A 67,665-nucleotide genomic window follows, 5' to 3' on the forward strand; every position below is an offset into this window, starting at 1 on the left:
TTCCTTCACCCACGTCCTCCCACTCCTTTACCACCCGGTCACCAACCGCGCCACTCAGCTAGGGGTCAAGGCCGAGAGCAATTCTCTATCCACGTACCTGATCATATGTGCTCTGTACAGAGGTTTTCACCTGCCCCTGCTGTCAGCTCTGCTCCCATAGGGTCTGTCCCATCCTCTTCCTGGGCCCCTGCTGAGCACCCAGGTGGCACAGACAGGACCTTCCACAACCCATATGCTGCAGGGAAACAAAGACAAGAGCATCAGCTGGGAGAGGGCCGGGGTGCTCTCACCCTGCTGCTGCTGCCATAAGGAGGTTCTCCCTCCAGCTGGGGCGTAACTGGCTCGCTTGTCTGCTCAGCCCCCGACCACACTGGATATGGACCCTGCACTGCCAGCCAGGGCAGTGGCTTTAGTGACCATATTAACACTTAGCTCCTGCTTTAGCTTTCAGTCTCTGCAAGCATTACAGAGACATGGGCAGGGCTGGTCTGCCAATTTTACAGATGGGCAAGTTCCTTCCCAGGCCACATTGCCTAAGGTCACACAGGGAGTCAGCAGCAGAACCAGGACTGAACCCAGGAGTCCTGACTCCCTGTTCACCAGGTCTCCCTGCAGCCTAGCTGTAAACCAGCAGCAAGGAGAGCCTTGCCCCAGAGACCAGTGGGTTTTACAACAGGGCGTCCAAGCTATGCCCCGGCGTTGTGTGTTCCTGGCAAGTCACTAGCCATTGGTGGCCACGAGCTCATGACACTGCTAGCCGAGAGGCCCCCCACCCTTACCCCAGTATTTTGGGGTCCCGGGAACCCGACAGGCTCTGCAAAGCTGTCACGGCACAAAGCAGGGGAGGAGCTGGGTCTGAGAGAGCGAGACCTGCAGGCACATGGAGCAGGATGGTAGCTGGGGAGGGGGAAGTACTCCTTCTCCTCACCCTCTGGGGTTGTGCTTTGGCTGCCTAGAAAGCAACCAGCGTAAACGTCTGCTCCATGGTGCCAGGAACAAAGAGCTCTCAGCCCACACTTCTCCACCACAGAACTCAAAGCGCTTTGAGGTCAGCAGCTTTACCCCTGTTTTACAGGAGGAAACTGAGGCACGGAGGGGGGAAGGGACTTGCCCAAGGTCACCTAGCAGGCCAGTGGGAGAGCCAGGAACTAGAACCCCGGGGTTCTGAGTGCTAGTCCAATGCTGTAGCCATTAGGCCATGCTGCCTCCATCCAGTAATGGGCCTTGCTCTATACCAGTGCAAAGAGAACAGCCACGGAGGCCATGTTTCTGAGCTGCACAGGGGCCACGGCCAGAGAGCTCTAGACTCCGCCGGCAGGGCAGCCTGCTGGGTATGAAGGGCAGAAGCCCCTGAATGGGGAGACCCCAGGGGTGCAGAGGGCGAGGCGAGGGGGGAACCCGCCCTGGAGCGCATGGGGTGGGAACTAGGGCGTAAATCACTCACCCGCGGGAACAGGCTCCGGCCGAGCGACCCCCTGCAGCCTCCGTCGCTCCCCTAGCGCTCGGGGCTGGGCTCAGAGCGCCCCATGCTGCTCACCAGCCCTGGGAGCAAGGCAGAGGCTAGAAACGCCCCCCCTCAAACCAACCCACCGGGCGAGGCCAGGGGCCCTGGGGCTGTAACAGGGCTGGCGGGCAACAGAGAAAATCACAAGGGACCCCGGGAGCTGAGCCCCCCACCGCTCCCCACACGTCAGCGTTTGCAAGGGGCCCAGGAGCGCTTGCTTGGCCTGGGGGGAGCCGAAAGCCCGCCCCCCACGCGGCTCTCACGGCTGTCCGCCGGTGGGCGTCCCCGACCCCCCGATACGGGGCAGTCACAGCCCCAGAGGGCCAAGGCGTTTACCTCAGCTGCTGGAGCTTATTCTTTTGGCCCTGGAGGTCCCCGCTGGCTCCCAGCACAGCGGCCAAGAGGGCCACTGCTTGGCCATCGGGATCCACGCACTGGGAGTCCACGGCGAACACCAAACCCGCCAGCCAGCCGGAGCTGGCTGCAGGCCCCAGGGCCCATCTGAGGGAGCCCGGGAGGGCAGCCGGGGCCGCCAGGGGCTGCGAGGAGGCTGGGCGGCGTGGCCCGGGGCTGAGGGACGCTGGGAGCGGCCCCAGGAGGATGGTTACACGGCAGACACTGGATTAAGTGGGGCCTCGTCTGCCCCACCGCTGGCCGAGCTGGGACCAGAGCCCCACACGGCCGCCTCTGTTCATTCACTTTGCCGCTTGCCTCTGAGAGCCGAGCTCAGGCTCGCAGCTTGCCTTAGGGCCCAGCAGTAACAGGCCCTTCCCTTTACAGCCCCCCCAAGGGACTGAGCCCCCCTACTGCAGCACAGCGCCCCCCACGGCCGCTCAGAGCCCTGAGAGAGGGGCTGAGCTCAGTCACCAGGCCTGGGCTCCCCTCTAGTGACGCTGTGAGGAAATGCAGGTCCAGGCTGCCAGGGCCTAGCTACCCAAGGGGTTTGTGCACCAGGCCAACCTCCTATATAGCTAGGCCAGACTGGGGCGATTTACTTGAGGGCTTGTCTACACATGAACCTTAATCCAGAATAAAGGAGGGTGTGGATGTAAAGCAGATTAACTCTTCCTGGTTAATGCCACATGTGGACACGTTTGTTCAGGAATAAGAGTGCCTTATTCCAAATTAACTTAATCCACTATTAATTTAAGACACTAATTCAGAACAAGGCACTCTTATTCCAGAATAAAAACATCCACATAGGGAGTTAATCAGGGGTAATTAAGACACTTTACATTCACACCCTCCCTTATTCCACATTAACTTCCCTATGCAGACAAACAGTTATTTCAAATGAGCTTAATCCACGTCTGAAGTGGATTCATTTTTGGAATGACACGTTTATTGCAGCGTAAGAGCATTCACACAGGGAGTGATTTAGGAGCAGTTCATCTGGAATAACTCCCTTTGTAGCCAAGCCCTTAGTTTTCAGGCCAACATAAAGCCTGTTTTACTCCCCTTAGTGTGCCCACCACAGGGGACTGCAGTGCACCCATGCAAAGATCCCCCCTAGAGCCAGGCCTGACGCGCCAGCCCTCCAGAGATCACTGCATCGGGACAGCACCTTCCCTCGCACAGCGTGCTACCAGGACCGGCTCTGGGTCCCCTTTGTTTTTTGCTTGCTTGGGCAGTTGCGCTCTCAGAACTTGGGGTGGCAAATTTTTTGCTTGGGGCCTGCCTCGCCCTGGAGACGTTATAAAGAACCAGCCAGCCACTGTGTCTTTGCTGTTGCGGCAGGCTGAGTGTGGGTCTGTCCCCTCCTAACCTGAGCCTGCAGGGGTTATAAACCAACCGTACTTTATACAGAGACAGTGCGACTGGCTGAGGGATGCCAACATAGAATCGTAGGACTGGAGGGGACCGCGGGAGGTCATCTAGCCCAGGCCCCTCTCGCTGAAACGCAAGTGGGAGAATGTACAAGCTGAGGGGTAGCATTGAGCGAGGCTCAAGGCTGGGAGTTCAAAGTTTGCCAGCATCAGAGGCAGGAGGAGTAAGTGACCTGGGGTGATGAGGTGCAACGCTAAGAGCTGTGCCATAAACAAGTTACCACAGATCATGAAATCTGAACGGCATTTTTGGGGGGGTCGGGCGTCAAGTAATGCCCCTTGCTGTTAGCGCATTGAAAACGTTAATGAATGTGTTGACACAAATAGCTCTATCACTAATTAGAACATTAATTATGGTTACCTAGGAGGCCGCCTATGGACAAGAGGTGGAGATTTAATTATTGATGGCCAGGGATGTTAATGTGTAAACAGAGGGGTACAAAACCTGACGTAGGGATATTTACCAGGGGGGCATCAGAAGGACATAGGTGATTTAGGGCGCCCGCCACTGCCTGTCTCTTCTGTCTCTATTTTCATTGCTCCATGAAGTTGTGAGTGCATCAACTCTGTGGGCAGCTTTATACTTTGTGTCCATTTATTGCCCAGTGTTTACCATTTGCTTTGGCTTTTGATTAGAACTTTTGGGGGTCCGTGTGTCGTTAACCCATCTCAAACTCAGCCCAAATACGTTTTTCTCAGGTCGCCATTTGAGTCCCGAACCTGTTGTCTGTGATCAGTTTGATTTTGCAAATTAAATCCATTCAGGGCTACACTGAGGGTGGGGCTGGCCCACATGGGAGAGGCTGATGCATTGTGGAGGAAACAGCTGGGCACATGCCATGAGTTTGGTGGGGTCTCAGCTGAGTTCCCAGTGAACAACAAACCAATCCCATTAACTAAGACAACTCTTCCCCGGTGCTGATGGCTGCTGCAGAGTCTCCACTGGCTGGCTGGGCCATGGAGCGGGGGCATGTGCCTTCCTCTATCCCTTAGCCCCTTGGTGTAGTTATGCTCCCAGCAGCGCAGGGATCAGCCGTTCCAGCCAGATCGGATTCACTGGCCACTTTGCTCAGGTGTTAAAAATACAACATGGCAAATTAACTAAAAAGCAAAAAATTAGATGCAGAAAAGCCCTAGCACACCTGCCAGGGGCTGTCTTGACATGCCAGGAGCAAGTCTCCCTTTGTCCTCGTGATGCCAAATAACCTTGCTGAATATTTACAGACTGCCACTTTGGTTGGTTCTCAGACCTGCCTGGCTGCAGCTCCCACTTTGATCCTTTAATCTCCTGCCAGAGGGGTCTGAACATCAGCTCTGAAATACCTGCCGGGGAAGGTTCAGATCCCAGCCAGGCTGCTTCCTCCCTGTCAGGTGGACAAAATGAGCTCGGGGGGTTCTTCAGACCAGGTCTTAATCAGGCTGTTTGTTCTGCTCAGGGTTTGTGGCAGAGACTCGGGCTGTGGCTGCTCCGTGCCCATGGGGTGCTGAATGTGCCACTCACAAGGTCTGTAGATCAGCTGTTCTGAGGGGCTGTGAACGCTGGAGCCATGTTTCGTGGGACATGAGCACATTGAGCGGGCTGGTGGGCGTGATATGCGAGATGGCTCATGGACTCTGCCTTTCCTCGGGCCTCTAGCCTGCACTCTTCCATCTAAGAGAAACTCGGCAAATACAGACATGGTCTGAGACCACATGCCTCTGCCAAGCTGTCCTGCAGCAGGTCAAGAGCGTGAGTGGCAGCCTGTTAGGAAGCAGGGCACGAACCCCAACCTGGCTGTGAGCGCCAGGCTTAGATCTCACAAGCCAATTATTGCGTGTGAACTTCGCAGGCACCATAACAACCTAGCCACGGAATCACAGACAGTCCCCTGGGATACTCTGATCTGTCTGGCCACCCAGGTGAGCCTGCCTCTGAGAGAGATGGTCCCTTACACCAAGAATCACAGCAATATTCAGGTTACTCCCAGTCCCAAAGGGCCGTCACTCACCCCAGGTTAAGTGCACGTCAGATCGCACACCAAAGATGACACGGGTAGCCAATCCTATACTAACCTATCTAAAGATTTATTCTATAGAAAAAGAAATCCGAGTTATTTATACAGTTAAAGCAGGTAAACAGATGCACGCAAATGAGTTCCAATCTTCAGTTTGAAAAAGTCACAGACGCTTCTATGCTATGCAAGCTCTGTGTGTCCTGCAGGGCTAACCCGGGCTGAGCAGCTGGGGATCTTTTGCTTATGCCTAGCGAGTCTTGTCCTATGCAAAGAAACATAAAGATCCGGTTCCTCCTTGTGAGGGGTTTTTATTCCCTTCTCCTCTTCTGCTCGGAGTTGAAACTCAGCTGATGGGACATGGGAGGAATTCATGGGCGAGACTCATCTTAATAGGATGAGGGAGCGTAAACAACCAAGTCTTTTGTCCACATTAATGTTCCGCTCTAGTCCGTCTGGTATGGCTGGGCCTTCCTTGTGGGCTGGCGGTAACACCTGCCGTCGGGGGCCAGCATTTCACACTAATCGCTCTCGCTCCAGTCCGGGGCTTTACACAGTTACAGAGGCTGACAGTGCAAATGCTCAGCTATTACCTTACAGGGTGGGATACAGAGTTTGACTGAGATTAACGCACGTAGCAACTCACAGCAATTCGCTGAAGTCTAAACACTAAGCGCATGCTGATAATTCTACTGCCTGGTTTATCACTACTAACCCCCGGGGAGCCAGACTGGTGCCCGCTGTGTATTTGTCAGCGGTCAGTTGAGGCCTGGGGACTGCGGCATGAGCTGGCACCTGGCCTGCCAGCGTCACAGCCTCAAACCCCCGAAGTGGCAGCAGGCTGCTTGGAGATCAGCGCGCAAAGCAACTCACCGGCCACTCCCGACCGCATTGAGTGGTGTCTAGTGACTCCGTGGGGCTTGTCCTTCCTACCCACCCAGAGCTGGCACTAGGCATATGCAGGCTAAGCAATTGTGTGCGGCCCCGAGAGGCTCAAGGAGGCCTCCCATTGGCTTTATTCTTATAATTTTCATAAGAACTTCCCTGTTTTCGTACTGGCTTCTCCCCTCTGGCTAAGCACGAGCGGCTGCAAGGGCGAGTGGTTCGGACAGCAGAGGGGCTGGGGGCAGTTCTGCAAACTGATCACTCGCTGCTGCAATTGACAGGCACTCGGGTTCGGGCAGCCGAGCAGGAAAAAACATGGCTTGTGTGCATTGCGCAGAATCACTGCAAACTGTGACCGAGATGCGGGGAGGGCTCCCGGACAGGGGCTGGGGGAGAGATGTGTACCATCCTTCACAGAACCACAAAGACATTTACCCTCAGATTCCCCTTAGAAGGGGTGCGGCATTATCCATTGTCTGCCAGGTAGGGAAACTGAGGCACAGAGGAGGGACGAGACGTGTGAGATCAGCCAGTGAGTCAGCAGCAGAGCAGGGAACAGGACCCAGGAGTCTTGCATCCCAGGGCTGTGCTTTGGTCACAACGCTCTGCCCCTTAGCAGTGAGTGTTGAGGGGGAGGGCAGGGCAGGGTGGAGAGGAGGGTGGATGGGGGAGTGCGTTACACGCCTGGGGAGGGCAGGAGGGGTTTTTTGGCCAATCCTGGGCTGAACAGTACAGATCTTGGCAGGGGGTCAGACTGCATGACCCCTACGGTCCCTTCTAACCCTACGGTTCTATGGTCCCTTGCCTTGTTTGGCCAGGACACTTCAGTCCCATCCCTAGACCACCTCTCAGCCCAGAGTCCGGTCTCTGGGGGAGGCAGCCCCCCTAGGTCCCAATCCTGCACCTGATTCTGTGCGGGCCCAGAGGGGCCCAGCAGAGCGGAGAGGGGCAGGAGCGCAGGGGGGCCCCCATCTCCAGGGGGTTCTTACTCCTTCATTGGTCTGCTTCTGCCTAGTGCCCGGGTGCTGCAGAGCTTATGGAGGAAAGACAGAGCCACACCCGGACAAAGCAGGGTTAAAATGCTTCCACTGTGCCCAGTGCTGATCTCCGGGAGGGGCGCTCCCGCCTACCATGCCAAGGGCTGGGCTAAGGCTCCCTATTGCCGTGAGAGGGTGCTTGGGGCTCGGACAGTCTCCTGAGCGCGCCAGGTGCTACATGCCCAGGTTGCTGCTGCAGTACTCCACGTAGTCAAACTCCTCGATGGCAAAAGTCACCCGGCTCCACTGCTTGGTCTGTTTGTTCCCGTCCGGCGTCGCCACCACGAAGTTTTTGATGGAGAGGATGGGCAGCGTCACGCTGCGGTAGATCATCTCCATGCCCCAGGCCTGCACGGACAGACGAGGGACACATCACCTGGACGGACAGTCAGGACCCATCGCAAATCGCAGGGACCAAAACGGTCACACATCTGGGCGATGGGGCTTCAAATCTGATCCCCGAGCTGAATTGTACAAACGGCTCCAAGTCATAGACAGGTGAGTGTATATACCTGAACCACACACACCCAGTCACACACAGACCGACACACGCACACAGACACATGTTCACACTCACTCCCACATACACCCAAGATCCAATGGCTGGAAGTTTAATGCAGAAAAACATTGGAAATATGGCGCCCATTCTGAAATGTGGATAATTAGCCATCAGCGCAGACCCCACTATTGCCAATTGCCAGCATTTAATATTTGATGCTTTCCTTAAAGCCCCAGCTCCTGGAGTCACGTGACTGGGGGGGGGGGAAATCTCAGCTTTCCCTTAAAAGAAAAAGGAAGTTTCTTGCCCTCATGGCTGTGCAGAAAAGCTGGGAGGAGGGGAGCTGTGACTCCTAAAGGCTCAGAAACCCCCTTTTTAAAAACCTCATGATTTTTGAATGTTTGCGGCTGGCAGCCTGGGATACCCAAGGGATGTATGGGTTCTCCGTCACTTGGACTCTGTCCATGCAAACTGGGAGTATTTCCAATTTGACCCCAGGGCCAGCTTACCCAGTAAGGGAGAGTCACCTGTGAAAGCAGTTAACAGCGTTGCCCAGCCCCAGCGGGTTCCCCAGCCGCAGACTCACCTGGCCGCAGTTGGCACAGCTGATGCTGCCCCCCGGCTTCCAGTCCTTGAAGTTTCGGGGAATCTCCACTTTGGCGGACGTGGCGTTGTAGTAAATCCTGCGGGAAATGCACCAAGAGCCGTTGCCATAAGGAGCTAAGAAGAGGGTGCTTGTGAGCCAAGAGTGCAGAGCTCTCAATTGGAGCCAGCACGCAGCCACCTGGGGAGGGGAGCTGCCCTCCCACCGCCCCGGAAGAGGGACAATCCCAGCCCCAAGTACGGCCAAGCTGCTCCCTGGAGCAGACGGGAATGACCCAGGCCTGATGGGGCCGAAAGACGTGTCTCTCCAGGATCTTGCTAGGGAGCCCTAGCCCCGCAGGGAGTCCCAGCGCTGAGTGAGGGGCCAGCCGGGCTGCCAGGCAGGGGGCCTCAGCGCAGAATGAGAGAGGTCTGAGGACAGGGGGTCGGGGAACATCTAGCGACTGTCCCCAGATTCCCTTGGCCCAGTGGGTGCTGGCAGGCGTCTGCCCACCTCCCCTCCCAGCTCTGGCAGCCCACACAGAGCAAATGGCCGGGAGCCCCTGGGGGACATGGGGGCCGTTGCCTGAGGCTCTGGCTGAGGGCAGGGCTCCGCTCGCGCGGGTCCCCTCCCCGGTCCCCATCCCCCCAGTCCGCCCTCACTTGAAGTCCGGGTTGACGTTGACGTGGTGCATCTTCTCCACGGTGCGCAGGTCGCTGCCGTGGCACACGGCCACGTTGCAGTTTATACAGTGGAGGCGGACGGCGTCCGGCTCGTGCAGCTGCCGCTTCTGGTTGCCTTCAGCCCGCTTCACCTTCCGGCGAACGATGGCGCTTCGCTGCAGGGCTGTGATCTGTGGGAGGGGCAGGGCAGCTCAACGGAGACACAGGGGGCAAGCGAGACACCCACAGACACGCGGCAAGAGGCACCACCAGCCCCCTCAGCTCCGCTCTGTCCCCTCCCCAGCACTGTCCCCACCGCCGGCCTGGGGCGGGCACGTGGGGGCCTTAGCACCGACCAGGCTGTCTGAGCAGCGTGGCTGGGGTGGAGAACGGGGCCTGAGGCGCCAGTGGGCCCAGTGCACCGGGAACCCCCCTCTGCACCGTGCCCGAGTGCCGGCCCCCTCACCGTGTCCAGGTACTCCTTCTCCGGCATGGCCTGCACCTCTTCGATGACTCTTTGCGTGAGCTCCTCCAGGGTCTCGTTCAGCCGCTCCCGCGACACCTCCTTGCTGTTGGCCTTGGCGAGGACGGAGTACAGACTGTTCTTGGCGCGGGCGCGGCCCCTGGCCTGTGCAAACGGGGACGCGCAGTCGGGTCACGCCCGAGGTCAGCGCAGGAAGGAGCCCCAGGGAAAGCGCCGGCAGCGCCCCTCCCCACACCCTGCCCAGGAGTAGGGGGATGGGAGGTCTGCAACGCCCCCTAGCGAGGGGCTCGGGGGAACGCTGAGCCCACTGGGTGTGGGCAGCTTCGCCATCCCCTGGTGCTGGCAGATGGCACTGGGGATGCAAGACCTCATGGGCGCAGCCCCCCCACCAGCATGCCTAGACCCTGGCCTGCAGGGAGCCCCCCAGAGAGCAGTGGGGAGTCTGGTCTCTGTGCCCCATGTGGCCCTGGCCTCGCTGCACAGCTCCCGCTCCTGAGCTCTGCACCTGCTCCATCAAGAGGGACCCGGCTGCGAGCGGCGCCCGGCAGGACTCCGGGGAGCCGGGGGCCAGGTGTGTGTCACACAGACCCAGCCGGGTGGGCCTGGGACAGGCGGCTTCCCCCTGCACCGAGGAAGGCAGCGGCTCGCCCCACCCCATGGAGCCGAGACGCACAGCCCAGCCTAGTGCTCGGTCCCTCGGAGCCCGGAGGGAGGGATCCGGGGAACAAGGGAAGAGCCTGGCCAGGACCCGGGAGCGGCCAGCTACCTGCACCATGGCAATCTCGTTGGTCATCAGCCCGTAGCGAACCACAATGTTGCATTCTGGGATGTCCAGGCCCTCCTCGGCCACGCTGGTGGAGAAGAGCAGGTTGAAGTTTCCCTTGCGGAACAATTTGATCACGTCTTGCTGCTCGTTCTGGGAAGAGAGAAGGGACGGAGCTGTCGTTCCCACCCACCGCGGGCCTGGCCCCAGGTGCTGCAGGGGTCCCAGGCAGGCCCGTCTGCAATCGCCCAGCCGCCGGGCTAAGGACAACAGGGAACCTTGGAAAGATGGGACCTGGGACACAGAGTCCAAAGCTGCAGCTCTGCATGGGGACTCCCCAGGACACAGCCCCAGGGCCCCCCGGGCCATGATAGGGTGAGAATCACATGGATTAAAGCTACTAACTCGTTCCTTCCCTCCCAAGTGCGAGGGGACAGGTCCCCCACGCTTCTTTCCGCTCACCCAGTGGGGTGGGTGGGGCAGGAGAGGCTCCACGGGGAGGCTCTTGTGGTTAGAACAGAGGAGGGGGTGGGAGTCAGGACTCCAGGGTTCTTTTCCCAGCTCTTGGAGGGGCTGGGACTCCAGGGTTCTCTTCTCCCAGCTGCGAGAGGAGAATAGGTCCTAGTGGGGTAGAGCTGGGGGGTCAGGACACCTGGGTTCTCTTCCCAGCTCTGTCACCAGCCTGGGGAGCACGGCACTTGCTTCTTTGTGCCTCAGTTTCTCGCTCTTTCCCATGGCCTCTCTCAAGAGGGTGTGTGCGTGCAAAGCTCCTGGAGCTCCTGGGCTGAGAAGAGCCATGCTGGGCACTGCTGCCTTCACCCCATCTGCCCCCTCCCTCGCACACACCCACCCACCTGGGTCATGTGCTTGGTCTGGTTGCTATAGCCGGCTCCAGTTAGGACAGCTGCCTTAATGCCCAGCCTTGCCAGCTTCGCGTTCTCCTGGATCCACTTGTGCAGGGCGTGGGCGCTCTGGCGCGTCTTGGTGAAGATGATGCCGCGGGAGCTGTCCGGGGTCTTGAATTGCTCCTGGAGGATCTCCTCCAGCTTGCTCAGCTTGGGGTTCTCGGAGCGCGGGTCGCTGGCCAGAGCCAGCAGGGCTGTCTTGTTCTCTGCAACGGGATGCGCAGGCGGATGGGGGCTGCCGCTCTGAGCCAGCGAGCCCCCGGGCTCGTTTACGGCCCACGCGCCCTGGCCCAGGATTCAGCCCCAGGGCCTGCAGCGCTAAGAGCACAGACTTCTACCGCTGAGGTGAAAGGAGCGACTCTGGTAGCTGGCAGCGGCAGTAGGCTCTTATCCGCTCCTGGGGACCGGCCCCCCTCCCCACCATGGGTTACATTAACCCTAACGCTCGTCACACGTAATGGACATCTGGCACCGAGTCCTCCCAGAGAGAGGTCCCATGCGCCTAGCACTGCGAGGGGCAGCGTGGCCTAGTGGTTAGGACACATGGGTTCTAATCCCAGTTCTGCCACTTGCCTGCCTGGGCAGGTACCTGCCCCCACTTCCTGGGGAGGGTTCTCTGGCCTGCCCTATGCAGGAGGCCTGCCTAGATGAGCACATTGGTCCCAGCTGACCCCTCCCCTTGCTTTGTTCTGGGCTCTCCAGGTCCCCCCTGTATCCCGCTTCCAGCCCTCACCCTCAAAGGTGCTGACGAGGAAGCGCTCCGTGGGGTCCCGCAGAAGCTTGGTGGCCTTTTCCAGCTGGTAGAAGTCGTCCAGGGCGCTGAAGGCGTCGATCGCGCGCACCGTGTCATTGATCAGCAGCGCGTCGTTGTACTTCCGCAGGTGGATGGCGCACGTACGCTTCTTCCGGCAGAAAGACTCGGCGCCTGGGGGCGTAGGAACAAAACCGCTGTAGCGACTGCTGAGGGCCAAGCCCCCGGCACGGTGCCTTGGACAGTCACCGACAGCGGGGCCAGTGCGGGGACCGGGCTCCGGACTCCTGGGTTCTATTCCTGGCTCCGGGAGGGGAGTGTATCTAGTGTTAGAGCAGGGGAGGCTGGGAGCCAGGACTCCTGGGTTCTATTCCCAGCTCCAGGAAGAAAGCATGTTTCAAAGGCCCATTACACAGTGAGGAGGAAAAGGCAGTAACAGAAAATGCCACACTGGTGACTGTGGTTACTGAGCAGTATAACCTGGCTCAGTCCCCCACAGCAGCCGGGGCACGGGATCAGAGGCCCAGGCTATCCCACAGGAGGGGCGGGGTAATTCCTTCCCCGGATCACTTTGCGCCTTGGTGCATGAGGCTGCACAATCCTTGGGATCGGATTCATGGCTTGGGTCACTGCAGGCACTGTTCCGTGCAAAAACCCTGCAGGACTATTAGCTTCCTTCCCACCCTGCAGCAGGGAGTTCCACAGCTAAGGGACATGGTGAGGATTCCGCCCTCTTGCAAGCACTGTCATTGGGATCTGCGTGGGTGCCCGTTCTGGTTTATCTAGGCCATTTGTGTGTAGACACAGTAACGCCTGGAGGGATCCCATTGTGCTAGGCACCACGTGGGCACATAATAAGAGACTAGCCCTGCCCCTTCAGTCAAAAGAGAGGATCGTTATCGCCATTTTACAGGTGGGGAAACTGAGGCACAGAGCAGTGAACTGACTTGCCCAAGGCCAGGCGGAGCTGGGAATTGAATCCAGAGCTCCCGAGTCCCAATCCAATGCCTGAGCCACAAGCCCAGCCTTCCCCCCCTGATTAGCTCTAGATTTCTATGGATCCTCCCAACCCCCATGCGCTGGCACACAGCCCCTCACCTTCCGTCCCCAGCTCGACAATGCGCTGCTCGTAGATCTGTGTGCCGAAGTCCTGCGGCACGCCGCGAACGTCCAGGTACTGGTGGATGTGGGCCATGGTCTCCTTCAGCTTCCTGCCCAAGGGATCCTGGAGAGCAGAGTGTGGCGGGGGAGCTCAGAGGGGCTCAGTGTCTCCAGGGGAAGGCTGCTGCCCGCAGCGTGCCCTGAGGGCACGGTGCAAGCCGGGTCGCAGGCTGGGACCACAGGGGACCCAGCTGATTATGGGATGGGCTGTGAAGGGCCCTGGCTCGGCCACCGCTGCCCACCTCCCAGGCTCTGACCTAAGCTGAGCTGACTGAGGGATTTAAACCCCGAAGGGCTGTCACTGGCCTCCCCTGCAGTGGGGTCTCTCTCTTCCCCCCTGGGGTCCGCGCTTATGTGCAGCTCCTGGCGGCTCTGAGAGCCCTATACCTGCGGCCTCTCGTGGGACACATCGTACTGCTTCCTGGGCTGCGGGACCTGAGCCTCCAGGTGGACACGGTGCTTCTGGGACGACATGATTTTGGCGGTGTCCAGGTTGGCGCAGATCTAAAAGGGTTAAACGCCCCCCCCCGAGAGCCCTATGAGCCACATGCCAGCCCCTCTGGCATCCTGCTCTGAGCCACAGGCACGAGTCTGGGGCCAAAGGGCACATGCCTGGATGCACCGAGCTGGGAAGGTCCCAGTGCAATGAAGGAGGTGGGGGGGATATCCCAGATGTACCCAGGCAGGGGTACCACCAGCATCCCAGTGTGGCACCAGCAGCCACTCACACCCCCACACCCTGGGGACATCCCCTGACAGACGCCAGAGGGAACAACACTGCAGCTCCGTGACCCATGTGGCTGCCGTGGCTAGAATCTCAGGTGTGTCAGGCGACCAGATGCCAAGGAGATGGGCTCCCTTGGCGGACAGCTTGCACGGCCCCAATTCGGCTCCAAGGGCCTTTTCCAGCAGCCAAAAGACAAGCCTGGTGCAATCTCAGGGAGGTGCCGCAGTTCCTGGGCCACTGGGGTGGCAGCCAGCCACGTCCCCCTCTTAGCTGGGATGCGGGGCACGAGGAACGCTTCACTCACCTGCAGGATGTGCTGCCTGGCCCCCTGGAAGTTGGTGGCCCCCCCGGTGCCGGGAGAGGCGGTGAGGCCCAGGATCTGCGGCAGCTTCCGCTCGCCTCTCATCTTGCGCTCCAGGTAATCCTCCATGATCTGGTTGTAGACGCCGTCCTTGTGGGTGTGGTGGCATTCGTCAATCACCAGCAGGGAGAAATCTGCCCAGGGAGACGAGCCTGAGCCAAGCTGAGGGGCCTGGAGAGAGGCTGATGGGGATGGGGGGTGGGGAGAGGCTCCGGAAGGAGCAGGAGTGACTAGGGTGCTAGCTGGGGACCCGGGTCAGTTCCCAGCTCTGCCACAGACTCCCTGGGGCGCCTTGGGCACGTCACTTAGCCTCTCTGGGTTGCAGTCCCCAGCTGCCAAATGGAGATAACAGGTCTGGGAGGATTCCAAGGCGCAGATACTTCAGCAAGGGGACCGTGTGGGCAGGTGGGCAGAGCTGGGGTCTGCTCTGCGAGGTGACCAGCAACTGCCGGGGGCAGGGGAATGACACTGTCTTTTCTGCCTCCCACGGACTCCAGATCAAATGTGGGCAGTTTACAAAACACCGGCACTAGCCCTTCTCCCGCCCTTTGATCTCCAAGGCAGGGCAGGCTCACTGTCCCCACTGTATCGACAGGGAATGAATCGGCCACCGTCACATTGGGGCCTGGCTCCAGGGACCAGCCCTTTTCTCTCGCTCCCACCACCTCCATCCCCCAGGATCTGAGAGTCAAGCTGGGTTTTCTCGCTGGCTTGTGCACGGTCAGCAGTAACCAAAGGCCAGATCCTCAGCCGGTGTCAATCAGCGCTGACATAGGCACAGCCGACTGACCTGAGCTGGGGATCCGGCCCTGAGATCCCAGCCCCACGTGGGACGGCTCCCATCCCGCCGGGCTCCTACCTGTCAGCTCCACGTGCATGTCCTGGTCCTGGCTGGTCAGGGCGTTCTGCAGGATCTTGGCCGTGCAGATCACCAGGTCGCTCAGCTTCACCTCCTGGGAGAAGAAGAATTTCCGGTCGCTGTCGCTGCTGATGGGCGTGACCTGGAAGCGATCCCGCAGCGCGTGGAATTCCTGCGTGTAGTGCTGCTCCACCAGGTGCATCTGGCGACCCAGCAGGCAAGAGGCGCCCGGTGAGGCTTGTGTGCTGAAGAGCGTCAGCCCAGAACCTTCCCCGAGCTCAGGGTGGGGCGGAGAGCAGGGTCTGGGGAGAGCCCTGGCTGCTGAGCTGAGCGACCTCCCATGGACAACAGAGGCCAAGCAGAGCAGCCCCTGCCCACCCCGAGCCTGCCACGCCCGGCCGGTCTAGGGGGCTCCAGCGTAGGAGCAGGTGTTTGGGGACCCTCCCTCCTTAGCATGGGTCCTCGGCAAGTTTTGAACCCAGGACCTTCAGCACAGCCCTCTCCATCACCGGAGCTAACAGGGTAATGCCATTAGCTAGCAGCAGTAGTAGGCTGTTATCCTCTCACATGGACCAGCTATGCAGAGAACACAGCACACAGTGTTGGGGTGCCATGCTCGGCCGTGGGGGAGGATGGGCGGCCACAAGACCTGGCCGCTGTGCAAGCTGAAAGGCTGCAGCCTCCAGAGATGTCTGGCCAAAGGGACTGAGCCAGCTCTTGGCTAGCTGGGCAGAGGGGGAAGCGGGCATGTTTTGCCTGTTTGCTTTCCCACCCGCTGCATGAACACAGCTCCCCCCCTAGCGTAAAGTCCACCCCCTTGAGACCGTGAGGCCAGCCTGATGTGGGTAATGAGCCCAAAGGCCCTCTGCCCCCACAGCCACGCCTGGCACATGGTGACCATCCAGCGAACGTGGGGACTCAGCCCACACGGTTCCTCCGTAACATGTAGCATCTTTGTTGTGCAAAGAGCTGAAGGCCTGGGGCGGGGGTGGCTCCTCACTCTGGCTGGTCCCCTCTCCGGCTGCAGCCCCAACACGTCCTGCCTCCCCATCATGTCCGGCCGGGGCAGGCCAGGCTGGGAGAATCAGCCCCACCCCGGCACGAGCCATGCCCCCCGCCCAGTGCGAAACCAGTCTCACCCTGTTCACCAGCACGGCCACCTTGGCCCGCTCCCGAGTCTCCAGGTGCCTCTTGCAGACGTAGGCGGCTGCCCGGGTCTTCCCTGAACCCGTGGGCAGCCAGATGATGATGTTCTCGCCCTCCAAGGCGGGCAGGATCACTTCCCACTGATAGTCACGCAGCTCCATGTGGGCGGGCGCTGGGCACCTGCAGGAAGCGCAGGGCCAGTGTGAAGGGGGCAAAGCTGGTATTAGCATGGACAAAACAAGAGGGGCTAGCCCCCTGCCCTGCCTTCCAACCGCTCCCTCTCTCCACCCCCTGATCAGCCCCCAATTTGCCCCCATCCCCCATTTCCCAACTCCTTACTGGGCTTCCAGCCTACCCCTCTCTCCACCCCCTGCCCAGTCCCCAATCCATCATCCCCCCGACACCTTCCATCCCCTCTCCTGGCCTCCTTCAATCTACCCCCTCCACCCCGCCTGGCCGCCCAAGCTCCCTGCAGGCAGAGAACGGTCCGGTCAGACAGGAGCGTGGGCCACTGAGCCACCCACCGCTGCCCCAGCCCCGCACCTTAGAACCGTGGACCCACGGGCTTAGAAGGTACCAGGGCAGCTCGTCTGACCCCCCAGCGTCCGTGAGCCTGGGCAGGATGCCTGTGCCAGCCAGCGGCCCCTGGCCCCAGGGTCACCCCCAGCCGGAGGGCGAGGGCAGGGGCGGGCGGCAGGAGCAGACGGGCACCTCTCGCCCAGCAGCGCCCCTCTCCGCCCAGAATCACCCCGCTGGCAAACGGACCCGGGCGAGTCGCCTGCTCCCCACTGGCCTGGCAGCTGCCCCAGACCAGCAGCTGCCCGAAACCCTGGGCTTTTAAACTCTCGCTTCAGAGCCTGAAAGCAAAACACTTCCGGGAGCCCCAGCCAGGGGGGTCTCACAGCAGCTCCGCTCCCTCGCCGAGCCTGGCCGCCCACCTCCTGCCAGCTGCGGCTCCCGCCCAGGCTGCTGGAACTAGGGGTGCTGGGAGGGGCTGCAGCACCCCCCTGGCTTGAAAGGGATTTCCATTATACCCAGGGTTTACAGTTTGGTTCAATGGCTCTCAGCACCCCGCCCCCCCCATACCCATTATTCCAGCCCCCCTGCGCCGGGCATGCTTAACCCGGGTTACACTGACCTGGATCCGGGAGCCGAAGTCACAAGCCCAGCGCAGGGCTCGGCTACACCACAGTGAATCCGCAGGTCGCTGCACCAGCTGCTTGCACCGCCCTGGAGTCCCCCTCAGGGATCCCCCAGCCAGGCCGTCACAGACAGAAATCAAAACCGAATCCAGTGCTAGACACAGAAACCGGACTCCTGGAGAGGGCAGCCCCACCCTGAGCTCAGCCCCCAGGCAGGGTCTGACCCAGTTATTCCCAGTAGCAGAAGTTCCAGCAATTTCTTGGGGGCCCAGCAGTCAAAAAGCAAATTGAACGTTGGGCCTCATTAGGAAAGGGATCGATAATAAGACAGAAAACATCATATACCTCTATATAAAGCCAGGGTACGCCCACACCTTGGACACTGTGAGCAGCTCTGGTCACCCCCTCTCAAAAAAGATCTATTGGACTTGGAAACAGTTCAGAAAAGGGCAACAGAAATGATTAGGGGGATGGAACGGCTTCCCTATGAGGAGAGATGAATAAGACTGGGACTTTTCAGCTTGGAAAAGAGACAGCTAAGGGGAGATATGATCGAGGTCTATAAAATCATGACTGGGGTGGAGAAAGTGACTAAGGAAGTGTTATTTACTCCTCATAACACAAGAACTAGGGGTCACCCAATGAAATTAACAGGCAGCAGGTTTAAAACACATAAAAGGAAGTATTTCTTCACACAACGCACAGTCAACCCGTGGAACACCTTGCCAGAGGATGTTGTGAAGGCCAAGACCATAACAGGGTTAAAAAAAGAACTGGATAAATTCAGGGAGGACAGGTCCATCAATGGCGATTAGCCAGGCTGGGCAGGGATGGTGTCTCTAGCCTCTGTTTGCCAGGAGCTGGGAATGGGCGACAGGGGATGGATCACTTGATGATTCCCTGTTCTGTCCATTCCCTCTGGGGCACCTGGCACTGGCCACAGTTGGAAGACAGGACACGGCTAGATGGACTTTTGGTCTGACCCACAATGCCTCTGAATCGCAAGGAAACAAATAGGGGCAGTTTGGCTCCATTTCCCAGCCAGCCCTCCAGCCAGTCTTGTATGCCAAGTGTCTTGGCTCCCACTCAGGGCCACGCTCTCCACTGCTTCTCCCTCCGTTCTCCTGGTATTCTGCTTTCTCTCGCACACAGCTGCAACCAACCAGCCCTAACACCTGCATCTGCAATCAGGCCTGGGGAAACCTCTCAGATCCCACTGCTTCACTCCAGCCTGTGGCCCAGTGACATGGGTGGTGGTCTCCTATTGTTTCCAGCTATCGCTAGATGTTGGGATATTTAATTGCTTCTCCCATTGAGCCTGAATGAAGGTTGCCTCGGCCCAGCCATATTGACCGGCTGCTGTTTAGCGGCACCAGTCAGCACAGAGATCTCTGGGCAGTTACCGGATGTCACCCTCGTCCTTACACTGCTGCACTTAGCCACTCACAACACACAGGGGCCAGTGGGCAGAGCCCTGGACAGCATTCACTTCCTAGCTCTGCTCTGGCCCTCACGTGTGACCTTGGGCATGTCCCGTCCCCCAGGCTCTGCTTGAGACGGGGAGCTCTGGGGCAGAGACTCTTGCTGGTTCATGGGCCCTGAGCTCAGCTGGGACCGGCCTCATGGTACAATTACTAGAGGGCCCCAAGGCTCTAGCTCCAGCTGGCAGGTGACACTACTCGGCAGGGAGGTGTGCCAGGGAGAGCATGGCAGGGCTCTGGCGTACCTTCACCCCGCTGGCTTCCACACAGCCCGGGCTGGCTGCAGCCGGTGCTACCGTTACACACGCTCCCAGGCCCGTGTCCCAGCCCACCTGCACCGACCGGGGCCCCACTGTGCACGATTAACTCTGAGTGACACAGGGCTCAGCCCAGGGGCAGTGGGCACCGCAGAGCACGTCGTGGGAGGGTCTGCTGTCCGCCCTGGGCTCCCAGCTGAGTCAGGGCCGAGGGGGGGTGGCCCCAGGTGGGGGTTGCGAGAAGGGATCGCCTTGCAGGCTGTTTGACCATCTCATTCCCAGGCTGGTGCTCGCGGCTTCCTGCTGCAGCTGGACAGAGGTGGTGGCAACTGGCATCAGCTGACAGTCTGGGGCAGAGCAGCACCATGGGCATCTCAGGAGGGGACCGGGGGAGGCTGCCCACCCACAGTGCCTTGCTGCTGGGGGCCCCGGAACACCAGGAGACAGACACGTGCTTCACGGGGGCCACGTACATTTATTTAAAAAAATAAAATAAAGGAAAATAAAAATGAAATGGGGAGATGGGAAGGGCCCCTAGCAGCAGGACCAGTTGCCCCATGGCAGCGCACGAGAGACAGGCCAGCGAGCGGGGGGAATAAGGCAACAGTGACCAGTCGGGGGGAACATGACGGCAAAATGCTTCCCCGGCCTGGCTGCTCTTCCATCCGTTCCTCTGCGGGGAGAAGGCTTCGCGGCCGGCGTCGCTAGTGACTTCAGCCAGGCCGCCAGGAGCAACACGGGCTGGTACCACAGGGAGGTGACCGATGAGCCAGAGGGCAACAGCTCTTTACTTCACGGGGGCCTGTCGCTCTGCCAGGACAAGGGGCCCCTGCCATGGAGGGGAGGCAGAAGGGGCAGGAGGCTCCCGTTCCCCGAGGGGTTGCAGGACAGCTCAGTAACCCAGCTGTGAGGCAGGGAGAAGCAGCCTCAGGGCCCATCATTCACTTGCCCAGGGGACTCCGTTCAGGCCGCAGAGGAAGGAGCAGGGAGGGGTCCTGGCTTAGCCGCTCACCACTCTGTTCACCCCTGCACAGCAAGGCTCCAGCCTAGGACCCATTTCCCCTGAGCTGTCACCCCACTGCACCCCCCTTGGAAATGCACCACACTGGAGAACCCTCCCCTGCCCCAGGGCCTGCAGCCCAAGTGCCACTGAAATAGAGGGGCAGGAGCCCATGGTGGGAAGCTTTCCCCCAGGCAGCCCTGACTATGGCGCAGGAGTGCAGCGCTCAGGGAGCTGGAGCCGGGAGAAGCCCTGGAGCACAAGGCAGGGGAGATGGGGTCAGAACCTGGTGCAGCTCAGACGGCCCGCAGCAGGGGCTAACACACTAGCCAAATGGCTCAGCCCAGGGAAGCAGGGCTGGGGCAGGACTCACAGGCAAGGGCCCAGCCCCAGGGGAGCGTGCAGCGCCAGGGGCAGGACAGGGAGCAGGAGAGGACAGAGCATCGGCCGCAGGTCGAGCTGCTGGGGGAGGAATGGCTGAGAGCTGATACAGACCCCTCGGACCACCTCGCACAGCCTGCAGCTGAGACCCTGAACCCAGGCAAGGCCAGAATGGGGCAGCTCCCGTCCCCACTGCCCTCTGGCCAGCAGGGGAGGAGAACACCGACCCCATTTTACATTCATGCAGTGAGTGGCAGGGAGGGATGCTCCATGGGGAGCAAAGGGCGGGCGGGAACAGGAGGCGAAGGGAACACACCAGGCTGCGGCAGGAGCAGTGTTGTTATGGGAGATGCAGGGGGGGAGTAGGGGCTGGGCCTCGGCCACATAAAGCAAAGACATACCGTGTGCGTAGCCCAGGGGCTTAGGGTACCCCCAGGCCGGAGACACACGGTGCGGCTCGCCCAGGGTGGGGCTGCCCAGCACTGCAGCCAGTGCTGCCCTGCTGGAATTTCAAGCCCAGCAGGTCCATGCCCCGGCTGAATCCACTGCAGAGCCAAGAGCCCCCCGGGGCTCCTGCCTCCAGGGTGAGGCTCCCAGTTTGTGCAGCGACACCCGCATGCTGAGCGCCGCCTGGACTGCTGCAGAGGGGCCCTGGGCCGCTCCGGTCCTGGTTGCTGCCCCGGTGGCTAACGCAGCCCTGACACCAAGGGGAGAGGCCAGTGGTGAGCCAGCGAGTGCCAACAGAGAAGCCAGAGTCCCAGGGGCGTCCCCCAGCAGCAGGAGGGGAGCTGGCCCCACACTCTGGCCGTTCAGCAGCGATGCGTGCCCCGCCCCCACCCGATCCGGGCTCGGAGAAGCCCAGGAGACCCTCCTGGGAGAGCGACGCAGGAAGTGATGTCCCGGCCAGGAGCTCCGGGCACAAGGGAAGCGCGAGGCCAGGAGGAGACGCTGAAGGGCCAGGGCCCCCCAAGTGCCTACTTGTCTATGAGCCCGGCCTCCTTGAGCTTGAAGTAGAAGAACTTCTCGAGGGTGTTGGCGCACTTGCAGTAGTCGCTGTCGGGGGGGTTGTACTCCCGGCAGTTGGTGATGATGCGCTGCAGGTCGGCGATGAAGAGCTTCTTGGTGACGTAATAGCGGTTCTTCAGACGCTCCGTCATGGTCCTCAGGTCTGCGGGGGGCAGCGGGTTACTCCCCCCGTGCTTCCCCCTCCTCAGATCCCAGCGCCCTCTGCCCCACAGAGGGGAAACGGGGGCAGCGACCAGCGAGCGGCTGGCTGGGTTACTCCCCCCGTGCTTCCCCCTCCTCAGATCCCAGCGCCCTCAGCCCCACAGAGGGGAAACGGGGGCAGCGACCAGCGTGCGGCTGGCTGGGTTACTCCCCCCGTGCTTCCCCCTCCTCAGATCCCAGCGCCCTCAGCCCCACAGAGGGGAAATGGGGGCGCAGTGAGTCAGTGACAGAGCCAGGAACAGAATCCAGGAGTCAGGGCTCCCCACCTCCGCCTTGGCCACTAGAACCCCACGTACCCCTGCCACAGGAGAGGGCAGAACCCAGCCCTACTCCAGCCACTAGATTTCACTTCCCTACCACAGGTGAAATAGGACCCAGGAGTCCTGCCCCCCCACTGCCACTGTATACCCCACGCAGCCCATGCTCGCCTCGCCCCACCCCGCCGGGCATGCGGCGCTCCTGGAGCAGCGTGGGCCTCGGGCAGATCGGCCACCTACCGATGGGGAAGCGAATGATCTCGTAGTAGTCAGGGGCCTCTGACTTCTTCACGGGCTCCATGAAGGGCCAGGCGCTGGGGTGGGTCTGTGGGGGGTGAGGGGCAGTTAGAGCCTCACGCATGGGGGACAGATCGAACACCCCTCCCGCTGCACAACCAGCCCGCTACCGCCCTCTTCCAGAACCAGGCCTGGGAGGTGCCTGGCTCCTGACCCCCACCCTGAGGACAGGGAGCTCAGACAGAGCGAGATGCCCTGGACTCAGGGACCATGGATCAGAACCAGCCGAGGTGCCTCTCCCCTGGCTGCTGGCCCCAGCTGCGGCAGGGGAAGGTGCCAGAAACCCCATGGTGCGGGGAGAACCCGCCCGGAGCCCTCAGTTGGCGACTGGCGTGTGCCCAGGCATGGAGGCTCTAATGGACCCATGGAAGCTCTCGATACCCAACAAAGTCTTTGCCTCCAGCATCTCTCGGTGCCCAGAGTGAGACCCCAGGGGAGATGCCCCCCACACGCCATCACCTTGATTTGGGCCAGGAGGTTTTTCAGGGTGTTGTACAGCTGGTCTGGGTCCTTGAGCTCCTTCCTGCAGGAGAAGGGGTCAGATGAGGTAAGCATCCACTGCGTTTGTCCCCTCCCAGCACCTGCAGGTGAGCGGGCACCGAGCTCTCATGGCTAGGCGAGCCCCTGGCACTCCCGCTTGGGGGAGACTCGTGTCCTCCCTCCCGGGCAGCCTGCTCTAGGGCACTCTGCTGCAGCAGGACACGCTGCCCCCATGCCGAGGGCAGCGGCCTGCCAGGGACAGAGCCACACGAGGGATCCCTGAGGCAACGTGACCAGACTCAGACCACGTGTGTCACGGCTGCTCCCACACAGCTACGGCCCAGACGCCCCAAGGACGCTGCTGCCCCGAGATCTGACAGCCTGGGGTCCCCTGCCGGGGTGGTGAGAATGGATTGCAGCCATGTGCCATCCCTGCATTGTCTGCCAGGCCAGGGAGACAGCACCAGGGCCCTCCGGCAATCGCCCTTTTTGGCCCGGGCTGCTGACAGGGGTAAGATATCAAACCGGCGCCGCTGCTCCCCCCACTCAGTACCCTTGGCGAGCTCCCCAGGCCAGCAGTGACAGACACGGGGCTGGGAACAGCACTTACCCTTTCTCCTTCCCCAGCGGCCGCCATCCCGTGTCTCCTGGAAGGCAGGAAGAGGCGTTCGCTCACACGCCATCGACCGCGTCCCAATCCCCTCCCCAAGCGCCGTCCCTGGGTAGCACTCTGCCTCCGTGACCCCCGAACTGCCCGACCCAGCCCTCCAAAACCTGGCTGGGAAGGGCACGACCACCCCCTCTGCTGCCCCCGGAATGCACTGCTCCACCGAGACGTGCCGGGAGCTGTACAGTCCTGCAGAGCCGAGGCTGGGATGCCAGCTGTGCTCCTGTCCAAGTGCACAGATCAGAGCCACTGCCAGGTGCCCGGCTGCAGAGCCATTCAACCCCTCCGCTCTCTCCTGAGGCTCCTGCTCTTGTTACTGTATTAAGGAAGGAGCCAACCGCTGCCCAGCCTCGCCCCCCTGGACAGGGGCCATTGGGATGCTGCACGCTGCAGTGGGGACCGTGCCGTGGCACAGCCTGGCCACAGCTGAGACCATTTGCAAGGGGACACCGGCTGTGCCTACAGCTGCAGCGGTGGTGCGAGCACAGGCACCAGGTGGGTAGCTACAGCCGCCATGGCCGGGGGTAGCCGTCAGAGCCCTTCCCTGCTGCCGGAGCAGGCAAAGCCTGGGCTGCAGATGTTCGGGGCCCGAACTTACGGATTCCAGGGATGCTCTCGACAGGGATTTGCCGCACGCCCTCCTTGAAGCAGGTCAGGCCCGGGTAGACCTTGCGGATCTGCGCCTGCTTCCTCTCGATCAGCTTCTTGATGATCTGAGGCGGGAGAGGCCAGCTGGGAGTGGGTGGGGGAAGGCCTGGCGAGGGCAGAGTCTGGCTGGTCCCGGCCTGCTCCCCTCACCCTTGGGCCTTGGCGGGGGAGCAGGGCGCAGGGCCGTGCCCGCAGGATGGGGCAGCCACTGCCCTCAAGGCTGCCTAGCAGCCAGGGGCACAGGCCAGCAGGGCTGGAAGCAGGGCTTGCCCAGGGCGAGCCGGAGGCAGGCAGCAGCTCCGGGGGGAGGGTCTGGGTCTGCCCGAGGCGGGTGCTGCGTTGCGGCCGGATGCTGGCCTGTGACTAGCATGCACATGGCAAAGCCCTGCTGGGAGCTGCCTGGGCCATGGAGACGCTGCCCGAGAGGGGTGCTCACAGGACAGCGGCCTCCTGGGCTGGCAGCGATGCCCTTTTCCTGCACTAGCGTCAAGAGCATTCAAGGTGTTGCGGGCGCGCGGGCGTGGCGGGGGCAAGAAGCCAGGCCCCCTGCCCAGGAGATACCTCCTTCTGCTTCTTGATGATGTGCGAGAGCTCGGTGTAGGGGATGCGGGGGTTGAGCTCGCACTCCATCAGCGTCGCCCCTTCGTAGTCCTTGATGTAGCCCAGGTAGCGGCCCTTGGGCACTTTGATGTCCTTGGAGAAGCCCTGGAGAGGAAGGGGAGTTGTGAGAGTGAGCGAGCCACACCGGGGGGCGGGGGGATTAGGACACTCCCCTAGGTGGGCGAGGGCCGGCGGCGCCAGGGGCCCAGACCTGCTTCTTGAAGTAGCCGATGGCGTACTCGTCGGCGTAGGTCAGGAAGTAGAGGATGTTGTGCTTGATGTGATACTCCTTCAGGTGGTTCATCAGGTGCGTCCCGTACCCCTGGCAGGCAGGCAGACAGACAGACGCCCATCAGGTGAGACCCCGGGTCACCAGGGCAGGTGGGTCTCAGCGTCTCAGAGAGGGCTTGGGGGGAGATGCCCCAGGCTGGCCCTGCCCCGGGACATGTTGGGGGAACAGACTCCAGCAGAGCGATTGCTCGGCCGCAGGAACAGCCAGCGTTAAACATGGTCCCCGGCCCGGCCTCGGGGTACATCCCGCCGTCCACAAGGCTGCGCTCACCAGGGCCGGGGCAAAGCATCAGCTCCTGCCTCCCTCCCTCCCCCAGAGCCATGGCCTGCAGCCTCCCCCCTGCTAGCTACGCCTGGGCTCCCCACCCAAACCCCTCTGCAGCATCCCCCATTCCCAACCTGCTGGCCATGCCCTGGGCTCCCGCAAGTCCTGCCGGTGCCCCTCACTCCGGACCCGCAGCCCCCGCTATCCCTGCCCTGGGCTCCCGCAAGCCCTGCCGGTGCCCCTCCCTCCCGACCCGCAGCCCCGCAGCTATCCCTGCCCTGGGCTCCCCAATCCCAACGTGCAGCTCCCCACTGTTCTCTCTCATTCACCCCCCCGGTGAGTGCAGTTTTCCCTTCACCTTCACTTGCTCGTTGGAGGTGACAGCACAGAAGACAATCTCCGTGAAGCCCTGGGTGGGGAACATCCGGAAGCAGATGCCCCCGATCACCCGGCCGTCCTTGATCAGAGCCAGGGTCTTGTGTTTGCTGCCGGGGGAGGCACAGCCAGAGTTACAGGGGGGTGGGGGGCAGCCTCAATGCACCATCCTGCCCCCGCGAGTCGCTGCAGCAGCAGGGGGGGTGGGGAGGAGGTTGCAGCTCAGACAGCAGTGGCCCCGTTGAAGTTAACGGGATGGGACTGGGGAGGAATCTGGGCCGCAATGTCAGCCTGGCTTGGGGGTCCAGACCGTTCCCCCACCCCACAGCTGCTGGGGTTGCGCTGGGCCTGGGCCTCTGGAGCAGCCAGGACGCAGGGACCGAACCGGGGCTCTCCATTTCCTGCATGAGCCAGGACCGCGACGGAGCCTGCGCCCGGCTCTCCAGAGCGGACCCCCTCCCGGCCCCCCACCCCGGAGCCTGCGCCCAGCTCCCCAGAGCGCCCCCCACGTACGGGTCGAAGACGAGGCGGGTGATGTACTCCTTGGGCATGCGGGGCAGCTGGTGGGAGAAGACATTCTGCAGCCCCACCAGCCACATCAGGATCCGCTTGTTGGATTTCTGCGAGAGCGCGTTGCCGATGACGTGGAACTCGATGATGCCGCGTCTCTCCTCTAGCCGCGCCGTCTCGTCCCGCGCCGCGTTGGCCGACAGCAGGCTGGTCTGGGGGGGGGGAGCGGGAGGTAAGGGACAAAGCCCTGCCCACCTACCCAACCCCCCCCCGGCCCACTGACGCCCAGCCAAGAGCCAGCCCAGGGGAATAGGCTGCCCAGGGCATAGCGGGGCTCATGTCCTCCTGCAGCTGGCACTGGATTCCTCCTTGGCTGCTGCCCACTCCATCCCCTCCCCCACAACAGAGTCACGCCAGGCCCCGGCATGGGGTCAGAGCAGGCGCCAGCCAAGGTTTGGCACAGTTGCTCCGAAGGGCTGGCAGCTCCTACTGTCGCCAGCAACCCTGGCCCCACTAACGCAGCTCTCTGCCCTGCTCCCTACCCCGTACCTCCGGGCCCAGCATGGCAGCCGGGTCCGTGATGGTCAGCATCACCTCGTTGACCAGCTCCATGGGGATGTCGCCCATGACCCGGATCCGCTTGGCGTCCTCCAGCGTCAGGCTCTCGGGCAGCTTCCGCTTCTCGCCTGCTCGGGCGGCAGAGGACGGTCACGCCGGGGCCAGGCCACGGGCCACTCACTTCCCTGCATCTCCCACCCCATGCGGCTCAGGATGCCGCCTCCCGCCGAGCCACAGCGCAAGGGAGCCGGCAGCCGGCGCACTCGGACCCTGCAGCAGCAGCCAGGCCTCGGCAGGGCTGGGGCCCGCGGGAACCGGTGCTGCTGGGGCGCGAGCATGGCTGGGAGGCCTTGCCATCACCCCGCAGGGGGCTTCCCCTCTCGGCCACCTACAGGGCCGGGCCAGGCCAACCGGGTGCTCCATGGCTTCCTGGGTGGCGCTGCCTGCCAGGGAATTGGGCACGGCCCGTCCCAGGCAGTCTGTGCTCGGGGGGCGGGCGGCAGACCAGGGGTCTAAAGGCTGTTCTTTCATTCCCCCACCTTTGAGCTGAACGGCTCGTGGCCGACGGGCGCCAGGGTTACAGGGAACGGCGGGCGCAGGCTATTCCCGAGCTGGCTGACGACAATCCACTTGGGCATCCACCGTCCTCACGTATCGCAAGGGCAGCCCCCTCCCCCTACCTCGCCGTCTCCACAGACCCTTCCACCCCCTGGAACCTGAGATCCCTCCCCCAGCCCACACTGGAGACCCAAGCAGCCCCATGGACTCTCAAGGGTTCACTGCGGACCACTCTGGTCTGGCAGCACTTTGCCCCTTTCACTCCAGGGCAGGTGGTGCTGGCCGGAGGCCGACCCCTCCCAGGGCGCTGCGTCTTCGGGCACGAGCCCCCGGCACAGGGCACACACAGTCCCAGAGGCACTGGGGCCATAAAGGCTTGTGCCACTGGGCAGGGTCCCAGGGCCGTCTCAGCCCCTCCCCACACCCACTGGGGGGGACAGTGCAGGGCTGGAGCCGGTATTACCTGGCACGGGCTCTGCCGTGCTGGCATCCAGGCTCATGGAGGACAAGGAGCTGCTGCTGCCGAGCTTCTTGCTGAAGATCGGGGTGCTGGGCACGGCGACGGTGCTGACGGCTGCTGGGAACGAGAACGGAGCCTTTCACGTGCCGAACCCGCTGGCCCACAGCCCCCCGCCCCGGGGTCGGTGCCCACGTGGCCCCGGACAGGAGGCGTTTGCACTGGCCCGCCGCGGCCCACGCCACCAGGCCGAGGAAAGCACGGGCTTGCAACGGAGCCGGCATGGCATGAGCTCAATCGCTCCCAGGCATCTCCCCAGTGAAGTACCTGGGCGCGGGACCAGCTGGGCGCCTTCCGTGGCCGGCATGGTGAAGTCAGATTCCCAGATGGGTGAGTTCTCCCCGTAGATCTCCTCTTCCAGCATGGACAGAAACCTGGCCAGGGCGGGCGACAGGGCATGTTAGCCAGCAGCTGGAGGGCTAGTGGTACGGCCACATCAGAGCTGCCAACCGTGAGCAGCATGGGGGGGAAGTGTGGGGCCACACGTGGCCACCCAGATTAACGGGGCAGGTACCCCATGGGGAGGAGCCTCACCCAGCGAGCTGGGCTCAGGAATCAGGTACGCAGAGACCAGACGTGACCCACCCATCACAGCCATCTCTGGGTTCGCCAGGGCCAGTGAGAGCCCCACGCCCTGGGAGCCAGCCCCACGCCCTGGGAGCCAGCCCCACGCCCTGGGAGCCAGCCCCACGCCCTGGGAGCCAGCCCCACGCCCTGGGAGCCAGCCCACCTACTTGGGGAAATGGGTGAGGATGAGCGTCCGCTTCTCCGGCACCAGCTTGTCCTTCTCCACCCGGAACTTCTCCAGCAGCTGCCGGCGGGTGACGGTGAAAATGGACTTGAGCAGGCTGCGCCCGAAGACGTGGGTGGTCTCATAGCGGGGGAGGCTGTCGCAGCTCTGGGGCACGTGGCAGTAACACAGCCAGCTGGGGGGAGAAAGGGGGCAACTCCCAGGGACCTGCCCACTCCTGGACGCTGGTACCAGCCCCCAAGGGGCTGGCGTTATGACTGGGGTCGCAGCCACGGGCTGGGATGCAAATCGCAGCAGCTGCATCTTATCAGGAATGGAGAGGCAATGGGGTAGTCAAGATAGGGGACATTTCCCAGCAGAGTGCGGGGCACACAGAGACACTGTCTCTCCAAGCCAGCCAGGGGCACAGCACGCTGGCTTCATGGCACTGAACCATCACGAGGACCCACAACCCCACCCGCTGGGCCCACAACCCCACCCGCTGGCCCGGCCCAGATGCAAGCTGCGAAGTGCATTAGCCCACTGACAAGTTGCCCAGCAGAGCTGCAGGCCCTTCAGTGGCACAAGCATGTGCAGTCAGCGCATGCCAGGGCGCACCTCGCTGAGCCGCCGGGGGGCAGAGGCAGCTGCGGGCGGCACTCCGGGGATGCAGCAGGCGCTGGGCACGCTTAAGAGCGGCAGGCTCAGGACCTCCAGGTCTGTGAATTCAGCGGGAAGCGCGGCGGGAGAGATCAGGACCAGAGAGCGCGTGGCAGCTCAGGAGAGGAGGGTGAGCCCAGATCCCCTCAATGGGACGTGAAATGAGGGGAGACACAGGCAGGGCTCCCCCAGACCTGGGGGCTGGGCACAAGCTAAATCCCCGTTAGCAGAGCAGGCGACGGACTGCCGGGGAGCACTGCGCTGGGAAGGGGTCTGCACCAGCCCCGCCCCGCCCCGCCCCTCTCCCCAGCGCTCACCGGGTGTAGTTGACTTTGTAGGTGGCCACGTCGTCGTTCTGCGAGCGCTGCCGGAACTGGGAGGGCGTCTCCAGCTTCCAGTAGTTGAGGCAGAGCAGGAACATCTTGGAGAGCTCGTACATGGTCTGACGCTCCTTGGGGGGCAGGTGGCTGAACTTGTACTGGACGAAGTTGAAGACTCCCTGTGGGGGCAGAGCGCCCGCAGAGCGTCAGGGGAGGGGAAGGCAGGCCCCAGCTGCGGTGGGCTTTGTCGCACAGCAGCCGACCCAGAGCTGGCTCTGCGCAATGAACGCAGGGCTGGCGGAGGGGGGGTGCACGAGGTTAACGCAGCCGAGGAGCTGCAGGAGGGGTGGAAGGGAGCAGCCGAGACCCGGGTCCAGTTATGGATCAGGTGTAGTGGGATGAGTACGGGTGGATTCTCCAAGAATTCCCAGGTCATTTATCAACACTACAAGATCCTCACTGACCCGTTTGCTAAAGCTGGCAGCTTCTATCGGAGAGACTCAGGGCTGGGACCGAGGGGCGGCAGCAGGGAGCCCAGACCGGAATATTGGGGGCACATGAGGGTACAGACCAGAGCAGCCGAGTGGTGTGGCTCGGAGATGCACTGGCTGAAGCCTGGAGACACGACACTGGGCAAGACGGAGCCTGGTCTGACCCCGCCTGGCAATTCCTGCCCTGTCCCTCAAGCTCCACCAGAGCCCTCCCCACCCCTGCCCTCTGACTTACGAAGATCTACCACTTCCAGGGTCAGGGCGGGAGACCTCCACGAGAAACAAACGCGCCCAGCACTGGCCCACGGGGACGGATTTCCTCGGACCAGCGCTAACATGCGGCTTGGTTTGCTACTGAGGCACCCAGACGTACAGTGATGTGTCCGTGTCAGACCCTGGGTGGATAACAAGTCAGCCAGTTGCAGGGAACGTCTCCCAGTCATACAAGGATTATTGGGGCAGGGGGAAGAGACGCCAGGAAGCTAAAAGCCGTAAGATCAGGTTTGAGAGAGGGTCATCGGAAGACGCCAGCACCTCTCCCCCGGCCGGGGGCGTCCAGGCAGACACGTTAGCTCAGGGACAGCTGCATGTTACAGCAGAGGGTGCACCGGGCTTTGCGGTCACCGTGACAATGGACGGCCGCTATGGAGCGCTGGCGTTACCTGCTCGATGTTCGGCTTCTCAAAGGGGGGGCTGCCAAGGGACCCTTCTACAACAGGACGGCTCATCTGCAGGATGCATTTCCTCAGCAGCTGGGGAGGCAAGGGGGACGTGTCACACCAGAGACCGGAAAGAGGCGAGGCTTACAGCAGCCACAGAAAGCTGTGACCATTACAAAACAGGCCAGGAGCAGACGGCCAGATCCCCAGCTGGCTTAAATGGTGCCACGCTGGTGCCTTTAATGGGCTGTGTTGATTTACACCACCTGGGAATCTGTCCACTCCTTCCCTCGCAATGTATTCTCCCAGGGGGTTCAGCTCGGGACGGGGGTGGCAGGACAACATCTGGTTTCCAGCAAAGTGTCTGCTTTCAAGCCAGTCTTGCAGTTGGGTTGCCTGAAGCAGGTTGCCAGACATAGAATAAATCGCTGGTGCTCAGCCTTTCCAGACAGTGGAACCCCTTTCAGGAGGCTGGGGTACCCCAAGTTCCATCTCACTTAAAAACTACTTGCTTACAAAATCAGACATAAAACCACAAGAGCGTCACAGGGCACTCCTACCGACCAATGGCTTGTTTTCTCATTTCTACCATATAATTATAAAATAAAGCACCCGGAATATAAATATTGTGTTTACATTTTAGTATACAGCATCTAGAGCCGTATAAACAAGTCACTGTATGACGTGTTACTTTGTACTGACTTCGCTAGTGCTTTTTGTCTAGGCTGTTGTAAAACTAGGCAAATATCTAGGTAAGTTGATGGACTCCCTGGTACGAAGATCTCTGCGTACTCTTGGAGTATGTACCCCTGGTTGAGAACCATCGTAATAAATCAGCAGCTCACTGGGCTTAGATCCCTACACGGGCTCGTTATTCCCAGGCCTAACGGAGACCACACACAGACTCTCCCCCACTTCTCATGTAATCCGTCTGCTGCTCCTTCCCACATCCCGCCAGCAGCACCTCGGCCTGGCGAACAGTTCACAGCATCAATAAAGGAGCAGAGGTCAGCTAGGACTCCAGGAATTTTAGGCAAGACACAGGTTAGGAGAGGAGTGGCTCTTTCAGTCTCGTATGACAACGAACGAGCATTCCTCGCTCAAGAACAGGGGCACTGGGGGCTTCTGAGCCCACCAGAACACATAGCCATGGAGGTGTCAGGAATTCGGAGTTCCTGACAGGCAGGATGTATACAAACGGAATAATTACTTTAGGTCCTACACAAATCAGATGCATTGTCAGTGGATAACACATGCAGACCGTTTCCCCAGGAAGGGAATGAACTCTCCAGCTACCCTGATCCCATTTATCCAAGGTGGAAGAATGAGCACTCCCTCCAGAAAGGCGCAGCCCTGAGGCCAAGAGGACGCCTGCCTTGAGGATGGCCTGGTGATACTATAGCTGAGAAGGATTGTGAACGCTTCTGGGCATGGGGCAGGAACGAATTGGGGCGCCCATGGGACAAAGCGGAATCCCCGCCTCAGAGCTGACTTCAACCAAGCGTGCCCTGGAAAGTAACTGCACGGAACAGCAGCCAGGCCAGAGGCAGGCAGAGATGTGCCAGATTTTAGGCTGGAAACAGGAAGCCTTTGCAGTGGCTACACTGAGGTGGAACCAGTGTTAGGTGGGCAGGAACAGCCAGCCCATCCTGCGGAACAAGAGCAGGGTCTCAGCACGGCAGGGTCAGAACTGCTGCCCTCCGGGGCCCCCAACGCGACCGTGCCAGGACATTAAGGCATCGGCTCAGCGGCTGTCCTGGAGGCCCGGCTCGCGGCTCAAAGGCAGAGCTAAGCCGTTGCTCCCCCACCGTACCTTGAAGAGGTAGAAGTACACTTGCTTGGTGTCCGTGTCCTCCTCTTTGTGGACCGACATAAAGAGATTTTCCACGTCCACCACCATCCCCAGCAGCCGGTTGATCTCCTCTTCCGAGACGTTCTCCAGGTGGGACACGTGGTCAGCTGGACGGGGGAGCAGCGAAGAAGACGGGCAGGCTTAGGTGGCGACACCCTGGCACCGGCCACAGGGCATCGCCCGGTGTTGCCACGGGGCCTCGAAAGCATGCGCCGCACTAAACGCGGCCCCGACCTGTTCCGACAGTCCCACCAGGGCAGAGCCCGGCGCGCTCCCAGCCCTTGCCCCACCCTGGGTCCCCGTTCCGGGGGCAGGCGCCGGAAGGCCTTACCTAGGGCGTGTCCACAGCTACGGCACAGCTCGCTCAGGTTGGTCACGGGCTGCTGCAGGTCCATGCGGGGGGCAGTGGGCGGGTTGGGGTTCTTCCAGCCGTTGCACTTGCAGGCATCGTTGGCCTACACCAGGGACAGACAGGCGATCGGTGCGGGGGCCTGGACCTCACCCCAAGGGCCGGCCCTGCCCTTTCCCTTCCCCATTCCGTGACACCCTGGAGGGGTGGAACAGCCGGGGAAGGTGCCACAGACAGCACCCCACCGCACAGGGCGTGGGGGGGTCCCGTGCAGCCTGCCGGCCCCAGGGGACAGGCTGGGATTGCTCAGCTCCTCAGGCCCGCAGACAGCTGGTGCACAAGGAACCCCAGCCGGGACCTGCGGCCATTGGGGGTGGGGTGGGGGGTGGGGGATGATGTCGCTGCCGAAGGCTGGAAAAAGCAGCTCCCAGCTCCCCCCACCCCACCAGGCAATGAGACCCCGACTGGCCACATCCCCCTCTGCGCCCAGCTTCCCCAGCTCCGCCCCAGCGCCGGGCAGCTCCCCCAGCTTCTCCCCCCGACCCCGAATCAGCTCCCCATGCCTGGCCCTCCCCACCCCCCCGGCACCTTGCAGGCCGAGAACGCCCCCAGCCCCTTGCAGGCCGAGAACGCCCCCAGCCCCCCCCCCGGGCCCCCCCGCACCTTGCAGGCCCCAGGACCCCCCCTGGGCCCCCCCGCACCTTGCAGGAGGAGAACACCCCCAGCCCCCCCCGCACCCCCAAGGCCCCCCCCGCACCTTGCAGGCCGAGAACACCCCCAATCCCCCCAGGGCCCCCCCCGCACCCCCCCGACCTCCCCCCTGCACCCCCAGGCCAAGAACACCCCCAGCCCCCCCCGCACCCCCAGTCCCCCCAGGGCCCCCCCGCACCCCCCAGGGCCCCCCCGACCTCCCCCCCCGCACCCCCAGGCCAAGAACACCCCCAGCCCTCCCAGGGCCCCCCTGCACCTTGCAGGCCGAGAACACCCCCAGCCCCCCCCGCACCCCCAGGGCCCCCCCCGGGCCCCCCCGCACCTTGCAGGCCGAGAACACCTCCAGCCCCCCCCGCACCCCCAGGGCCCCCCGCACCTTGCAGGCCGAGAACACCCCCAGCCCCCCCCGCACCCCCAGGGCCCCCCCGCACCCCCAGGGCCCCCCCCAGGGCCCCCCCGCACCTTGCAGGCCGAGAACACCCCCAATCCCCCCCGGGCCCCCCCGCACCCCCCGGGCCCCCCCGCACCTTGCAGGCCGAGAACACCCCCAGCCCCCCCCCGCACCCCCAGGGCCCCCCCGCACCTTGCAGGCCGAGAACACCCCCAGCCCCCCCCGCACCCCCAGGGCCCCCCCCGGGCCCCCCCGCACCTTGCAGGCCGAGAACACCCCCAATCCCCCCAGCCCCCCCCGCACCCCCCGGGGCCCCCCGCACCTTGCAGGCCGAGAACACCCCCAGCCCCCCCGCACCCCCCGCACCCCCCCGCACCTTGCAGGCCGAGAACACCCCCAGCCCCCCCGCACCCCCCCCGGGCCCCCCCGCACCTTGCAGGCCGAGAACACCCCCAGCCCCCCCGCACCCCCAGGGCCCCCCCGGGCCCCCCCGGGCCCCCCCCGGGCCCCCCCGCACCTTGCAGGCCGAGAACACCCCCAGCTTCTCCAGCTTCTTGGCCCGCGGGAAGCCCCGCACCTGGGCCTTGCGCTGACTCGCGCGCTGCTGCTGGCTCAGGCCGGGCCGGGCCGGGTCGCTGGAGCCGGCGGCGGGGCCCGGGCCGGAGCCGGGCGCGGCCGGGGGGGGCGGCGGGGTCCGGCCGGGCTGCGAGGCCTCCGGCTCCGCCATGCCGGGACCGCGGCGTGCGCGCCAGGCCGGCACTGCGCTTGCGCGGGCCCGGGGGCTGCTGGGAGATGTAGTCCCCGAGCCGGGGGCGGGGCTTAGCCTGCCCGGGGCGGAGCCAGCCAGAGACCCTTCAGGCGGGCCGGCCCGGGGGGGGGGCAAATACCCCCCACACACACACACAGCACCCCAAGTGTGGGGTAAATAACCCCCTCCACGGGGCACCTCCCCTCCCCCCACACTGCGGGGTGACCCCCCCCCCAAGTGGGATAACCCCCCAGTGCATGCAGGAAAAGGGGGCTCTCGCCATGTGGGGTGCTGACTTCCCAGCGGGTCTAGGGAGCCCTAACTCCCAGCCCTGCCCCACGGCAGGGCTCGGCCCAGAGCAGCACGGCGTGGCCCGAAGCCCAGCCCCACCTCCCAGGGTGCAGCCACCCCCCCCCCCCCAAAGGTGCCCACACCAGCAGGCAGGACCCCCAAGGGGCTGGGGAAGGAGTGCAGGTCTTCTCAGGGGCCTCCACCCTGAGCAGCTTCAGGGTGCAGGGGTCCAGCTCTCCTCGGGAACCAGACGGGCTAGGAAGAGAACGCCGGCCAACAGCTGAGATCCCGCGGGGCGTCCGTCACAGGGGCGCTGGGCCCGGCGGGGGCACACCCGGGTTTGGGCAAGGGCTGATAAGCCGGCGAGATCCGACAAGCTGGTGAATACCTGGGGCCAGCCCCGAGGCGCTGGGCAAGGGTCTGTCTGTCAAAGGATCGTTGTTGGGGTGGGTGCCGGAACTCGCCCCGTACGAAACCTCTCTCTGCCCCAGTTACGTTCAAAACCCATTTACCTGCAGAGCACTCGTCTAGCCTCGTATCCATGCCCACCCCCCAGACAGGCTCCGAAAGGCCTCAAGAGGTCATCCGGCCCGCCCCCAACACCGAGGCAGGACCGAATAAAGCGAGACCACCCCTGAGAGGCGCTGGGGGGTTTTAAGACCAGATTAGACAATGAGACGGATTCCACCACCTCCTCGGTTCACCCGTTAGACGGGGGGGCCAACCGGAGCCTGAGGAGGAGCCAGAATTTACCAACGTACGTTGCCAAAGAGCCCCAGTAATACGTCAGCAGCCCCCCATCCGCTCCCCAAACCCCACTCCGAGCACCTCCCGCCCCCCCGCAGCCCCGCCCCCTCCTTCCCTTCCCGCACCTGCTGATCAGCTGTTTGCTCCTGTGCAGGAGGCTGTGGGGGGGAGGGGAGGAGCGGGGGCAGGGCAGGCTCAGGGGAGGGGGCGGGAAGGGGTGCAGTGGGGGCAGGGCTTGTGGCAGAGCCAGGGTCGAGCAGTGAGCACCCCCCAGCACACTGGAAAGTTGGGGTCTGTAGCTCCAGCCCCGGAGTCGGTGCCTAGACAAGGAGCCACACAGTAACTTCTGACGAGCCGCATGTGGCTCCGGAACCACAGGTTGCCCCCCTCCCCGCCCCCGGGGCTAGATATTAGGGAAATCTTCCTAACGCCTCTTTTTAGTCCCCCCTTCCCAAACTCGATTTGTTACACTTTTACCCCATGCTCAAATATTTTCCAGCCTGAAACGGTACAGGGCCCTGAATTACATTTCATTCCCACTCCCCGCCCAGACCAAACGTCTGGAACTATCACCCAGGACCTGGCAATCCCTGCAGTTGTCCAGTCTTCTCCGAACTAGACCCTGCACTTGAGGGTCCCTAGCACAGAGCAATGTCACGTCTCCCCCTTTGGAGTCTGTTTGGAAATCGAAGTGAAAACCCATTTCTGCAAAGTCCACTGACAACGGGAATGGGGGGGAAACAGGTTTATTCCAGCAGTAACACAAACTAGAGACACCCGGAGAGAATCGTCACCTGGCAACCCAGCCAGGGGGGAACAGGGAGGTGGTGACACTTGCACATTCGTTAGTTGTCACGGCGTCCCCGGGCGATGCTCTGGAACTGCTCCCCAGGAAGCCAGGCGGGACTCTGGGGCAGTCTCCTCTCTGGGAGCAGCCTGTCTGCAGGACACACAGCTCACCCGGCTTCACCTTCCTGGGTCTGACCTCGGAGCATTCAGCCTCCTCTGCCCCTCCGTGCGCTTCCCACAGCCAGTCCGCCCAGGCGGGGTTCTGGGGAAGCCAGGGGGTCCTGCACCCCAACTCCGCAGTCAGACGGGACTCTCAACCAGCCAGGAAAACAGAAGGTTTATTAGACGACAGGATCATGGTCTAAAACAGAGCTTGTAGGTGCAGAGAACCGGACCCCTCAGCTGGGTCCATTTTGGGGGGCAGTGAGCCAGACAACCCCGTCTGCCCTTCACTCCATGTCCCAGCCAGCCCCAAACTGAAACTCCCTCCAGCCCCTCCTCCTCTGGGCTTTGTCCCTTTCCCGGGCCAGGAGGGCACCTGATTCCTTTGTTCTCCAGCCCTTCAGCTCCCACCTTGCAGGGAGAAGGGCCCAGGCCATCAGTTGCCAGGAAACAGGGTGTCGGCCATTCTCTGTGTCCAGACCCCTGCACACACCTGCCCTCTAGGGCTCTGCAATGATCATACACACTTACCCCACCACCTAGAGACTTAAGAACTGCCTAGGGGAAACTGAGGCACCCCCCCACGATTCAGAGGAAACATTAAGAACAGTCCCACTTCGTCACAGTTACAGGTACCAGAATTCTGCCGGTCCCAGGAGGATGCTCCCCGGCTCACTGCTGCAGACCCACATGGGGCCGAAGCCCCGCCACGGCCACCGTCTGAGCGGGAGCAGCTGCACCAGGTACCGGGAGCAGCTTGTCATGTTTCTGCTGCCCAAACTCCTGCTGCCTTCGACTCGCTCTGCCTCGCAGGCTGGGGACCCTGGCCCTGGCAGCAGCCGCAGGGCTGCCTTATATAGCCACCCCGCCCTTCCAGGCCCTTCCTCCTCCGCCCACGTAGGGGCCGAGCCGGCCTCCTCTGCCCATAGACGGTGCTGGGGGCGAGACTAGCCTGGCCTTGTGAGCGACCTACCGGGCCGCACAGCCGAGCCGGCAGCTTCTGGCAGCCACGAGCAGGGCCTGGCATCGCTCCCTGCCCCAAAGTCTCTGGGAACTTCTAGGGCCTCCCTGAAGTTGGCCCCTGTTTGCATCCGAGGCTGGCGGGAGGGGCCCGGCGATAGCTCCCAGGGCACAGGCAGGGTGCGGGGGCGGGAAAGGGTGAAGTCCCTTATTTGCGTAGGGCCCACATGTGGGCCGTATGGAGTGTGCGTGTGTGTGTGTGTGTGTGTGTGTGTGCCCGCACGCCTCGGCGCATGTGTCCGCTCTGTGACCCGTGTCAATAGCACCGGGCCAACGAACCAACTCGCCCGACAACCGTGCTGCCCCGGGGGAGCGGGCGCCCGGCCCTGGGCCCGTCCCCTCCCGGCCGACGCAGAGGCCTGGGATCACCCAGCAGTGCCAGGCCCTGCTCGTGGCTGTGCCTCACGCCCAGCCTCCGGTGGAGCCCAGGAGCCCCCGACGTTCCCCCCGAGGGAGGCCAGCTGGGCGTGTCGGGGGGGAAACCCACCAGCCCCGGCTCGGGTGGGCCACGGGTGCAGCAGCAGGGCCGCGGTGCCAGCCTGTGCCATGGCCCGAGGAGGAGCCCGCAGCGAGTGCTGGGGCCGGCCAGTCCTGGCAGAGGGAGCACCAGCACAGGGGGAAATCAGGAACGTTTATTTCACGTAAAAATACGTCACACGCCGTGAATCTGGCTTGCAGCCAGCCAGGTCAGCCAGGGCGCGGCCCTGCCAAGTCTCAGCCCCGGCCCCTGGAGTCTGCTCCTCGGCTGTTACCCCTGGGCTCTGCCGTCGGCCCCGTCCTCCGAGCCCGGCTCAGCCGGTGCCGCCGAGCCCCCCGCAGGGCTGAGCTGGATGGGCACGTTCCTCGCGGGGATGGCTGTGGGGGCCAGGCACGGGGCTTCGATGCACAGCTGCCCCTCCCTGGAGATGGAGCAGGTCAGGCGGTCGGTGTCCACGGCCTCGGGCACGTCCCACTCCCTCTTGAACACCTCGTACTTGTAGGAGAAGGAGCCTTTGCCGTCCTCGCTCTGCGTCTCCTTCCTGCCCGTCAGCAGCACCTTCCTGCCCACCAGCTTCACCGCCAGCTCCTGGGGCGCGAAGCCCCGGACGTCCTGCCGCACGGCGAAGGGCTGGGCCGTCCCCTGGGCCAGGGCCGCGCTGGAGCTCTGGCCTGGCTCCCCGCCGGGGCTGCCGCTCTCTCCGCCAGCCAGGAGCTGCCCCATGCTGCTTGCAAACGCCCTGGCCGTCTCCAGCTCCCGCAGCAGCTCCCGCTCCAGCTCAGCGAAGAGGGCACCCGGGGCCGGCCACAGAGTGCGCACGGGGCCCAGCCGGGCAGCCACGGGGCCGGGGGCGGGCGGCAGGAGGTGCAGGCGGCAGAGCATCGCTGCTGCTGGGGCTGCCGCTGGCTCGGGGCTGAGTCCTCTCCGGTGGGGGCCAGGAGCCGATCTGCTCGGGGCCGGGGGCCGGCAGCTTTTATCCCCTCCCGTGGGGGCCTGGCTCCTTCCAGAACCCTCTGGCCCGGACGCCTCTGGCTGACTGGGACAGCTCATTCCCATTACTCAGCCCCCAGGACAGGCAGCTCCCACGCCCCGCTCTGCCCTCCTGCTAGCTTATAATTAGCAGCCTCGTCTCAGCCTCGAAATAGAAACTCCTGGCAGCTCTGCGACCCCCATCAACGGCCTGTGACCGACCTTCCTTTGCCAGACGGAGTGGAGCCACGGCACGGGCCCTGCCAACCTTGCCTGTGGCCCAGCCCTGCCCCAGCCTCCAGCGCTGGTCCCTCCCCTCTAGTGCCAGCTCCTCCCCTCCAGGTTATACACACGGGCAGTGGGGAATGACTGCCCTTGGCTGAATGCCCAGGGTGCACCTGCCCGGCTCAGAAGAGCCTGCCCCACAGAACTTATGCACGTCGCCAACTCAATGCAGCCAGCAGAGAGGCAATGGGGTAGAGTGGGTCGGCCTATGGGCTGGGACTTGGGGAACCCTGCCTCTATTCCCAGCTCCGCCGATGACCTTGCGCACATCACTTCCCCTATTCCGTGCCTCAGTTTCTCCTCCCTACACCTTGACTAGCTTGTAAATGCCTGAGGCTGGGAATTCCTCACTGTGTGTACTAGGCCCAGCACACGGGGTCTCCCAGCTCAGCGTGGTCCTGACATACAAGCAATAACTCATCACTCAAGCCCCACTCAAGGGCGGTTGTTGGTTTCTGAACCAGGGCATTGAAGGGCCCATCCCACAGCTTGGCCTGAAAGAGCCGTAGTGCGGATGCCCCCTTCCACTTGGGGTCCATTTATGGAGGGCTAGAAAGTGGGGGCTAGAGGTGACAGACCTGGGCCGGGTGCACCAGGGATGTGCGCTGAACGGCTGGTTGGCCTCTGGGACAGGGCAGGGTTCAGGTTTGAATCGCCAGGCGCTAAAGAACTGTCTCCTTCCCCCAGAGCAAGACCCTCGGTGCCGGGAGGCAGGGGACGTGCGCGGGGGCTGAAGGACACTCCTGGCATTGTGCTGCTCAGCCCCGAGCCCCTCTCAGCCCTGGGGTTTTCCTAGGCCCATAGATCCCCAGGCCGGAGGGGACTGTTGTGATCAGACCAGAGCCCCTGCTCCAGGCTAATCCTCACAGCAGGTAAAAGCAGGCACCGCGGGGTTTCCCCTCCCCAGGCCCGGCTGGCGGCGGGGCTGGCACACGTGCCTGTAACCCGAGCCGGTGGCCCCATCCTGCTGCTCTATTTGGAGTGGGGAATCCAGCCCAGGGCTGCAGTCACTGTTATTTTGGCCCATGAGTAACCGCTCACCATCAGCCTCATAAAAATAGGCAATGGGGCCTGGCGGGGGCGTCCGGGCCAGAGGGTTCTGGAAGGAGCCAGGCCCCCACGGGAGGGGATAAAAGCTGCCGGCCCCCGGCCCCGAGCAGATCGGCTCCTGGCCCCCACCGGAGAGGACTCAGCCCCGAGCCAGCGGCAGCCCCAGCAGCAGCGATGCTCTGCCGCCTGCACCTCCTGCCGCCCGCCCCCGGCCCCGTGGCTGCCCGGCTGGGCCCCGTGCGCACTCTGTGGCCGGCCCCGGGTGCCCTCTTCGCTGAGCTGGAGCGGGAGCTGCTGCGGGAGCTGGAGACAGCCAGGGAGTTTGCAAGCAGCATGGGGCAGCTCCTGGCTGGCGGAGAGAGCGGCAGCCCCGGCGGGGAGCCAGGCCAGAGCTCCAGCGCGGCCCTGGCCCAGGGGACGGCCCAGCCCTTCGCCGTGCGGCAGGACGTCCGGGGCTTCGCGCCCCAGGAGCTGGCGGTGAAGCTGGTGGGCAGGAAGGTGCTGCTGACGGGCAGGAAGGAGACGCAGAGCGAGGACGGCAAAGGCTCCTTCTCCTACAAGTACGAGGTGTTCAAGAGGGAGTGGGACGTGCCCGAGGCCGTGGACACCGACCGCCTGACCTGCTCCATCTCCAGGGAGGGGCAGCTGTGCATCGAAGCCCCGTGCCTGGCCCCCGCAGCCATCCCCGCGAGGAACGTGCCCATCCAGCTCAGCTCTGCGGGGGGCTCAGAGAACCAGGCCAATGTCAGCAGAGCCCAGGGGTAACCCCCTGAGCTGCTGGCAGCCGCCCTGGCAGAGCAACCGAGAACAGATTTTTGGAGCCTAAAACAAGTGGCTTCAAAACTAGCATCAGTTTTTGTCACTATGGTCAGAGCAAAAATGATTCCAAATAGTTTTTGTACCAAATAAATTCCTCTCCCTAGAAATCAGACCCTGCTGGTTGAGTCACTTCCCAGGCATGTTGGTGTGGGTCAGTCTTGGCTACTGATGTACAAGGATTAGGCCCCATGGGGCAGGACAGAGCAGCAGGAGAAGCAGCCCCAGGGTCTGTCTACACTGCACACAAACCTGGCTCTGCGGATTGGAGCTTCCAAGCCCACCCTTGAGCGTCTCACTGAATTCAGCAGAACCTGCAAGAAGGAGTGGGGAGGGGGTCTCGGCTCACCCCGCTGCCCAGGAGAGCCCTGCCCCAAGGAACAGGCCTGGGGGTGCCTCCCCCAGGGAGGGAAGGGGCAAGCATGGCTTTCTCACTGAGCAGAGGCGTTTCCTCCCAGAGCAGGGACCCCTCTAGCACTGCCAGGGCCTTTGCATTGTCCTGTGCAGGTACCAGGGGCAGGCCCGGCTGCAAGAGAAGGTGGGGAGGTTACAGGACATTCAGCTCACAAGTTCCTGGGCAGGGGGTGTTATCTAACACAGAGAGGAGAGCGGACAGCCTCGAACACCTGGGTTCTAGTCCCCAGCTCATCCCCTTTACTGTTAATTACAGTCACAGATCCTTGTATGGACAAGCAGCTTGATACCATGGCACCCATCTGAGACAGGTGGTGGACAAGTCACTCCCTGGCTCCAGGCTTTCCATCCGAACAAGGATGGGAAGAGGATGGCTCCTAAAGCCTTTGTGATCAGGTAGAAGCTGCTCATGAGACCGAGCCAGGGATTGGGGGTGCTTTGACCTGCAGCAGGAAGCCCATAGGCCAGCATTAGCCACCCTGTCTAGCAGCACCTAACTCGCTACCCTATTTCATTGCTGCAAAGGTGCTGAGCTCGGACCACAGGAGAAGCCCCCCCAACCCCCTCCCGCAGCTGGGGAACTCAGGGCAGGAGGCTGTGAGTGAAAGGAGACAGGAGCATTTGCAAGTCACCAGACTCCAGAGGTGCTGGCTAAGCGGGACAGGCCCTAGATGGCAGCTTTTATCACCTTCGTTAAGCGAAAGCCCAGACATTCCTGCTGGTCTCTGCCAAGCACAGGGAAGGTTAGATGCCTCCAGCCACAGAGCAAGCCAGCTCATCACCTTGCTGTGTCGCTCCCGGTTACCGCTTTGAACGGTTTCTAGAGAGAAGCTGGAGTGAGTCTGTGGGAGATTGCTGGGTGCTTCCTGCAGCTCCTATTAATCTCAAGAGCAGCTGCCACCAAGATTCCAGCTGGAAAATGGGAGAGGCCAGGTTGCCCGCTAAAGGAACAAGCCAAGCAGGAGCAATTGTGTAAGGAAAATACACTACAGAGTCTTCACACTTCACACCGCCCACATGCTGTGTCTGCCCTCTGCTAACGGGAACGGTCTGTGACACGGATACTAGTTGCAGGGTGGCTTTCCCATTGCATTGCAATGGAGTGTGCAGGGGAATTATGAAGTGGGCTGGTCTTCATACCGTACAGGCCTGTTCAACCCCTTTACCATCACGGTGCTGCTGATCTGGGATCCTCCCTACGCACAGCTTGGTTCTACCATATGCAGCCCAAAGAGCAGCAGGTCTCACTCCACATTTATCACAGAATCATAGGACTGCAAGGGACCTCGAGAGGTCTCGAGGCCCCTGCACTCATGGCAGGGCTAAGTATTATCTAGAGACCACCCCTGCTCTTAAAAATCCCCAATGATGGAGATTCCACAGCCACCCTGGACAATTTATTCCAGTGCTTAACCACCCTGACAGGTCGGAAGTTTTTCCTAATGTCCAACCTAAACTGCCCTTGCTGCAATTTAAGCCCATTGCTTCTTGTCCTATCCTCACACATTGAGGATTCTTCTCCCTCCTCCTGGTAACAACCTTTTATGTACTTGAAAACAGTTCTCATGTCCTCTCTCACTCTTGTCTTCTCCAGACTAAAAAAAAAAACCAATTTTTTCAAGCTTCCCTTATAGGTCATGTTTTCTAGACCTTTCATCATTTTTGTTGCTCTTCCCTGGACTCTCTCCACTTTGCCCACATCTCCCCTGAAATGCTCCCCTCGTACACACAGGATCAGCTAGGGAAGAGGTTGGTGTTACCTTTCCTGGGATAAGGGGCCCTGCTAGTGGCAGGAACGAGGTGCCTCCGACCGCAGCACTGCCCTGCCAGCTAGCTTTCACTGTAGGCTGAAGTTAAGGTACGGGTGGCAGGCATGACTGTCCCCCTTTCAGCAACACGCTCCCTGCGCTGAGGGACACCTCACAACACCCGCTCCAGCCATTGGCTAATGCTGCTAGATCGAGCAGTTCCTCTGTCTGGGGGCAGAGATGGGGTTACTGATTAAGACAGCTGAGCTGGTTGTTGCTTCTACCTTTGCCCTGTTCAGACTGGGAAAAAGGAAGTTCAGTTAACCGCTCTGTCATCATTTTCCACATGGCAAACTCCAACTTGGCTGGTCCATGAATTGCTGAAATTCAGGATTTCTCTCCAGCTGCCTCTGTTTGTTGCTAGTGCTCAGAATTGCTGCAGCTATGGGCATAGTTACCAAATCCTTCAAGCCATCAGACAGGTGATGGGCATGTTGGGCTTAGACTTTTCCTCCGACTGTCATCTGTAGCCAAATGGGCCACTTTCATTTTATGGGAGGCTTGTTTCCTGTGCATCTTGCCATCCTCTAGGCCTGGTTTCAGAGTAGCAGCTGTGTTAATCCATATCCACAAAAAGAACAGGAGTACTTGGGGCACCTGAGACTAACATTTATTTGAGCATAAACCTGGTTCAAGCTGGCACCAGTTCTGTGCCTTTTAAAAAGAGTCCCTGTGTTCTCAAGACAATCCATTCCGTTTTCTCCACCATGCCTCCCCTTTACCCTTGGCACTTCCACTCAGGTTAGGCAGCGACACCGAGCACAACGGGGAATCTAGACACTGCCACGGTAATCTACAAGGATTAGTGAGTAGAACAGTGATGGCTTCAAGAGACCTGGGTCCTACTCCTGATCTGCCACTGACCTGCTGGAGGGTCTTGGTGAGGCACTTGTGCCCCCGTTTCCCCACGTGTGGAGTGGCAGTAACAGCGCTGACTTCCGAGATCTTTCGTGTTGTGCTTTAAGAGGTAGCTGGCGCTAGCAGAACGAATTCACACTGGCCAGTTTCACTGTCAGGTACTAGCCTGATGCGTGGGGAACACCGGAACCCAGCTTCCGTTTACGTGGCTTCAATAAAACTCAAACATTTCTGGTCACATTTGATTTATAAAAATTTTTTTTTTTAATCACAACATAAGTTTGTGATGAAGGCTAAGTTGACAGTTCCTCTTTAAATACCAATCTGTATAAGACATTGCATCAGCCACTAGGCAGCAGCCAACGTGAGTTAGACTCCAGCAACAGAAGCAATTTTAATACCTCCCTCCAGGTTTTATTTTGTGGAATTATGAGGTTTAATACAGATGGTTTCCACAGACAAATTACTCCAAGTCTCCCCCTCCCCCATCTCTGTACATCAGTAAACCAGAGCGGCTTGCACTCGAGCAAGGTTATTAACATTAGTGGCATCACATCACCGTCAAAAAGGACAATTTTGTTTTGTTTTTTATACAAGATTTTTTTTTTTGCAAAAAAATTGCAACAGGATTATTAGTGCATTACACCAGAACTGAAGAGATAGAAAAAAGAGTTGGCATGCTAAAGTCCAACACCAAAAGGAGGACGACAGAAGGCTAGTTGGTATGTACTATATTGACAAGATACTGATTGGTTACATGTTGAAGAAACGTACAATACAAAATACAGAAGAAACCAGTTTTGCTCCCCTCTGCCCCCCCCACCCCAAAATACTCATAATTGTGATTTGGTCGAGACATGGCTCCGACACCAGAGCCGAATGTCGTTATAATGCTATCGTTTTGTTTAGTGGTTGTTCTAGGCATGTGGCACTGAACTAGCCTTCGCTTGTAACTCTGAAACAAGATCCCATCTAAGGGACGAACGGCCCTTGTTTCCACTAGTGGACGAGAAGCTTGTGGGAGCCGTTCGGCTCCAACTCTCGCCTAGCAGAGGCGGGAAGAGGCCAGCACGTGTATCCACCACCAGGAAGAGGGAAGAGCAGTTCATATATTAAAAAAGTGACTTAAGACTTAAAATGGAATTAGTATTTGTACAGAAAGGTGCAGGTGGACTAGCTCCCTCCAGCCTATGATCAGAAGGAGATGGAGAAATCACCGCAGCTGCAATTGCCAGCTGCTCTACCGTAAGTGCGATTGGGTCGAGTGGGTTCCAGTCAGGTCATTGGAAGGGCTTCGGTCAGGTGGGAACGGCGGCTCAATTGCTGCAGCACTGGCTCCTGCTGGGCTGGCTGGTCTCTTGCAGGTCCACGCCCCGATTCCTGCCCTGAGAGCCAGCAGCATTTTGGGGTTCATTTTTCGGCAGCTTCTTGGCTGGAGGGAGAGGAACGGGTCAATGCAGCTCATGTGCAGAGGAGCCGGTGACTCCTGACATCGGCCCGCTGAGCTCTGCTCTGACACGGCACGCTCTGGCTCCCCCAGGGAGGTCGGGCCTTCGTGCCCCATCAGGCAGGTCTTTCCCTCCAGCTGGGCTTGGTATGGTGAGTGCCAGTTCCAGGTGTGCCCAGCACACAGGCTGGCCAGGACTCTGGTAGCACTAATCCATAGTGGGCAGGCTCAGATTCTCTCTGGCTGCCCTGCGGCAGTGATGGCTGCCAACGTGATCCTGCTGGGGGGAGGGAGGGAGGGAGGGAAGAGGGCCTTTAACCAGCAGGGCTGGCCATGTCCAGCCGGGCAACAGGCTCCCTGGGCAGTGACTTGGTCTTGCTCCCCCGGGGTGTAGAGTCAGGGGATTGCTGCCGTTCAGCTGGGTGGGCAGGTGGCACTCGGCACAATGCCAGTTTGCGCAGCTACCCCACTTACCGATTGCCATAAAGATTTCATTCACATTCATTGCCGTCTTCGCCGAGGTCTCCATGAACAGCAAGCTGTTGTCGTCCGCATACGTCTGGGCTTCCTGGAGGCAATCACAACAGTGTAAGGCTGGCCCTACACTCAGACAAGGGGCTTGGGGAAGGCCCAGAGCTGCCCCCTTCACTGGGGGGGGGGAGGGGGGGGAGAGACTGGTGTGCTGGAAGGCAGGCAAGGGATAGACCAGCAGCCCGGGCCCCTCCACAAGCCCCATCACACTAGGTTCTGCTGCTTTCCCTTCTTCCCACAAGTCTCCTCGAGCCCTGGAGGACTCGTGCTGCTGCAGCTGACAGCGCTGCCCGGCTGGCATCCCACCTCCCCACCCACATGTCTGACAGCACTGCCAAGCTCCCCCACCAGTTTGAGCTAGCTGCCCACCGCAGGAGCATGAGGCAGACCTGTCTGGGCACTGCTCGCAAGGGTTCTGCGCTACGGCCGCTAGCAGGGAGGCACATGGGCCAGGCTACGAAGGCAGCCACCCGACCCAACCCATGTCTCCGAGCCGCGGCGTAACGGGAAGTCTGCTGCCCGAGTGACACAAGGAAAAGCCTCAGGACACGAGTGCCGCATTAACCAAGCTCCCTTGGCGGGGTGGGAGCTGGCAGGGAATCTGTTTAAAGAGCCACCTTGGACATTCCTCAGATGTCTGGCTGCTGGCGGGACGTGGCTCATCTGCCTCGGGGAAGGAAGGCAGCTGGCTGAAGGGCGGCAGCACAGTGCAGGTGGGTAGAGCACACCACTGGTTACTCTTTAGGGTCAGCTTGTTCCAATCCCCATCCCAGAGATGGGGCTGCCCCACAGAGGAAGCAAGGGCTCTGAGAGGAGTGGATGGACACAGGTGGGCTCCACTTCCCTTCAAGCAGGGCTTGGGGGTTACCATGGTGCAGCCGCCTGGAACACAACTTTCCCCGAGGACTTTAATGAAGCCCCTTGGATAGGTTTCAGCTGGACATTGGAGACCAAGGAAGGAAAAATTCCTGTTTCCCTGGCTCTGAACTAGGGCAGCGTCTGCTCTGATTCCTGCTTACCTGGAAGTCCACAGCTCTCTTGCTGGCAAGGTCGGCCTTGTTGCCTGCTAATGCAATTACGATGTTGGGGCTGGCCTGCCTCTGCAGCTCCTTCACCCAGTTCTTGGCTCGTACAAACGTGTCCTAGAAGGAGGCAGTGGTGAGGGAGGGCAGCCTCTCCCCACTCCTGCCCGGCACAGAGGCAGGAGAGGCTTACCCCAGTCAGCAAGGAGAACGGTTTGCCTCCAAGCGCTGTTGGTCAAGACTCAGTGGCTAGGTCCCTAGAGCCCCGTACACAGCCAAGGGAAAGCGACACATGGGGACTGTCAGAGCAGGCATTACATGACCCCCGCCCCCCCAAACCGCTGGCCCCCAGTCCTGAGCCAACATCATCCCTGCAGCGTCCCAAGGAGCAGGGTACCCTGACACTGGCCCTCCTCCCCTCCAGCAAGCTGGTCTGTGGCCAGCAGCTCCGTACTCACTGTGTTGGTGATGTCGTAGACGACAATGGCTGCCTGGGCGCCCCTGTAATACATCGGGGCCAAGCTGTGGTATCTCTCTTGTCCCGCTGTATCCCAGATCTCAAACTTCACCGTCGTGTCATCCAGGCAGACGGTCTGTGTTAGGAAGGCGGCTGGGGAGAAGCGGCTGGTTAGTTTTAAGGGAGCCAGACAGCCCTGGGTTAAGCCAGCTGGCCTCTGAGAACCTGGTTCTCTTTGCACTAGAGTGACCCCCCCCCCCACACACACACCATGTTCACCATCTTTATACAGTTCAATTTGTACCAAGGATGCCTTGGAGGTACCCTTTGAAAACTCCTAATCTGCTGCATATTATCCCATTGAAATGTGCGAAACAGCACTGCATGTCAAAGGAGGAGACTCGGCTAGACAATGGTCACTAATACGTGGTCGTTCTGGGCAACGCTCAGACACCCTAGCACGCCAGCAAAGGGCTGAAGAGCCCTTACCTGCTGACCTGGGCATTCGCCAGCAGGGGGGAGCTGTGAGCAAGACATTCACCATTCATCTGAATTCAGTCTGGAGTTCCGGTACACAAGGAAACTGCCTGCCCTCCTCACTCAGCCGGGGTTTTTCCAGCAGAAAGGGCTGGAGTGGAAGGGGGGAAGTGTCCCTAACAGCCTCTCCCCAAGGGCGCCAGAGGGCCATGGCCCCATCACTTTTTACCTGCCTTAACGGCGAATGACAGGGGAAGGAGTGAGCGGGGGCAAGGCCTCAGGAAACAGGTGGAGTGGGGTGGGGCCGGGCCATGGTTCAGGTGCTAGTGCCTCCCCCCCACACTTCTAGGGTGCTTCCGGTACTCTTGCCTCTTCCGTACATTGCGTGAAAGACAGAACCGTCATTGACCTGGGGGCCCCTGGCCAGGTTTTCCAGCCAGTCCAGACTGCCAAAAGCTATTGGGGAGAGAAATCGTCTCTGCTTTTAAACCTATTAGTCTTGGTAAAGTTTCAGAATTAGCTTGTGGTTTTCTCTTTTTATTTGTAACCAATTCTGACTTTTATGCCTTGCCAGTTGAAATCTCTCTAGTTAAATATGTTTTAGCTAAACCAGTGTTTGAGAAACCTCTACTGGAGATAAAGGCTGGTGCATGATCACTCCCAGTGTTGGAACGACGGACTATCTCCAAGCTTATACTGTCCAGGAGGCTGCTGAAGAGTATAAGACATTTCTGGGCATCCAGGCTGGGGCAATGCGGGTGCTGCCCTGTAGGTAATTCATGGCTGGCTGGGAAAGCGTTCATGTACTCAGCTGGGTGGGATTTTGCAGGCTGAAGGCTGAGAGCAGGCCAGGAGTGGCTGTACGGACAGCCCAGCAGTGTAAAAGGCACTCTGGGCTACAGAGTTACGGGGACACAGCAGTCCGGGTTGTAGCCTGGGGAATGTCACAGCTAGGAATTGGGGGGGAGCCCCAGATAGGGCTACATTACCCGAGCAGAGAGGTATGCTGCCAGTGGCTGCGTGGGCTACAGGTAGGGTATTTAGGTACCAACAACATGAGCCAGAGACAGGAACAAACCAAACCATAGTTACAGCAGCCGGAGAACCACTGAACACAGCCAAACTGGTCTGCCCCATGGTACATCCGAGCACACGTGCGACTACCCTACACACCGAGCTCCTGCAGCACCCCGGGAGAGGACTTGCTCTTTAGACAGAAGACAGGCTAGCTTAGAGGCTCTTTTCACACGGTTGCTAAAGCGCAGAGTGGGATCTCAGCACATGTCTTCCAGTGCGAACGTCCACAGCCCTGGGATGTGAGACCATTGTGCCCCAGTGCCTTTGGAGATCTCAGAGCGTTTCCTATCCCACCTCCGTGTTACAAGCGAGGAGAGGAGTGGGTACCTGATCTACCGAGATCAGCGTAGCAGAGCCAGGAATGGAACCCAGCCGTCCTGGCTCCTTGTCTCCTGCCCTGTGGTCAGGTTCTAACCCCCTGGTTTTATGCCCCCTTACTTTGAATCCCTTTTCTGACCATGGTGCTGCACAGAGAGCCAGCTACATCCTCAACCAGCAACCGGGACAACCGGAAAGTGCTCCAAATAGAGCAGAGGCTGTTAGTTACCTGTAAAGCAGCCAAGGGTCGCTCTAGGGGACAGTGTCGTTCAGCCCCGGACAGCTGTCAGGAAAGCCAGTCACTACAGTCCAGGTAACTCCTGGGGCAGTGTCAGTTTAATAAGGTTTGCTTGCTACGCAGTGCATTTTTAAGTTAAAGTTACCACAGACCAAGGGACTGATGGCTCGGAATTGGTAATGGACTAAGCCTCTCCTCTGGGTCATTAATACCCCTACAGGGCACGATGGTGGCATCTGCTTGGTGTAATGAGTGGTCAGCGACAACAGTTGTTAATGGACTATCACCGACCCAAGCATTGGCCCACCAGGTTTGGACTGCCAAGCGGAAACCACTTCAGGGATGACAAGGACAGGGCCATTGGACAGCCCCTCTTCAAATGGGGTTCCTCCAACGCCCCACAACGAAGCGGAGGCCAGCTACAGACTTGCAGATCCTCAAGGAGCACCTGCTGACTGACTTCAGCAGTGGGCTAGCAGCTCTTCACCTGGCTGACGATGCTGTTAAATGACTGGGCACATTGTGCATATGCGGAGAGGGGTCTGGGTGACGGGTTCAAATCCAGCCCGAGTGATTGGACAGCAGTGGTTGTCACCTAAAAGTGGTCTAGCCACACTGACAGATTCCTTCCTAGTTCTCCACATGGCAGCTAGCCCTCTTGCCAGGCTCAGAGGTCACAGACCGTGGACAATGGAGACTCCCTCTCCTCAGCAGGTGGGGCTCAGGCCAGAACTAGCTGAGGCATGCAGGCAGGGTGATGAAGGACTAACTGCTACACAGGCAATCGCAGTGCATTCTGCGCCAAGAGGGCTTCAGTGCCCAGGCTGCTGATCAAGTACAGCATGCTCGGGCCGTGCTCACTCCAGAGAGACGTGGGTCAGAGATGGAGAGGTGCCTGTCTGGAAGTGGCTTTCTGGACAGAACAGCTGATCCAAGCACACCCACATGGCTTCTCTGAAGCAGTAAAGATCCCGAATAGATTCACTAGCCTGTCCATTTGGCTGGTGTAACTAGCTCATGCTTTTGTCTAGTCCTGCACATCTCACTCAAGTCACTGACCGTACATCACGGCACCAGGCTGTTGTCTCTTCCTGTTTTTACGAGCTTGGAAAGGCTCCCTCCACAAAGTGAAAGTGAAAGGTAACTCTGCCCTTCCAACCAGAGGGCCAAGCTCTAACTGCATCATTTCCCTTTCTGCCGTTCTTGTTGGAGGGCCCAGACCTGCCATGCACGCCCCCTGCATTGGGGGAGCGTGTTTCCAGGACCCCTGCACTCAGGGGCTGCAAGGATCAATGTCCTAACCAGCACCCAGGAGCAGAGGTGGAAGGGGAGAGCTGCAATCACAGGCACACTAGCGCATGCTGGTGGAGAGCTGGGGTTTAGACCTTCCTGAAGTTCGGGGACATGCCCAGAGCTCTGTCAGGCAGGACAGTCAGTATCACCATGGCAGCAATGAGTGGAACTCATTCGACAGCCTCCTCGTGGCTATTGTGGCACGAGTGACGCCCTACCAGGAGGAAGGCTGAAGCCTCCATTTCACCTCCAAAACGCATGTAAAGTTACTTCCCAACAGCATGTGTAGAACAAGCCAGTTTGCCAACACCTGAAAGTGAAGCTCAAAGCCAAGTGCAGGCAGCTTTTTACATGAAGCCTGCAAAGGGGTCCCCCCCGCCCCGGGTTCCCCCTCTGAAAAGATTACTCTGCACAGGAAAGTGCCTTTTGCTGTAACCCTTTCGAGGGGGCCCTGGAAGCTTCTCAACAGCAGCAGCACTTTAATACACTCTACCAATGGTCAGCCAGCAAGTCTCTTCAGCCATGTAACTGCAGTGAAAAATGCTCTTTGCCAGTGGCCCATTCACTCTGCCAGACTGTATCAGACAGTCATTTCTGGAGTTCCGGAACAAGCTTTCCCGTCTTGTTAACGTTCCTCCAGACTCCCATGGGAGCTCGATTCGGCTGCCCTTCGTGACATTCAGCCACTAGTTTCCTTTACAAATGGCAAAGGACGTTTTGCTTTCTGGGCATTTTAAAATCAAGACAAGGCTGCGAGATTTGACAACCACCAAATCAAGTGGGATGGGTGTTAGGGTTAACCCTACTTGCCTAGGCCCGATGCCCTCAGTCAGATACAGACATGCCATCGAATGTCTAAGGTAAGCTGTGCAGTTCTCAAAGCAAGCAACGGCAGAACGCTGGGCTGGAGAAGCAAGATCACCTGCTTCAAACGGAAGAGACTATTCATAGGACAGGTCTAAAGGTCCTGCTTGACCAATGGAACATGCTTTCTTCATCTCAGACGAACACACCAAAAGCCATCAAGGTTCACCAGTCCCACAGACTCCAGAGAATATTTGTGAATTGCATTTCTGTATCTAGAGAATTCCTAGACCAGATTTTCTGGACTTAATGCCAGACAGAGGCCACATTGGGTTACTCTGGGGAGCAGTGGAGAATTGACAGCAGTTAAGTAAAATGGATATCAGTCACTACAGTTTCCCTGCTGATAGGGAAAATACATTAGAACTGGGAAAGGTCCAGAGAAGGGCAACAAAAATAATTAGGGGTCTGGAACAGCTTCCATAGGAGGAGAGAGCAAAGAGACCAGGGCTGTTCAGCTTGGAAGAGACAACTAAGGGGGGTTGACAGAGGTCTAGAATATCATGCCTGCTGTGGAGAAAGTGAAAGGGGAGGAGTTCTTTACCTCTTCAGATAAGAAAAGAGCCAGAGGTCACCAAATGACATCAACAGGCAACAGGTTTAAACACAAACATAAGGATGAATTTTTTCATGTAATGCACAGTCTACTGTGGGACTCGTTGCCAGGAGATGTTGTGAAGGTCAAAAGTATAACTGGGTTCAAAAGAAAATCAGACATGTTCATGGTGGAGAGGTCCAGCAATGGCTAGTAGTGAAGATGGTTGGGGCGCAACCCCATGCTCTGGGTGTCCCTAAGCCTCTGACTGCCAGAAGCTGGGACTGGATCACTTGTACCCGGTGCTGTTCACTCCCTCTGAAGCTTCTGGCACTGTTAGAAGTGACTGGTTTCAGAGTAGCAGCTGTGTTAATCTGTATCCGCAAAAAGAACAGGAGGACTTGTGGCACCTTAGAGACTAACAGATTTATGTGAGCATAAGCTTTCGTGAGCTGCATCCGATGAAGTGAGCTGTAGTCTAAGGTGCCACAAGTCCTCCTGGTCTTTGTTAGAGGTGAGCATCCTAAGACTGGTAGATGGACCATTGGCCATACTGGATCAGCCTAGTCTTATGAATTTCTGCCAGCCTGAGCTTCCCACCCAGCAGCTAGAAGCACGATTGCCAAGCCAGACTAGCTCAGGCCACCAGGTTCATTTCAGAGGTTTTCAAGCATAGCAGCTTCTCTCCGTGCACGGCATCTCTGACACAGCTGACTGTGGGGTGGAGAGTGGCAGCCAACTGGCCAGACCGCAGACTGCACAGCTGCGTGGGAAGGGAAAGTGAGTTGAGGACACTGGGGAAACCCCATACTCTAAAGAGCTATGGGTTATTTAGCATCCATGCACAGCAGCAGCTTTCTTAGAAAGTCATTTCCAGATCTCCTTCCCTCAGGGCAGGGGTTCCCAGCTGGCAGAGTGCTGGTTTGTACCAGGCAGACTCTCCTGGTTCCCTGTTGATAACACATTCATCTCAGCACAAAGTATGTTGGGTCTCAGTTAACTTTTCCACACAGGCAACAACTTCATGTCCCTGTGACAACTTCACCCATCGCAGCGAGAGGGGACACTGGAGCAATGTCGTCAGCCTATGAAAGCCTGAGGAGTCCGGAAGCAGGATTTTATAAACTCCTTCACCGGCTTTGGAAAGGCAGCAGGCTGAGTTTACCTACCCCACACCTACACTGGGATCCAAGCCAGACTTTAAACAGAGAGGTCCTTTTACCCAAGAACTGCATGGTGCTTTAATGAACACTTAAAGGAGATCCCAAACTGCTGAGCCTGGCAAGAATTAAACTAGTTTTACGAGCCAGGAACTCCAGCCCGGGGAAGGGACTCGCCCAAGGTCAGCATCAGTGGCACAACTAGGGAGTTCGGCGTTCCAGCCCTAACCCCTGCATTAGCCTCTAGCCTGCTCCTTTGAAACCAACCCTCTAGCTCACGAGCCAAGCCTCCTGCTGCTTCCCCAGCACGGCCCTGAGCACTCACCTCCAATTGTGCTTTCCTGGTACTCGTGAAACTGGCCCTTGACAAACCGCAGGACAAGGCTGGATTTCCCCACTGCAGACTCCCCCAGGAGGACAAGTTTGAACTGGCAAATTTTGTTTCCAGCAGCTGGTCCATTCGGTCGAGCAGCTCCACCTCGACCCGCCATGGTGGTTTACAGTGCAGCAGGGTCACGAGCACAGACTCCAGGGGCAAGGGGACTGTGCTGGTTGTGGACGCCGATGAACTCAGGGAAGGTGGGTTTCCAACTGAAAGAGGAAGACAGAGATTGCATTACTGGCACCCGCTGCAGCAGGATTTTGGTCTGATCATATATCCTAGAAGCGAGCTCATCTCCTGCAGAAGCAGGCAGGAATCCCCTCCCACCCAATCAGAAATCTCCAAGTAATCAGGGTGCATCATCGGTCCGTCCTTGGAGGAAGGATCAGGTACTTGTTAATGCTCAAGACCAACCACGCTCAGCTTGCCCTCGCCAGTGCTCTCATTGAGTACTTGGTTTGAAGTGAGCCCCAGACTGGAGCCTGCCACAAGGGACGCTAGCCATGACCATGCTCTCCTCACTGCTAAGACAGGTAGCAGAGAGCCCAGAGCGATTCCTGCCAAGTGTTGTTTGGACACGTGCCTACCAAAAACTGGATAGTGAACAGACTAGCTTCATACAGGGCAGAGATCAGCCAAATTGCATGAGCCCCTCCGACCCCTTTTTGTTAAGCTGTGCTATGGCAGAAATCATTAGAGCCAATACACACGCTAGGGGACTTGTTCTGGCAAGTCATGTTAGCTACACATGGAGTGGGATTAACCCATCTTCAGTGCCCTGGCATGTACGGTACAACACAGCACCCCTTTATTCCCTTATGAGCAAACCAAGTATCAAGCCACCTGCATAAAGTGAAAACGTGGCCCAAGCTCATGAATGCTTAGAAATGTAAGAGCTTAGGTAGCTTAGCCAAATGCAGCCTGTTAAACCAGGGGTTCCTGAAGCACTTAGTGGTCCAGAGATTGAAACACAGGAAGTCATGGGGAGTGGGGTGTTGAAGGCAGAGGATCTTACAAAGTAGTCTGCATGACACATTAAGAATCATTGTATTAGAAACACACCATTAAGAAAGTCAAACATTTATTCTCTTTGGATGGGAAGAGACACTCCCAACTAAAAACACAACGGCCATACTTTGTCAGACCAATGGTCCATCTAGACCATAGCCAGTCTTCCAAAGGTGGCCTGTGCCAGATGCTTCAGAGGAATGAACAGAACAGGGCAATCAAGTGATCCATCTCCTGACATCCATCCCCAGCTACTGGCAGTCAGAGGCTTAGGGACACCCAGAGCCTGGGGTTGTGCACCTGACCATCTTTGCTACCTGCCATTGCTGGACCTCCCTTCCATCAGCTTCTCATTCTTCGAGCCCATTTACGCTTTTGGCTTTCACAACATCCCCTGTTCAACAAGTTCCACAGATGGACTGTGCATTGTATGAAGTGTGTTTTAAAACTGGTTTTAAACCTGCTGCCTATTTGCTTCATTAAACTCAAAGTTAGCAAAGGCCTAAAGCAGCTTAGGGGAAGCTCCAAAAAGCAAGTGTCTTCCTGAGTTGGAGTCCCAAGCATGCCCAGCAGGGACTCCCTTTTGGTAGTTTCCTGAAAAGAAACTCTAGCCCAAGTCTTCTCAAATCAGCAGACTTCAAGGACCCCAGGTCACAGAGCTCAGATGTCGATATCTTCATTTGAAAAGGCCTACTTAGATAGAATCGTTTCTCAGCCAAACATCGGACTTGGTCATTAGGATTCCCAGCTGCTCCAGATTGGCAGTTCTGTGCATGCACATACATCCAGGTGTCGCTGGACATGCTGTAAGGAGCAGTCCAGCTTGTGCTGCCAGAGATGGCCTATAGGAAATAGCTTGCTTTGGAAGCTCTGTTCAGGATTGTACCTAACTGTGCTGTAGAAACACTGAGGAGTTAGCGAACAGAACCTTGAGCTTTCTGACCCTAAAGAAACTCTGGGAGGTGGCAAGGGGGTTTGAAAGAGAATAATCTTGCTTTCAGGTTGAGCTAGCTAGGAGACTTCCTGCAGGACAAACCACTTTAGATTGTAAGCTCTTTGGAGCAGGAGCAGCTTCTGAGGGGCTGTGTCCTCAAACAGAACAGAGCCCTGATATGGGGAGGTTGGAGGGAGAGAACCTCTGAGTAGCACGACAGTACAAACACTACTTGAGCTATCATCCATCACATGTTTTGGCAATGTGACATTGAAGAACCCCTCGTCAGTAATTACCGGTTTGTGAAGGCAGCTATGGAAAACCACTCCCCCACCAACCTAGGAAAGGATTTGGGAATGTGCGTGTGTAGAAACAGCTACATTGATGAAGATTTCAGCCCCTGATCATAGAACAAGACAGAAAATACACCTGTCATTTCTTACTGTAACAGTTCATTGCAGGGCCCTGTTGGCTCCTGCCCCTGCTGGGCTGAGAAAGTCACTCAGACCCTCAGGTTCTAAAACCACTGGTGATTTATAAGTCTGTTCCCACCAGCTTCTCACCATACAGCGTACACAGCTCTGGGTTCCTCGTGTCTGAGCCCGGTTGGGAAGGGCTTTCTCCCCCCTGCACTCCCTCACTCCTCTGTCCCACCACCCTGCTTCCTTCTTCCCAGCCTCTTAATACAGCTCAGGGTGAATTGGGCTGGCAGCTGGCTTTCATTCCCCAATTAGGGCAGGGTCTTTCCAGCCAGCTCCACTTTTCACCCAAATGGGGCTGGCATGGCAGGGGGCTGATTCTGCAGCCCTCCTGCTCAGCACCTTGTCACACTTACACTAATGCAATTACTTAGCAATGCATGGGGTTTGGAACTCAGCATGCTCTATGGGGTCACGTTCATAGCTAAGGCATCATAGCATAGGCATCGGATCCCCATAGTCCATCTTGTCAACAAATCCCAGGTGACAAGCAAAATCATTCCTCCAGCAATAGTTTGTCTAAAACGATTCCTGCAACAATGCTAAAAATTCTCATGACACTACTGACAACCAAGTTACAGGCAAACAGGATTAGATGCAAGTTTCACTCCACCCAAAGGATGATGTTCATTTGAATGTGCATTATAACTGTACATGTAATGAGTGACTAGAAAGCAAGGAATTCCTCCCGCAGTTCTCGCTACCTGCAGACTAAGGCAGAAAGCCATGACAAACATTTCACATTATTTCCTTTGGAAGGACCATCTTGCAACAGAAGCCCATCTGTACAAGACACTGCTGGGCAGAGGGTTATGGATTTGCTTTTGCAAACTTGTTGCTTTTTATTATCCTGTTTGTCTGTTAAATGCCATAATGCTCTGCTATAAAAGGATCATCATACCCAATGACATTAAGCATATGGGAATTCACTTCATTCATTAGGAACAAAGGAAGCATGCACTGGTCCTGATGCAGCACAGCCAGGAGAGAACACCCCCAGAATTTGATGACTACTCATGTCACCAACATTCACAGCTGGATAATGCAGTGAATTCAGGGTACCGAAGCACTAACCCTTGGTCACACTAGCTAGACAGTCCTATCAGGACAAGCCATGCCTGGGTACCATGTGTGAGCTGCACCTGTAAGCTCTTAGTTTGTCCTTTTTAACATCCATGGGGGATGAGATCAGAGCTTCCCAGCATTACTCAATCCCTTTCTGGAAAGGCACTTCTAGTTGTAAGATGTTATGGGTCAGCCCCCCATGCCCTCTAAGAATGCCAACAAGGGTGCCAGCTGGGATGGTTCTGGAGACACTGAAGTCACTCCACCAGAAAGTTTTACAAGACTGACGATCTGGATGTTCATTACTTCTAGCCACAGCCAACTTGGTTCCCATCCAGATCAGAGATGTGCATGTGAAAGGCTCTGCCCCCGTACCAGGCTGAGGCACTTGGCCTCCTCCACACCGCAGAATTTCTCCTCTAATCATGTAGCCCTCTTTGTGGGGGGAACAGCTTTTGCTTGTTTAACCTTGTCTTGGTTTAACAGGGCAGATTCTATCAGCAACATGCAAACACTAGGCTGCTATTTCAGATCGGTCACATTCTGCACATTGAATACCATGCAAATTGTACTTCAACCAAACAATGACCTCTGAAATGAGACTGAGATTCTCAGAGCAGGCAACACAAGGGAACAAGTTTGCTGGCAACATCAAGTCTCAATGTGACCCATATTCCTGTTTCACTAGACTCACAAGTAAAGTGAAGACCCGGGATCCTGCAATCGGGTCATATCATGTAAGCCAGAGCAGAATCACCGGAGGAAGTACAGCTTGTACGACAGTTCTCAGCAGGCTCCAAGTCACCCACTCCCAAAGAAAAGTTTATAAGGAGACTGCATGGCCCAGGGGTTTGAAGCATCTTACTCCTGGCCAAAGCTGAGATACCTTGTGCCTCTGTAACGGTGGCCCTTTCAGGCAGGGTGGAAGTAAGAGCCAGGAGGAACCTGGCACTGCTTCTATGTGTTCCATGGGGAACGAGAACTTGTCTTCAGGATTGTAAATGCAGCATCTTTTACAAGTGCTGGAGCTGATAATGTATGCATTCTATTCTGCGCTTCAGAAGAATATTTGAAGCACAGTAGTTCAAATCAGGCACCAGGGCCATATTTTGGCATCTGAAGTCACTTATTTACTTCTGATGCTTTAGGCCCTTGACATAATTCCGCAGCGCACTGCTGTGATTCGGTCCTAAAGCTAGCACACACCAAACCAGTACAGAAGGGATCATGCCCAACACTGTACTTGGAGACAAATTCCCTGACTTCCTGATGCCAGCTGTAAGCAGTTTCTTGCAGCTGTAACTTGGACCTTTGTCTAGCCTTCACCGCCAGCTACAGTGCGGTCTTACAATTGGGAAAGCACTGTGTCTCACATATCCATGCTTCTGGATGCAATCATTGAGAGATACATCATGCAGCAGGGAAGGTACAGTAAGTATTTGCTGTTTCTTGCTTGGCTTTAAGTCTGTTTGAGGTCTTCCGGCCTACAACTAGGTATAAAACATTCTGAATTAAACTCAAAGTTAGCAAAGGCCTAAAGCAGAACAAGTTGCTAACTGATTTCAGACAGTTTATATAATTAGCCACATTAAAAATAGCAGTGTTCAGTTTGTGCATATGCCAAATACGGGTGCAGTTCTGCTCTCACAAGCTGTGCTGTGACGCATGGCCTTCTAACATCAGTAATCGTATGGAAGCTCAGCAGCCACCGCACACACCACACCTTGCTGCAGCTCAGCTCCTGCCAGTCACAAAACCATTTTCATTTTACAACCCTTTTGCATGAACATCTGCGAGTGAATGGACAACCGTGCTGTGGGTCAATACTTGTCATCTGCAAGACTGACAACTTTAATCTAAGTAGGTGTGCTGGGACATGGGCAGGCATGACAGGCAGGCTGCCAATGTTCACACCACACAGAGCGAGTGGTGACGCCACCATCGCTACTCCAGCTACCGTGGAAGTTCGAGTCCCCAGCCGGTGAAGCAGGCATTCTTAGAGCTGATGGACTCATGTCCCCATACCATTAGATTGGAGTCCTCTGTTAAGCTCCTATTCCAGCAAGTGTACTTCTGAAGTCTGTTTCTCACCATTGAAAAGCAAGTAGCATCATAATGAGTTTGAAGTTAGACTTGCACGTCAATGCCTGGTTCAGGCTCCTACCATCCAGTTTGCATGCAGATGCCTCCTTCCATAAGGAAGCTGCAGAGACTGGTAAAGAGGAGGAATCCCAGCATTTGCTGCACCCTCCACCCCTTGCCTCAAGTTACCACTTCCAGAGGATTTCTGGATCTTTAGCTTCTCACTTTCAATAATTCCCTCCTGTGCACAGGAAGGGACAGCTTGCTATGCAACTGATCAGAGAAAGGCTGGCCCAGGAGAAGTTCAGAGAACCTCTGCAATCTTAGTTACGATGCAAGGTAAGCCATGGGGCCTATTCCAGCTAGTGAAATTTCAGAATGCAGACTAAGAGGTCAAAAACGCATTTTAAGAGGAAAATGAGACCGCCTAGCCAGGGATATCTGCCAGCTAACAACTTGCGGTTACAAGTCAGTGTCATTTGTTCTATTAGTGTTAATAGCTATTTTCCAGTCTCCTTTATACCACAAGCCAAAATTTATGCAGTGGTAGTTTTTGGTTTATTAATGTGTCTCACCACCATGGGTGTATCAGCTAGGAAAGGCAGATCACAGACTAACCACAGACATTACCAGTGTAGCTGGGACACAAATGAAAGGAAAGCATAAGCTGAAGCTGCAGACTGCTAATCCTGTCAGTGGGCAGAGGCAAGCCATGGACAGTGCAAGGGGGTGAGCTAAGGCACTTTGTCCCTGTTGGGGCACTCTGGAACGGACAGCTAGCAATGGGTACTCGGGGGAAGGTGGGGTTCGGAAGACAGGTGAGCTACACTTTCGGATTTGATGTGTAAAAATAACTCTCCTTATATCAGGTCCTAATGCACAGAAGTGAATCCCTTTTCAATAAGCAGGAAGGGGTCAGATTTAAGTGAAGCAAGAGAGAACATACATTAAACAGGTTGTCCATTTACCTGCCCAAAGTTTGTGGTGGCAGCAGCCTCCAGTAAGTTTTGCCAGAAGATTCAAGGATTGAACCCTAACACACAAGTGCCAAGAATCAAGCCTGAGGCAAAGATATTTAGCAGACTTCTACCAAGAGCTGCAGGGAGCACCAAGTCCCCTTCAGAAACACTTCTTGCTGATTTAAGACCAGTTTTGTTTGGGGGTAGAGGAAGACTGGACACTCTGGTGAAAGCCAGTGCTACAGTTCGGGACTTTGGGAGAGCAGGAATAGCATCCAACTGCAACTACCCTAAACAAAAAGAAAAAGGAGTACGAGTGGCACCTTAGAGACTAACCCATTTATTTGAGCATAAGCTTTCGTGAGCTACAGCTCACTTCATCGGATGCATCCGATGAAGTGAGCTGTAGCTCACGAAAGCTTATGCTCAAATGGGTTAGTCTCTAAGATGCCACTCGTACTCCTTTTTCTTTTTGCGAATACAGACTAACACGACTGCTACTCTGAAACCTACCCTAAATAAATTGCTCAAAAACATTCAGGACTGATGAATATGCAGCTAGGTCAGAAGTGGGCCACATCCGGCCCACGCGACCATCCTACCTGGCCCCTGAGCCCCCGGCCAGGGAGGCTAGCCCCCGCCCCCCCCCACTGCCCCCCCCTCCCAGTCACACCGCTGCACACGCAGTGCAGCTGGCTCAGTCCAGACAACAGGGCTGCGAGCTCCTGCCACTCTGAGCGGCATGGTAAGGGGGCAGTGGCGGTGTTAGATGGGTTAGGGTTCTGAGGGGGGGAGCCAGGGGGTGGGAGGTGGGTGGGGGCAGGTAGGGGGCAGGGGCCAGGCTGTTTGGGGGGGCACAGCCTTCCCTACCTGGCCCTCCATACAGTTTTGCACCCCGATGTGGCCCTCAGGCCAAAAAAGTTTGCCCACCCCTGAGTTAGCTTCATACCATACAGCTGCCAGACACGAGTTAGAGAACCCAGAAGTCGGAGGTCACAGGAGGTTCAGGCACAAGCTCGTACCTTTGTGTTGTCTTGCTTTGCTGAGGAGCTCCCCACTGGGCGAGGTGTGTGCTCCTGCTGGATGATTCACAGCTCTTACGTAACTACAATCTAGTGTTTGTGATACAGACATCCCCTCAGCAGCCCTGTCGGCTTTGAGGCAAGTGATAGAGGTTTATTACCAAAGACCCTGCCCAGCAGTTTATAAGGATTCAGCCCATCAGACACTTCTGTAGCATCCAGCTGTTCACATTCCGCAACCTTGCCTGCCACAGCTGCTTCTGCCACCCTGCATTAGAGTGAACAGTAACAAAGAGCTTCAGATGGCATCTAGCCACTCAGCCTTCAGAAGCGAGTTTCACTTACAAGACCACCAGCTTATTCAAAAGAGTTTTGCAGATGTTAATTACTGCAGCACCAGTTTGTAGCTGGGATCTGAATTTAAACCAGCGCCTTAGCTGGCCAGTCTGACAACACTTTAAAGATGACTTCATGCAGTTCTTGGTACCTTCTACTCTTCCATGTCACACTGTCACTGGGTAGGCTCAGTGTGGGCAGCTGGACCAATACATAGAGGAAGAAATAAGCAGACTGAAAATAAGCTTTCAGCTTTACATTTGCTATGAAGGGCTTGTTAGGGGCCCAATTAGCCCTATTACTAGCTGCATGCTACCAGCCCTAGAAGGGTATTGCTGGACAACAAAGTTTCAATGGCCATGAAATGAGACTTAGCCTATGGCTCCCATAATTAATAGGCTGTAATCGGTTTGTCTCAAACACTCCATTGGCCAAGAAGCTCTAGTTCTATCTGGTGTTTGCCAAAGATTTGTACAATGTTTGCCAGCTCAGAGAGCGCTCAGCTTTGGACAACTCTGCAGTTTCCTTCACTGCTCCTTTGAGTTGAGGTGAGCAACGTAGGGCAGAAAATGTCAAGCAAGGAGAAGTTCAGAGATATTGGGTGTCAGGATTTATTTCTGCTGGAAGCATCTGGACAGGACACTGGGATGCAGGGTTCCTTTATTCTGTCCTATTTAAGGTACCTAAGCTCTTGGGCAATTTCAGTGTAGAAGAAAAAATACTGCCAAAGCACAGTGCAAGGCAGGTTATACTGATTTTAGAGATTTAGCAAATCAGGTCCTGCCCGAGTACCTAGGCACCCGACAATTGTTTAAAAGCACAGCCAGCAGCAATACCCTTTCCCCATCGACATCCCCCACAAAAAACACCCCAAGAGGAGCCGTGCAACATGCTCTGAAAGTCGACACGCTGGGCTAGTCCAGACCAAGGGAGATGTTCCAAAGCCAATAGCCCTTCCCACCGAGCCAGGTCTGGATCTGGGGAACCCCAGATCTGAGCACCGGCTGTAACCTCAGCTGAGGACATATGGAATGGGGAAAAGGTGGTCTCAAGCAGACAGAGCAGAGCCATGGAGAGCGTTAAGTGTCTAACAACTACATCTTAAAAATGAACCAGTAACCCACAGCAACCAGCACAGATCAGAGCACCACAGATTCCCCTCCCAGAAAAGGCTTCCCAATTTCACATTCAAAGAAGAGGGTGAGGTGTGATTTGCTGATAACGCCCACTGAGTAATTTAGGTTACGTCCTAGATCAGGGTCTGAACAAGCCACTTCTGCTACACTCAAGCCCACCAGCCTTAGTATGTGACATCTGAGAGCAGCTCAAAGCACTGGCAGATGTACGCTACAGGCATGTCTACAATGCAGTTAGACACCTGCATCTTGCCTGTTCCAGCTGACTCCAGCTACGGGACTGTTACTTGCAGCCCAGACATCTGAGCTGGGTTGCAGCCCAAGCTCTAGGACCCTGCAAGATGGGAGGGTCCCAGAACCCAGACATCTACACTCCAATTGAACAGCCTCTTCACCCAAGACCCACGAGCCCAAGTCAGCCGTCACTGCCCAGCTGTGCTTTTTTAGTTGCAATGTAGACATACCCTACTATAGCCAGGTTCCCATGCAAGCTCATATGAATCCTAAGGCTTTATAGGACCCTTTGACAACCAAGTTAGTGGCTTAATTTCTGCCACCAATTCTGCTTGCAGTAATTTATTCTGAGGAATAACTTGGAAGAACAGCTTTGCATGATACACTCACTGCCTTGACTTCTTTGCTGCAGTGGGCCCCGTACCCACCGCTGGAGCCGGCTATACCAAATGGCAGGAACTGTGCACGGAGACGGAGGACTGCACCTGCAGCAAGCTACACAAATAGCCTCACTTTGCTCGGGTTACCACGGCTCAAGAAAAAGCCCCCAATGAAGTACTTAGACTATCAACTACTTAAGATGCTGCCTGAATTCCTTGGCAGGGACACCTTGGAGTTAGTGACTGTAACGTTACTGACCGGGTCTGTAACCGTATAGATCACGGTGCAACCACTGTGCTATATTTGCAGAAAATGTTGTACAAAGGTTGTTGTGTGAGCCGTCTATGGAAAGGTTATGAGTGGCTGGTTATAATTATAGGTTTCAGAGTAACAGCCATGTTAGTCTGTATTCGCAAAAAGAAAAGGAGTACTTGTGGCACCTTAGAGACTAACCAATTTATTTGAGCATAAGCTTTCGTGAGCCACAGCTCACTTCATCAGATGCATACTGTGGAAAGTGTAGAAGATCTTTTTATACACACAAAGCATGAAAAAATACCTCCCCCCACCCCACTCTTTTTTCATGCTTTGTGTGTATAAAAAGATCTTCTACACTTTCCACAGTATGCATCTGATGAAGTGAGCTGTGGCTCACGAAAGCTTATGCTCAAATAAATTGGTTAGTCTAAGGTGCCACAAGTCCTCCTTTGGTTATAGTTATGTATCTGTATATGTGTATCATTTTTGTAGTTGAAGTTATGAATATTGGCTCTATATGGACTGTATTTCAAACTTCTGCTCTGCTTCTTGATGACATCCCAGACAAGTTGGTGTCAGCTCTGCCTAGCCTGCTTGATGACCCATTAAGAGCCATCAGCTATACAGCTGACCCATTGGGAGAAGGCAGACACGCCTTATGACTCAGCAAGGCATGCAGGGACCTGCCTATGGACAGAACTCTAAGGTATTTCTATGCAATGTGCTGGATAGCATGTCCTTGGGACAAAAGAAAGCAAAGACCACATGGCAAGAGACTATAAAGGGCTGATGCCTCATCTCCATCTGGTCTTCAATCCTGCTTCATATCTCTGGAGAGACTTTGCTACAAACGGAAGCTCTAAACAAAGGACGGATGACCCATCCCAGCTGTCGATGTACTCCAGAGACTTGATTTGAACCTGCAGTTTATTCTGTCACTGCTACAAGCCTGAACCAAGAACTTTGCCATCACTGGATGTAATTGATTCCATTTAACCAAATTCTAGCTCATCTATATCTTTCATTTTATGAATAAGCCTTTAGATTCTAAAGGATTGGCAACAGTGTTATTTGTGGGTGAAATCTGATTTGTATAAGGACCTGGGTCTGGGGCTTGGTCCTTTGGGACTGAGAGAACTTCTCTTTTACTGGGGGTATTGGTTTTCATAACCATTCATCCCCATAACGAGTGGCACTGGTGGGGATACTGGGAAACTGGAGTGTCTAAGGGAATTGCTTGTGTGACTTGTGGTTAGCCAGTGGGGTAAAACCAAAGTCCTCTCTGGCTGGTTTGGTTTGCCTTAGAGGTGGAAAAACCCCAGTCTTGGGCGGTAACTACCCTGCTTTAAGCAATTTGTCCTGAATTGGCACTCTCCGTTGGGTCCCGCCAGAACCAGCATTGTTACAGTGACATAAGTAGGTTTTGCTTCACCAAAGATCATTAAAGGCACACTTGCCCTCTCTCAAGGTTAGTACAATGTTTGACCCCTCTTAACCCCTGAAACTCCTTTATGTTTGCAAAGCCTGTGTATTAGGCATTTAACAACCATTTTCTACCCCTATAATAAAGATGTCAGCATTCACAAGCAGGCCCTAGACAAGCAGAGTGCTGTGGCAGGGAGAGACTAAATCCTTGGTATAAAAACAGGTTCCTGTTTAAGGGTTATTTAAAGACCACTGGTTAGACATGTTCTGACCTACCACAAGCTTTTCTCAGAACCCCAAGGGGCTTGGTTACCATGGTGCTGAATCATGGTTCTCGCATCTGAAGTGGTGTTTTACTCATGAAAGCTTATGCCCAAAGACTAACAGGTTTATTTAAGGTGCCACCGGACTCCTTGTTGTTTTCACGGTACTGAAGTACACACTTCATGGAGTACTGTAACATGCTTAGCTACCTGACTCGGAGACACAGAATCCATTCGATTCTCCCCCAGCCAAAAACCCGGTAAGCTAGCCTTGCAAGAGGAAAGCCATAACTGTCACCTTACCATATGAGAGCTGATCCAGCTAACAGCGTGACACGTACTACATGGGCAAGCTTAGAACTTGCCTCTCCCAGTTACCCTATCCCAAGCCCACATCTCCTCCCGAATGACTTTATACTTCACAATTTCTACAGCCACAACCTGCACTTCCCTCGGCAAGCGAAGGGAAGGAACGCTTCTGGGGAGGGACACTTCTGTAGCCAGTGAGCAGGCTCCGTGTCCACCGTCAGGGTTAGCATTCAGGTGCTCAGATCACAAGTCAAGAGGTAGCACATTGCTACTGTGCTGGCACAAGGCATGCTAGAGTTTCAAGGTCAATCCACCTTTCCTAGGAGAACTGGAACTGCCAACGGATTTTAAAAGTGCTTCCATTCTAATAATGGAGAGTTTGTATTCCTGTTGAAAGACTATCAGAGGCATGGCTACCCCAGAACTCACACCTGGCTGTTCTCTGAAACAAGTTTGCCTTTGAAAGGCCACCGAGAAAGTCTAGATCTGTTCCTTCCGAAGTTATGCAAATAACCTGCAGGACATGCAGCTTGTGTCTCTCACCAATGCACAGGATGCCATCTGTCTCCCAGTTTGCACATGGGACATTCACACATGTATCAAGCCCGTCTGTTCTGCCAAAAGAAGAGTGTTTCAGTGTGCAGCAGGATAAGAATTCCTGCCAGACTCCAGGGAGTGTCTCCCAGTGGAAGCTTTACTAAGTGATTCAATTGAGGCAAACATTTAAGCAGCTAGCCTTAAATATGCCCAGCAGCATTCAAGCTAATGGAGCCGTTGTCTCCTTCAGTCATACAGCTTCATTAACAGAATCTTCTGACTGCAAGGCAAACCCACAAAGAGGGAATTCAGTTGAGAATTAAGTTGCTAATACTTGAACAGGGCAATGCTAGTGAGACAAGGCTAGAGAGACCCTAGAATTCAGGTGTTTTTAAGAAAGACTTTCTTTCTGACCTAGTCAAAGTAATTGAAAGTTATAACTGTTACAGCTGTGCAGGCATCAGCCATAGACGTCAGCTTCCCAAGATCTGGAACGCACTGACTAGTGCCAACTCTTGCACTTTTCCTTGCTTGATATTCTCAAGCCAGCCATTAACTGCCCAGTAAAGCACAAATTCACCTGCTAACCAAGATATCTTCCTGCTTTACCACCAGTTGGCAGAGCCACCAGGCAGGGCCCAAGTCAGTCCATTATAAAAACAGGGCTCAGGGAAATGTCAGGTAAGTCATGTCTAGTACAGTCTGCGTGTGCCAGGTTAGCTCTGTGATCTCTTTATGTGGCAAGGGAATTATCAGAACTTGCATAACTGAAGTCAAGTAAAAAACATGCACAGGACTTTAATCAGCAACAAGCGGTGATCAGAGTGACTGCCCTGAGGCGGGCTGCTGCTATGGTTCTGGGTGAGCCTTCGGCTGGATTTTCTTCCAACCCTGTGGCGAGAGTGGTTCTGTTCCCAGCTCTGCCAGTCACTGAATTGTTCTGGATGGGTCATTTCACTTCTGCAGAGTGGGTATAAATCCTGTCCGGAGGGACACTGTATGGCTCGTCTGTGACACCCTTGGAGAGCTTCTGGAAAGTGACTCTGTAGCTAGAACAGGGCATCGGACTGATCAAGGGACACCAGGAATGGAATCACTGTCTGAAAATGTTCTGCTTACTAGTGTTACAAGTAATACTTAACATTTCTGTGACTGACGTTACTTTTGTCTGCAGCAAGTCTCT

The 67,665-nt window shown here is 57.8% G+C and overlaps 5 protein-coding genes across 14 annotated transcripts in view; 1 reads left to right on the forward strand and 4 right to left on the reverse strand.

The window, feature by feature from the left end:
* Positions 1-5,373: 5,373 nt before the first annotated feature.
* Positions 5,374-17,407, reverse strand: DHX58 (DExH-box helicase 58). 7 transcript variants are annotated; one of them, XR_006287677.1, is made up of 13 exons: positions 16,138-16,340; positions 14,999-15,200; positions 14,083-14,273; positions 13,439-13,555; positions 12,989-13,115; positions 11,873-12,064; positions 11,089-11,345; positions 10,238-10,387; positions 9,454-9,615; positions 8,988-9,178; positions 8,329-8,425; positions 7,343-7,591; positions 5,374-7,225 (listed from the first exon to the last, which is right to left on the reverse strand). XR_006287677.1 is itself a non-coding variant. In XM_037887009.2 (13 exons), the coding sequence occupies exons 2-13, from the start codon at positions 16,303-16,305 to the stop codon at positions 7,418-7,420; spliced, it is 2,028 nt and encodes a 675-aa protein (XP_037742937.1). In that variant the 5' UTR covers positions 16,306-16,324; positions 17,283-17,407; the 3' UTR covers positions 5,374-7,417. The 7 variants fall into 7 exon arrangements, 6 of the variants coding, with proteins under 6 accessions (XP_037742937.1, XP_037742936.1, XP_027690784.2 ...); XM_037887009.2 differs by adding an exon at positions 17,283-17,407 and having other exon boundaries at positions 5,374-7,591; positions 16,138-16,324; XM_037887008.2 differs by adding an exon at positions 16,688-17,107 and having other exon boundaries at positions 5,374-7,591; positions 16,138-16,324.
* Positions 17,408-19,479: 2,072 nt separating this feature from the next.
* Positions 19,480-34,562, reverse strand: KAT2A (lysine acetyltransferase 2A). Of its 3 annotated transcripts, none has more exons than XM_037887016.2 (18): positions 34,336-34,562; positions 32,699-32,822; positions 32,329-32,474; positions 30,519-30,608; positions 29,363-29,544; positions 28,390-28,581; positions 27,923-28,029; positions 27,602-27,712; positions 26,572-26,708; positions 26,026-26,234; positions 25,496-25,622; positions 24,793-24,903; positions 24,543-24,686; positions 23,932-24,046; positions 23,277-23,313; positions 22,646-22,709; positions 22,130-22,214; positions 19,480-21,573 (listed from the first exon to the last, which is right to left on the reverse strand). In XM_037887016.2, the coding sequence occupies exons 1-18, from the start codon at positions 34,543-34,545 to the stop codon at positions 21,380-21,382; spliced, it is 2,385 nt and encodes a 794-aa protein (XP_037742944.1). In that variant the 5' UTR covers positions 34,546-34,562; the 3' UTR covers positions 19,480-21,379. The 3 variants fall into 3 exon arrangements, with proteins under 3 accessions (XP_037742944.1, XP_037742943.1, XP_037742945.1); XM_037887015.2 differs by having other exon boundaries at positions 27,602-27,715; XM_037887017.2 differs by lacking the exon at positions 34,336-34,562 and adding an exon at positions 33,474-33,492 and having other exon boundaries at positions 27,602-27,715.
* Positions 34,563-37,054: 2,492 nt separating this feature from the next.
* LOC119564530 (heat shock protein beta-11-like) lies at positions 37,055-39,304 on the reverse strand. The gene has a single exon (XM_037886991.2). The coding sequence runs from the start codon at positions 39,107-39,109 to the stop codon at positions 38,324-38,326; it is 786 nt and encodes a 261-aa protein (XP_037742919.2). The 5' UTR covers positions 39,110-39,304; the 3' UTR covers positions 37,055-38,323.
* A 1,107-nt stretch (positions 39,305-40,411) lies between these two features.
* On the forward strand, positions 40,412-41,226 carry LOC102930304 (heat shock protein 30C-like). The gene has a single exon (XM_007070696.3). The coding sequence runs from the start codon at positions 40,532-40,534 to the stop codon at positions 41,120-41,122; it is 591 nt and encodes a 196-aa protein (XP_007070758.2). The 5' UTR covers positions 40,412-40,531; the 3' UTR covers positions 41,123-41,226.
* Positions 41,227-44,493: 3,267 nt separating this feature from the next.
* The window catches only part of RAB5C (RAB5C, member RAS oncogene family), a 30,560-nt gene continuing 7,388 nt past the window's right edge, over positions 44,494-67,665 (reverse strand). For both annotated transcript variants that reach the window (XM_037886933.2, XM_043536849.1), the window contains 5 exons: positions 53,998-54,263; positions 47,712-47,863; positions 47,251-47,373; positions 46,175-46,268; positions 44,494-45,685 (listed from right to left, as the gene is read on the reverse strand). In XM_037886933.2, the coding sequence (XP_037742861.1) occupies positions 45,570-45,685; positions 46,175-46,268; positions 47,251-47,373; positions 47,712-47,863; positions 53,998-54,163 (651 nt within the window). In that variant the 5' untranslated portion in view covers positions 54,164-54,263 and the 3' untranslated portion in view covers positions 44,494-45,569. The remainder of the gene's footprint in view (positions 45,686-46,174; positions 46,269-47,250; positions 47,374-47,711; positions 47,864-53,997; positions 54,264-67,665) is intronic.

This window comes from Chelonia mydas, chromosome 27 (genome assembly GCF_015237465.2).
Source record: "Chelonia mydas isolate rCheMyd1 chromosome 27, rCheMyd1.pri.v2, whole genome shotgun sequence".
NCBI classification, from domain to species: domain Eukaryota; kingdom Metazoa; phylum Chordata; order Testudines; family Cheloniidae; genus Chelonia; species Chelonia mydas.

What these genes read in the sequence shown, in the direction of transcription:
- DHX58 (XM_037887009.2), bottom strand. Translation starts at nt 16,305, where the DNA reads ATGGAGCTGCGTGACTATCAGTGGGAAGTGATCCTGCCCGCCTTGGAG. An exon ending in TGTCGAGCTGGGGACGGAAG is followed by an intron (nt 12,065 to 12,988) that starts GTGAGGGGCTGT and finishes CTACGCCCCCAG; the next exon opens with GCGCCGAGTCTTTCTGCCGG. An exon ending in GCTGTGCCAACTGCGGCCAG is followed by an intron (nt 7,592 to 8,328) that starts GTGAGTCTGCGG and finishes CTGTCCGTGCAG; the next exon opens with GCCTGGGGCATGGAGATGAT.
- KAT2A (XM_037887015.2), bottom strand. Translation starts at nt 34,545, where the DNA reads ATGGCGGAGCCGGAGGCCTCGCAGCCCGGCCGGACCCCGCCGCCCCCC. An exon ending in AGAAGCCGAACATCGAGCAG is followed by an intron (nt 29,545 to 30,518) that starts GTAACGCCAGCG and finishes CTGCCCCCACAG; the next exon opens with GGAGTCTTCAACTTCGTCCA. An exon ending in TCATCAAGAAGCAGAAGGAG is followed by an intron (nt 24,047 to 24,542) that starts GTATCTCCTGGG and finishes CTCCCGCCTCAG; the next exon opens with ATCATCAAGAAGCTGATCGA.
- LOC119564530 (XM_037886991.2), bottom strand. Translation starts at nt 39,109, where the DNA reads ATGGGAATGAGCTGTCCCAGTCAGCCAGAGGCGTCCGGGCCAGAGGGT.
- LOC102930304 (XM_007070696.3), top strand. Translation starts at nt 40,532, where the DNA reads ATGCTCTGCCGCCTGCACCTCCTGCCGCCCGCCCCCGGCCCCGTGGCT.